The 60,948-nt window shown below is 37.4% G+C and overlaps 1 protein-coding gene across 1 annotated transcript; it reads right to left on the bottom strand.

Moving 5' to 3' along the window:
* Positions 1-581: 581 nt before the first annotated feature.
* SERINC1 (serine incorporator 1) lies at positions 582-35,010 on the bottom strand. Its single transcript, XM_040239020.1, has 10 exons — positions 34,824-35,010; positions 17,035-17,196; positions 14,153-14,322; positions 7,933-8,012; positions 7,582-7,719; positions 5,655-5,824; positions 5,457-5,547; positions 3,787-3,931; positions 3,442-3,672; positions 582-2,123 (listed from the first exon to the last, which is right to left on the bottom strand). The coding sequence occupies exons 1-10, from the start codon at positions 34,860-34,862 to the stop codon at positions 1,988-1,990; spliced, it is 1,362 nt and encodes a 453-aa protein (XP_040094954.1). The 5' UTR covers positions 34,863-35,010; the 3' UTR covers positions 582-1,987.
* Between the last annotated feature and the right edge of the window lie 25,938 nt (positions 35,011-60,948).

Raw genomic sequence — 60,948 nt, 5'->3', positions numbered from 1 at the left:
TGTCTTAAAACATGGTATATCTTTCCATCTTTTTTTGTCTTCATCTCCTTCATCAGCGTCTTAAGGTTTCAGAGTACAGGACTTTTGCCTCCTTAGGTGTTTTATTCTTTCTGATATGAATGTAAGTGGGATTATTTCTCTAATTTCTCTTTCTGGTATTTTGCTGCTATGGGATTAGAACATTGTTTTTAATAAGTTTTTTTTTTTTTTTTAATACTGAAGTGTCAGAAAAAAAGCAGCATCAATTGGCATCTCAGGAAAAAAGGCCTGGAGGACACAGAAGTCTAGAATATCTATCAAATGAATTAAAATTATTCTCCAAACTTAACTGGTCTAGTTCTTCTAGGAGAATAACACTTACATTACCTTTGAGATCCACTTCAGGGGTTATTAACAGAGAACCAAAAGGTGGTATTTACCACCTTAAAAACAATTCAGTTTTTTCAAGACAGAAAATGGTCACTAAACCCTCCAATGTCAGTTTTTTTTTAATATACACAGGAAGAAAGTAGTTTGGAGTATTACACCACCTAAATTTGCTAAAATTATATTCTCCAGAATTTAAAAGAATGTACCACACATTTTCTCTGAATTCATTTATTTAAAGATAAAACAGCCGTTTGAGATCATGGAATACAATACCAACACAATAAAAGGTGAGGAATTGTTATATTTTGCTTACATTAATAAATATCTTAAAAGAAGCAAATGTAAATTTTAAGATTTAAGACACTAATGACACAACTAAGAGATTCTATCTAAGTTAACAGTGATACTGCTTGATTTTCAAGTTGAAAGATTTTTAATAATCTATATATTTCAATTAGGTGGCAGCAAATAGAAAAGCATCTTTTGAGCTGAATAGTATACTGTTAAGCAGGAGTTTATTTTACAGCAGTCCATCATTCTCCTGGCCTCAGTTTGTGTAGAAGGCATACTAGACATCAGCAATTCACATCACATAGATGATCTACCACTCACAATGGTGCAAAATCTATTATGCATATATTTGAATAGAAATTATTTTTGAATTCCAGAAAAAAATGCCATTTGTGTTTGACAGATGTGGGATTTCCCAGTTTTGCCACTGGTTAGCTATCTGAGCCTCAGTTTCTTCACTGTTAAACTTTTGACAGAACAGGAAAAAACTGCAAAATAGGCTTTAGTAGCCTTGAGTTTATCAGCTCTGATTTTCAAAACAAACTTGCAAAGTGATTTTCAACCTCCTTCTAACCTATGATTATCCTTTTCTAAAGGATATCCTTGTCCAAATCCTTCTCAGAGTTCCTAACTTCTCCACTGAACACATTTTAACACATCTGCATGTGTTTATAATGACCAAAACAAAGTTCATTATGTTATTATGAAAGACTACCTGTACTCAGGGAACATTACAACCTACCTGGGTATTCAATTTAGTACCCACCACTAGCAAATCTCTGAAAATTCTGTGTCTCCGTCTCTACCATAACCTACACTGTTGTCAATCAAATACTCCATACCTGTGTATGTTTGTTACCTTCATATCATATCAAGGGAAAAATCTCAAGTTTTTAGAAAACTGGCATTTGTGACTTGTTTATACAATTTTTACAATTTTAGGACAGCCATGTTCTTTGCAGTATCCTGTAGGACAAGGCATCAATTATTTCAAAAGGCAGCCATACACTTTTCGTATTTTTCTAAAACAGCAGTTTTGTTTTTACTCTTTTCACAGGTACAGAGCATAGAATAAACCTAACAATGTCCACTTCTCCTAACTTAGCACCAACATACTCATACAACTCTTGATTCATTCTAAAACGCATACTGATGCGCTTGGCAAGACTATAATGAATAAAATGGCAAGCGGTAAATCTAATTCATGCCAGAAGACTGGAGAAGTTACATGGGAAGCACACACATACACAACTTCACAAAAGTTGGGAATACTGCTGATTTCAAATAAATGATGATCAAAGTGAGACTTCCATGCCTCAAGTCCCATTCAGTCAAAATCACGATTTGTAAGAACAAGTGGTGCCACCAGTGTCCAAACATACAGCACAATGCCAATCCAACTAGAAGAGATTTTCACCCAGACAGCTGTCCACTGACTTTTCATCTCACGAGAAGGCTCATACCTAATATTTAAGGAAAACAGAAAGCAGAGAGAAGTTGGATTACTGGTCATCAAGCCAGCAGGTTTCCTTATTTTAGAAGTATTCTTTGTATATAATCTGTTATAACAGATATATAGTGGCTGGATTATCTCTGTTGCCTTGTTTTCCATACCACTTTGACAGCTAATATAAAGGTTTAAAAAAAATCTCCTTTAAGGGAGTAGAAGGCATAGGCATGTGAAGTAGTTCCTTTACATAATACTGAGAGAATCTTTATGTATCTCTGGCTCACTAATTAATGAGACAGCAGAGAAATGGAGTGTGACCTCTGGATAAATGAAACATTATTTAACAAAGACTTATCAATTCTAAACTGTACAAAGAACATAATTTCTTCAAAGTATATGCACGAGCTCCCTCCACCTTCTCAGATTTAAGAAACTGGGAAGGAAATATATCCCAAATTTAGCTGATTTTTATGTTGATGAAATGTAACAAAAATACTTTTCATCTTTAAAATTTACTATTATTACCCGACAGCCAAAGCTGTGAATTACTGAGAATTATTTGGAATAGTTCTTGTACCTTAATATGCTGCAGTGTAGGAGTTTTTAAGTATATATATATTTTCAATAATAAATGGCAGCAGAGGCTGATCTCAAACAAATGAATCTTTTTTTTTTTTAACATCTTTTGCTGGTATTCAAAGTTTTCTTACAAATTGTTAAGGATATTATGTATTAAAGAGTATTAAAAATAGAACTACCCTAACTATACAGTTCAACTTGAATCTTAAATCTTTCAGCAATCCTTTGAACTAAATCAGAATTTTTAAAGACAAAATATAAACCACTACCTTCCTCTTAACAAAAAGAGATTTATCAGTTTTGAAGTGATATAAAAGCAGAAATTAGTTTTAAAGGATCCTAAGAATCCATCTATGTTAATGTATTCACACTTCAATTTTGAAATCATCAAAGCTTTTAATGACAAAATTTGAACAAAAACAGTTAAAAAAAGGTATCTTTTTCTACACTATGTTGGGAACTAGTTAGTCCGTATTAGAAATCACTGTGTTTGATCCCTGTCAACATGTACTTCCCTAAGCAATGTGGTAGCTTCGTGAACTTTATTTCAATCTTTTAAGATCTGGAACTATTTTAATGATTATTATTGCTAAAGCAAGGAAAGTCTGCATTTCTCATACTGATCTCACTATTCATTTAAATTTTGAAATATATTGGAGGATAAAAAGTACTCAATACCACGTTTTTACAATGGAATCACAAAAAAAGCCACCCAAATTTCCACATGGAAAGTTTTCATAAAATATAAGTACCTGTACCAGTTGGTAAGGGTCATCATGATATAAAGCGAAGCCAGGAAGAGCATGAAGTGAAAGAAGGAGTAACTGTAAGTGACACCATCCCTTTCATTATCTATGGCTCTGTGAACATCATCACCATCCTCAAGTGATCCCTCATTTCTGCCTCCACCATCTTCTATTAGTGTTGATTCATCACTTGTTAGAGTCAGTTTATTAACCTGACTATTGTTTGAAGTACGGATGCTACATGAAAGACAGTTTAAAAAGAAAGAAAAAAAAGGAATTTAAACACAACATTCATATATGAATAATAGCTGGACTTCGCTTCAAAAAAATAAAACCCATAATTTTTCCTACCTTGAGTAAAATACACACAGTAAAAAGAGGATTAGTCCAATAATTCCTTGAGTATGCCACCACTGTACAGACTGCCCCTCCTTCGGGATAGTGCTTGTTGTATTATATCCAATTATGTTCAGTAGACTTGGGTTACATTCTGTTTCTATAATGTAAATTAAGGTCAAATTAAAATGTTAGAAAAGTACAATAAATTTTTCAGAGGACAGTGTAGTTCCTTTTAACTCTATACACTGGCAAACTAAAAAAACTGTTAGAAAAAGGCACAAACAAAATAAGACAACTTGTATTTATTAATAATGAGACCTTTTACATTATATAATGCTAGTTTTATCGAACTGGTTGAAAAGCAATTTCATTTTCAACCTCATGCAGGAATTGAGACATTTAAGCTTTTTACTGATCAGGAAATTGGTGAAATTTAGTAAATTTTTTACTTTATAGTAAAGCTCAAGCAGAGTTAAGAATAAAATTCAGATATCCTAAACTAAGATGCACTGTGTTTTCTGTTATATACTATGAAATAACAATAGTGATTTTATGAAGTTTATCAACTTGTCAAACTACATTGTTATATAAGCAAGATAGTTTACACATAAAATCAGTTACTAGAATTTTAGCAAATAGTTTGTGGAAATGAGTACAAAAATCATAGTGACCTAATGCTTATTCAGCCTCTCAACTCTTGTAAGAAAGAATTAAAACAGGGTTGGTATTCACTTAAGTGTCCCAAATATGTTTTTTACCTCCCACAATGCCAGATATGTCAATTGCCACCTTATCACTGAAAAATGATTTTTACCTTGAAGCCCCTTGTCTAAGGATAATCCCTAAAGCAAATTCCTATTAATTTTTTTCTAGACACTTACTGGACAAAAAGAAGGAATCTTTCTCTAGTACACTAAAAAAACTCTTTTTTTCCAACTAGTGATAAAGCACCTATGAAATTTATAAATGGAATGAAATCTAAGAGTCAGAAAACTTTTTTCTGTCAAAAATTCTGTAATTTTTCTGAGGAAACGAGACCATTTTTTCCCTTTTCAAAAAATAGTTTAGTTGACCCTTGAACAAGCAGATTAGCAGTACCAACCCACAACACAATTGAAAATCTGCATGTTACTTTATGGCTGGCCTCTATATTCCAACTTTTCATACTAGCAATTTTGTATCTATGGATTCAACCAAATGCAGACTGTACTGCAGTACATTTATTTTCCAATTTGTTTCACCCCAAATAACATATATGGGCTTATACTTCCACAAAATGCAGTAAAACTGGCCTATGAAAAGATTACAAAGACCAATTATATTCACCTGTACAGTAATCACAGACAAAAAGAACTTTTAAAAATCTATACTAATTAAAACAAACTCGACAAACATTTTAATAGTTTTTAATTTTACATATACTATCACATGCACCATAGAAATCAGGTATATTTCTTAAAATTTTCCTATAATTTCTTATAGTTTTGTTAGTGAAGGAAGAAACTAAGGGAAAAAATATAGCAGTACATCAAAGAAGAAAATGGTATTATATGAGAATGGAAATAATATTTCCATTCTCTTCATTCCTCTATGAGCTTAATTTTACAAAACTACAATCTGTGAAAAAGAGAAAAGCTTGTGGGATTCATGAAAAGAAGCAAATGCAAGCAAACAAAACATACCCGGTTCATTGGTCATAGCAGACCATGTCAAATACACTGTGTAGACTGTGATCACTGAAGACTGTAACAGACCAGATCTTGGTTGTGATTCCTACAAAAAAATAATTAAGCAAAACAGAAAAACGTTGCAATCATTCAAGATTTAGGAAACCTTAGAAAAACCGAAGCTTCATAAAGAATGAACTAATCCAAGCTTACTTGGATTTTTGGCAGTATGGACATTATAGAAGCACCAAGGCAGAGGAGCATGTTGACACTGATGAATGCTTTATTTTCTGCACAACTGGCTGGATGAGTATAGTAAACAAAAAACAGGACGATAGCAACTAAAGACAGCAGATAATTCAGGGCTGTAGCTGATAACAATGCTGTGAAAGAAATACATTTTGACAGTTAGATTTTCTCACTAATATTAGGAATGAGGCATATGACTTGCTTTAAAAACAATCTTATTTTATTCAAAAATATTATTTTAAGCAACATTTTATCAGCATTACACAGTCTATAAAAGCAGATAAAGATTTAATTCTGGCCTCTACCACATGAAGACTTTTGTAGCCTTTACACCTGTGCGTGCAAGCTCCGTCATGTCTGCCTCTCTGCAACCCCATGGAACTTCTGTCCATGGAATTTTCCAGGCAAGAATACTGGAATGGGTTGCCATTTCCTACTCCAGCCTTTACACATAGCTCACTATTATGATGCATTTTAAGGGTAATAAAATAATATGATCTTCATTTAAAGTAACATTACATACAGAGTGTCCAAAACACATTCAGATACATTAGCCATTATTTTCAAAATACCGAAAATTAACTAGGAGAATATTACTCAAGGTTTTTAAGTTATATCATTCAGTTGTAAACAGCACATTAAGAAAATTATTTAGTTAATGCTAAGCCCACAGAACAATGCTTTGCTTTATCAACTAAAATCTTAAAAAAAAACTATTCAAGTTGTCATTATTTAATACGACAACCTAAGTTTCTTCTATCACACACACACTTTTAATTTTCATGCCAACGTATGCTTAATACAAATGTATTCATGTAGATGTGACTAACAAATACCCTATCAGACAAATATTTATTGAATACCTACAACGGCCCTGGGGATACAGCAGGCAACAGAGCCAGAGACTCTTACATTAGATTTAACATTAAAAAAATGAAACATTCTGTGTAAGTAAATTTTCCAAATGATTAAAGCTTATTTCTTTGAATATCAAATTCTTTAACCACTGAGATCAAATATCACAAACTAGTTGTATGAAAGAAAATATGAATATAGCAGATATGCTGACTTAGTTTTCACTGATTTAAAATATTTTAAAAATATTTTTTAAATATTTACAATATTTTTTAGCTGACGCTCAGACTATTTCACATAAAAATCCAGATCTATGGGTTCTTTTGAAAAACTTCAGAAAAATTAAGCAACACTGGGCTCACATTTCCACAAGGCAATTACTGGATGGAGCTAAGCAGTGTAATGGCCTCCACACTCTAATTCAGCACAGTCCCTTTCATTTGCAAAAGGACTGAAAATGCAGTTTCTCCTCCCTCATTTGTGTCACCTGTTGTAAGCACCCGGAATTTGATTCTTGTTTTAGAGTAAACCATAGGACTCAACCTCATCATTATAGACACACATTACATACACTATGATAATATAAAGGTGTCACACATAAAGGCATTCTTTGCACTTACATAAAATGCTTCAGAGTTGTTTCTTTTTCCTGCTTGCTGATGTTTCAGAATTGTACCACTGTTTGTTAGATCATCTATTTCTAGTAGTCCTCATCGCTTTAATATTTTACTTTTTACCCTTTTACTTAGAAGCCTCCTAGGAAATTAGGCTATAAAATATACATATACTCAGCAATATGCTTTGGAAATTCTATTTTAGCCATTCCCAGTCTTTTGGATGATTGCCTCATTCTTGGGTTTGTTCCTAGTTGACATGCAACATACAATGTGACAGGATGCCACTCACAAACTTAAACTAAAAAAACCTCTTCACAGTAAATTCTACCATAAAAATCATGACTTCCCCACAGTCTACTACCTGCTTTACTTTCAAAGTTCAACTATCCTGAAGATGTTCTATAAGACAAAAAACTTACCCGCATACCAACATCTCGAGTTCCCCTCTTCCATTTTTTCAACCCATGATTCATTCCACGAATGGGCAAAATCAATGAGTAAGACTAGCTGTATGAGAATGAAGCAAAAGGCACCTGCCATGCCTACATAAAACCACACTGAAAGGAGAAAAAAATTAAAAAAAATCACAAGTGAATGACTGCTTCACTTTTTATTGTTTCCACAATCAATACACTGAAAGAAAAATAAAATTTTACATAGATGTCTTGACTGAGGAAGGAAAACACAAATAGTTACAGTTCCAGGCAACAATTATTTTTAATTTCCTTATAAAATATCAACATCACACAAAGAAAAAAAAGATTTCTTACCAGTTGTAAAAGTTCCTTCTGGAATGAAGAAGGCCCCAATAATAATTGCAATTGCTGCAGCAAATTTAAAGAACCAGAATCTAAAACAAATTATTTTTTATTAGTAAATAATTCATTCAACAAGGGGTTTCATATATGAAATCTTTTGAGAGCTGCTCTTAAAAAATAGCTACACTTTATTGTGACTACTCTATTCCACCTGAGGATATCCTGAAAACAAGACACCACATGTCAATTATTTTGTTGTGTTGTTGTCTGGTCACTCAGTGTCCAGCTCGTTCTACAAACCCATGGACTACAGCCGACCAGACGCCTCTGTTCATGGCATTTTCCAGGCAAGAATATGCAAGGGGTTGCCATTTCCTTCCCCAGAGGATCCTCCTCATCCAGGGATCAAACCCACATCTCCTCCACTGGCAGGGAGATTCTTCACCACTGAGCCACCAGGGAGGCATGGCTGTTTTAATTCATTCTAATAAATGAGAATATTAGATGCATTTCACAGGTTTACTTAAATGAGTGAGATAATATATGGAAGTGTAAATAAGGTACACTGTACAAAGGAATAGCTTTTGAAGACACAAAAGTCTGGAAAACATATTTCCAGTAGCAAGTCAGATGAACTGAAAGAACCAGAAAAGACATAATATCTTAAGAATTCTAACACAGAAAGAGTAGGAAATGCAAAGGAGGTGTCCAGAATCAAAAAAAAACCCGCAAAGTAACAGATTAATAACTCCAGCTGAAGACAACTAGCAAAGATTTGAGGTGTCTGATACTTCATATATGAAAGCAGCAATGCAAAACTATAAGGAATATGAACACTTCACCACCAGAAGATAACGATTATCCTACAATCACTGCTCATAAAGGCATAAAAATCTTGCAATCTAGCAGATAAAGAATTCAAGATAGTTGTTCTGAGGAAACTCAATGAGCTACAAGAAAGTACAAAAATAATTCAATGAAAACAAGCAAAAAACACTAAATTTAACCAAGAGATAGAAATCATAGAAAAGAACCAAATATATTCTGAAGCTTAAGAATTCAAGAAAAGAAATGAAAAAAAAAAAAAGTAATAGAGATCTTTAGAAGTGAAAGTGAAGTCGCTCAGTCGTGTCCAACTCTATGCGACCCCATGGACTGTATAGTCCATGGAATTCTCTGGGCCAGAATACTAGAGTGAGTAGCCTTACCCTTCTCCATGGGATCTTCCCAACCCAGGGATTGAACCAGGTCTCCCACATTGCAGGCAGATTCTTTACCAGCTGAGCCACAAGGGAAGCCCAGAGATCTCCAGAAGGGTAGATCAAATGGAAGACAGAAAAAGTGGACAGGCATTTTGATATAACCCAATCGGGGTGAACTGAGAAAAAAATGAAAAAGAGGGAAGAAAGCCTCAGTAATATATGGGATTTAAATATTAGAATGATCAGGGTTTCAGAAGAAGAGAAGGGGGCAGAAAGTTAATTTAAAGAAATAATATCTGAGAACTTCCTAAATCTGGACATGAACATCAAAGTTCACAAAGCTAGTAAGATCACAGTATCATCTCAATGCAAAAAAACCTTTAGGATGAAACTGTCAAAAATCAAATACAAGAGAATCCTAAAAGTAGCCAGAGGGGTCCAAAGAAAGAGATTCTGATCTACAAAGTAATTTCCGTTAGGCTCTCAGTGGATTTCTTAGAAAATCTATAGGCCAAGAGAGAGCAGAGTGACTCTGACATACTCCAAGTGTTGAAAGGAAAAAACCACCAGCCAAGATTACTCTGTCCAGCAAAGTTATCCTTCAGATATGAAAGAGAAATAATGCTTTTCCTAATCCTAAATCCAAAGAATTCACCACCACTAACCTGTCTTGTAAAAAATGGTGAAAGGAACTCTTCAGACTGAAATGAAAAGACACTAATTAATAACACGAAAGCCTACAAAAGCATACAACACACTGGTAAAAGTAAATACACATATTCATAAAAGTCTAATTCTTTAACAGGGTGGTGTGTTAAGTGAACTATAGTAAAAAGATTTTTAAAAGTATTAAAAAACAATGAGTATTATAAAAGGTAAATTGTGACATCAAAAAAATAAAAGAAATAAATATGTAGGGCTATTTTATGCATTTCAAGTTGCTATCTGCTCAAAATTAACTTTTATCTATAACATGTTTTATGTAACCCTCATGGTAACCACAAAGCAAAAAGCTAGAGTAGATAAGATAGAGAAGCAGAATATACCACTGGTTTACAAAGAAAATCACCAATTTACAAAGGTGTTAACAGAGAAAAAAGAAACGATGAAAATACAACCAACCAGACAACAATGACCAACATATGGCATTAACAAGTCCTTACAAATCAATAATTATGCTAATGGAGTGAATTTGCTAACCAAAAGCCAGTGGCTGGATGAATAAAACAAACTGAAAAAGACAAATGGAATCACATTTGTGGATGTGAAAAATAGTTAAGCCACCTTTCGATTCAAAGTACTCCCTATAAAAATTTCAATGTCATTTACAAAAACTCAGGAAAAAAAAATCCTGAAGTTTGTATGTAACTTCGAAAGACCCCAAATAGCCAAATCAGTCATGAGAAGGAAGAACAAAACTGGAAATATCACACTTACTCCTTTCAAACTATACTACAAAGCTATACTAATTAAAACAGTAATAACATAAAAAATAGACACACAGATCAACGGAACAGCCGAGAAGGCAATGGCAACCTACTCCAGTACTCTTGCCTGGAAAATATCAAGGACGGACCTGGCAGGCTGCAGTCCATGGGGTCTCAAAGAGTTGGACATGCCTGAACAACTTCACTTTCATGCATTGGAGAAGGAAATGGCAACCCACTCCAGTGTTCTTGCCTGGAGAATCCCAGGGACAGGGGAGCCTGGTGGGCTGCCATCTATGTGGTTGCACAGAGTCGGACATGACTGAAGCAACTTAGCAGCAGCAATGGAACAGAAGAGTAATAAACCCTTGCATTTTGGATCAACTAATATTTGACAAGGGAGTCAAGAATATTTAGTAGGAAAGGACAGTATCTCCAACAGTTTCGGGAAAGCCATTAATAACCACATACAGAAAAATGAAACCAGACTCCTTTCTTACACCATTCACAGAATCGACTCAAACTGAATGGAAGACTTAAACACACTTAACACATTATTGGAGAAGGCAATGGCACCCCACTCCAGTACTCTTGCCTGGAAAATCCCATGGATGGAGGAGCCTGGAAGGCTGCAGTCCACGGGGTCGCTAAGGATTGGACACGACTTGAGCAACTTCACAACTTCACTTTCACTTTTCACTTTCATTCACTGGAGAAGGAAATGGCAACCCACTCCGGTGTTCTTGCCTGGAGAATCCCAGGGACAGCGGAGCCTGTTGGGCTGCCGTCTATGGGGTCGCACAGACTCGGACACGACTGAAGTGACTTAGCAGCAGCAGCATCACATTATTGACTGGAGATGTATTAACATGTCTTTTGTTACCCGAATGTTACTGACTAGGAGACGAATCATATGCTTTTAGAGAGCCATACAATTAACATCACAGTGTTTAGTTAAAGCTTAAAACTGATAAAGGCTCATTACAGACTTATGATTGTTGTTTTCATTCACATTTCCTTGTTAGGGTTCTGCTCCAATTTTGTGTATGTTATAAATACAAGCTTATGACCATAAAATTTTCAAAAATGATGCATAACGAAATTTTGAACAAAGAAGAATTTTTTGGTGACTTTTATGCAGATACTTTTCTCTGACTGTCCAAGCAACATAAATACTAGTATCTCAGAAGATGACAGTTCTTCAGAATATAGTTCTGACTCAGGCAATATGAATATTAGACCAACAAAAAGACAAACTAAACCTTAGTGACTGATTCTGACATGCAAAGTGAAAATGCAATGCATGATGCTTTTTTACAGGTGTGCAGGTGTAACTATTGAATGTAATAATCTGCAAAGTGTTAATTAAATAACAGAACTGTCAGGTCAACAAAAATAAACATCGCCAGGCACAGGTCTATGTTTCCAGGAAAAATCCCCTAGTCAGTGAGTTAAGATCTGATACCATAAAAGTTACTTGGAAGATACTGATACTGGGAAGAAGAAAATAAGGAAGAAACTCCCTGACATTAGTCTGGGCAATGAGTTTCTGGGGGAGACAACAAAAGTACAAACAACAAGGGTAAAAATCAAACCAGTGGGAATACTTCAGACAAAAAAACCTTCTGCAGAAAAAAACGGAACAATCAACAAAATGAAGAGACAACCTATAGGAGAAAATATCTGCAAACCAAGTATAAAAATGTGGTTAATATCAAATTAAATATATAAAGAACCCATACAACTCAATAATTTACAAAAAACAATTAAAAAATGGACAAAACTAAATATTTTTCCAAAGAAGGCATACAAACGGCAAACATGTATATGAAAAGGTGCTAAACATCATTACTCCTCAGAGAAATGTAAATCAAAACCATGGAATGGCCACCAAGATGGTAAGAAATAACAAACACTGGTGACAGTGTGGTGAAACAGGAATCCTTAGGTACTGCTAATGGGCATGTACACTAATTCAGCCACCATGGCAAACAGTATGAAGGTTCCTGAAAAAATACAAAAATGGAACCGCCACACAGTCTGGCAATCCTACTTCTAGGTATATATCCAAAGAAAGGGAAAACAGGGCACTGACAAGGTATCTGCTCATCCATGTTTACGGCAGAATATTCCTAACTCGCAGATACAGAAACAACCTAAGTGTGCCTCAACAGATGAGCAGAGAAACTGTAGTATAGAGACACAATGGACTATTATTCAGCCACGAGAAAGAAGGAAATCCTATCATTTGCAATAACATGATCCTGATGGACCTTCAGGGAATTATGCTAAAATGAGATAATTCAAATTAAAAAAAAAAATTATATTACCAAAATGTGGAATCTGAAAAAAAAAAAAGTACTTTAAAGTTGCTAAGAGAACAGATCTTAATTGTTCTCATCACAACTAAGAAATATATGTGACATGACAGAAGTGTTAGCTAATATATAATGGTAATCATATTGTAATATATAATACATATGAAATTAACATTTTGTACACTTTAAACCTAACACAATATCATCAATTATATTGCAAAAAAAAAACTATTAGCATAAGAGTGCTTAATACATACTTTGAGAAGAATGTTATCACAGGAAATGATTGTGATAGTCATCCTGTAATGTATTTTGAGAGTTGTTTAAAAATACATTTAATAAAGGTGTTTTAACAGTGCCAAAAAATTAAAATTAAAAATCAAAAGAACCTATGACTAAGAGAATTAAAAAAAAAAACAAAAACTCAACCTGGCACAAAACATCATTTTTCATTAATATTTTATTTGATTCTTCCTGTCTTTGATAGTGTATGTTAATAGATAAACAATATCAGATACTTAGAGCTATTTTTATTTATGGGGTGGAACAGTGATAAAATTCAAAACATTCAATACTGAGTATGAGATGCATTGCTCTGTATTAAAGGCAACTGACAGAAGGGTACCTTGAAGTGTCTAGGTTGTCCATTATAACCATTTAGAATATCAACCACCTTGTTTCAAAGCAATAAAGTTTTTCACTTTGGCTGCACTGCACATGTAAAGAACTGAGTTCAGTTTTATGTAGTGAGATTGGCCTACAGAAGGCTAAGAGGAGGAAGAATAAGCTCATTAGTCACAGATGTGATAAATCTTCTTTTCAGGATGAAAACATAGTTGAACCTTGAACAATGCTAGGGTTAGGGACTCCAACTCTCTGCGTGGTTGAAAATCCACCTCTCACTTACAGTCAGCCCTCTGTATCAGAGGTTCCTCATTTGTGAATTCAGTCAATCAGAGATCGTGGAGTGTGTTAATACCATAGTTATTAACTGTTGGGAAAAAATCTCTAAGTGGACCTGCACAGTTTAAACCTGTTTGTTCACAAGGGTAAACTTTACTAAATATTATGCACAGCAATAAGTGACTCAAATCTACTATTTAGTATTTATATTTCTAAATTCTGACATTCTCTGGTAGAGACAAGAGGATTTTCTTACTTTGTCATTCGTGAACAAAATAATTCTGCAGATTGTTCAAGTTTATTTTAAACTTTCTTTAGACAGACTCAAAATTACTGAGAAGAGACCACCCAGACTTTAAAATGAAGGGATTAAAACACGTACCCATTGTGCACTGCAGCTCTCGGGTCTCTGCTGCTCTTCACTTTGATCATCGAGAGAGAGAGAAGAAGATAGAAGACAGCCAAGCCAAAGCACAAACGGTACACAGCTTTATAGCCAACCAGAATACTGCAAGGGACCATTCCTTTCTCATTCTCACAAAATCCAGGAATCTGAAAAAACAAGGATTTCTAATCGAGAATTTTTTCAAGGAAAAATGACAATTCTGTGTAATTAAATAGCTTAAGGTTCAGAAAACTGACGTTCGCTTTACAGTTTATGTGGAAATGTAATCATGGTAAGTCTACACACTTTCATAAACAGAAGTTTAACCCTTTTTTCACTTTATATGCACACAGGATAAACTACAAATGCCAGTCCTAAAGTGAATGCTTATTTTAACTTGCAGACTTATTCAAACTTATTCTAAGTTTTTTTTAGAACTTACATTCCACTGTGATATGCTGAATCACATGCATAAAAGAAAAACACAATCAATAAAAGTTTAAAGAACTACAGAGTAATTCAATCAGTTTCTAAATACTAAAGAGAACAATGATGGCTTTTCAAAGCCAATGCTATTAAATTCATTCTGAGATCTGGTCCCTGATTAGTCGCTCAGTTGTGTCCGACTCTTTGTGACCCCATGGACTGTCCATGGAATTCTCTAGACCAGGATACTGGAGTGGGTAGCCTTTCCCTTCTTCAGGGGATCTTCCCAACCCAGGGATAGAACCCAGGTCTCCCACACTACAGATGGATTCTTTACCAGCTGAGCCACAGGGAAGCCTAAGAATACTGGAGTGGGTAGCCTATCCCTTCTCCAGTGAATCTTCCCGACCCAGGAATTGAACCAGGGTCTCCTGCATTGCAGGTGGATTCTTTATCAACTGAGCTATCAGAGATAGAATTGGATTAACAGCAAAAGGGTTGGCTGTATTTTTATTTTTCTAACTTAAAATCTTGATAAAGACTGAAGACCATTTCAGAAAATCACACTGAAAACAGAGTACAAGGAAGTATTTTTAAAATATTTTTAAGTGAAATAAATGAATGAAACAAACTAATAGTTTCAACGAAAACCACTCATAAGAAGTCAACTGGTTCCATGACAAAACCATTTTGCTTATACCCAGGACTTAAGTAAAATTAACTGAGCATCTATTTATGGCATGTACAATGCTACATTCACAACTGTGATAAGCTAATTTTCCAAACTTACATGATTTTTCTTTACCCCAAAGTCAATCACAAGAAGATAATCATGGTTTAAAATGCAAGTTATCTAACATAAATACATTCTCAATCTCAAATTTTCTATTGTCATTCATCTTTCCTTGGAGGAAAACTTACTTTTATATGCTGTCTCTTGATCACATTCTCTCTCATCTCTTACGAGTTAGATCCCTTATGACTTCTCAAAAAGCAAATGATTAAATCTCTCCATTCTAAAAATGTTTTAAACTCAGCCTCCCTCTAAGACTTGCCATCTTTATCACAAAGATCCTCAAATTAGCAGTTTATACTCACTGGATATGTCTCCTCACAGCCATCTAACTTTCCCTCCCAAACCTCCTAGGTCCAGCATTCTTAAAACTACAGCTTTTTTAAGACACTAGACATATACTGGTTGTCAAATCCAATGGCTACTACTTAATCCTCACACTCCTTCACACCATTTTTACAGACATTACCCTGTCATTCTCAAAGCTCTGTTCCTAAGATCTACAAAACATGTTTTGGGTTCGCTTCTTTCACTGTTCCTTTAGAGCTTCCGTTTCTCCACCAACCCCCTTCTGTCAAAGTTCTAGCTCTGCTCACTCCAAATGGTCCTCCTCTTCAGCATATGCTGCCACAGTTTGAATTTCATCTCTTTCCCTGGTTTGACTGACACACTCGAATTTTCCACTTCCTGTTGGACACATACAGAGATACAAACGTAGTGATGTACCACCAAGCCAACATACTATGAACTGAACTAGGTTATATCCTCCCCATCTTCTTTCACAACCTGACTCCCTGGTGCGGGGGCGCAGGGGGAGGGCGGAGGGCAGGGCAGGTGATAAGTTTAATAAAATACCTTTTCTTTCTTTTTCTTAGTTAACAGCAACAGTTTCCTCTCAGTTATCTAGGATCAGAACCTCGTTACTATTATTCTATCACTGCCTATATTGAAATCCAGATCCAGTCAATTCTATGTTCAGGGAATCTATTTCAGGCACTCGATGCCCTTCTTGATTACATCATTTTAACAGCCTCTACACTTAACTGCTTGCCTTTTTTCCTAATTATCGTATAAATCTTCCTAAGGCATACATACTTGGCTCAAAAGCTTTTATCCTCATTCTGCTTCCTGTTTTTCAATTTCTGTACATAAAAATTTCTTGATTCTTAGAATGCCACTTTTTCCACGAGACCCACAGCAATTCTGACATTTCCCTGGCTGAAAATGATCTATTTCCACTTATTATCACAGCACACTTTTCTGCACCACCATCACAATCTCATAAACCACTTTTAGTGTTTGTCTTTCCTAAATAATTATGAACTACTAAAACTGGGATTAAGTATCATCTTCCTTTTTACAGTATTCTGTTTCCAACACACTGGAAGCAATTTTATGCATAAACATACTAAAGGTTCAAGCTTCCCAGGTGGCACTAGTGGTAAAGAATCTGCCTGCCAATGCAGGAGACCTAAGAGAGGCAGGTCGGCAAGATCCCCTGGAGGAGGGCAGGCCACCCACTCCAGTATTCTTGCCCAGAGAATCCCCTGGGCAGAAGGCCTGACAGATCACAGTCCATAGGGTCACACAACTGAAGTGACTTAGTAGGCGCACACACTAAAGGTTCAGTTAATCATTTAAAAAAAAAAAAAAGACTTGCCTTATTCAGCTGTTCTTCCATTCCAGGTATCAGCATCACACAAGCTACACACACTCCAACAAGCAAAAAAAGCGCGTAGATCAACCTCGTCACAGTGGAGTTATTTCCACTAGGACAGCATCGGCACAGCAGACACGGGGCACTGCCGCACAAACATGGTATCTGGAAAAAGAAGGCTAAAAATCAGTGCAGTTCAAAAGATACGGTGAGCATTTACAGTCTATCTACTCAAAAAAGGAGGAAGTTAAATTGATTAAAAAGTGATCTGGTTCACAAGCTATCTATAAACTATAAACCTTGGTAACTTCTGGGTAAAAATGAAGCAAAATAAAGCAAAAAAAAAAAAAAAGTGCCCTTTATATCAAGCAAAATGAGTAAATTCAGTTAAAAAGGGGGAAAAAATAGCAACAAGACCCAAAGTTTAGCTGAGAAAAGAAATGGAATATTCATTAATTATAAGTGGATCTCCAACTCCTACCTTTTAACCCCCAGAAATCAGGCTGAATTCACAGAAGTCTGAGGTTTCTCAGATACTTCAGAGAAGGAAAAGAAGTAAATTGGTATTCTCGCCTTTTCCCTCTTCGGACTTGGTGGTGGTGATAACCACCAAGTAAAAGTTCCTATTAGAATTAGGCAAAATAGGATTAAAAGAACAAGTGGGGTGAGCTAGCATTCTCTAACAGAATTCCACACTAAACTAGTAGTAGATCCCAGGGGAAAAGGTATCTTCCCGAACATGTGAGGCAAATACCAGTAATGGAATTTAACAATATCTCAGAAAGGCAAAGTGAAAGTACTCTAGTTAACAATTGACCTTAATCCAGGGTGAGCTCCACCATCCACCAGATACCACAGGAAGGGAGTATTGTAGAAGTCAGACACACTACAGTTACCAATATAAGGTAGGATCAGTATTTATGCAAAACTTCAAAAATAAATGGCATGGCAACAACACAAACACACTTTAGCAAAAAATAAACAAACATGCCCCAACCAAAAAAAAATAAAAAGCATTGGAAAAATCCAATCTGAAATAAAACATACCTCAGTAAGAAAAGGAAATTCCCTAAAATTGGTTCACCTGAAGCAAAAAGGAGAGTTCAAACAGAAAAGAACAGAACAAGCTGAAAAAGGACTGCAGGGCTGAGAATGAGAAGGGGAAAAGCCTGCTTAAAAAACTAATTAACAAAACAAAACAAAACTGGAACAAAACAAAAATGCTGAAAATAAAGATCAGGTCAGTTCATTTGCTCAGTCATGTCCAGCTCTTTGCGACTCTATGAACCACAGCACACCAGGCCTCCCTGTCCATCACCAACTCCCGGAGTCCACCCAAAATATGTCCACTGAGTTGGTGATGCCATCCAACCATCTCATCCTCTGTCGTCCCCTTTTCCTCCCGCCTTCAATCTTTCCCAGCATCAGGGTCTTTTCAAATGAGTCAGCTCTTCGTATCAGGTGGCCAAAGTATTGGAGTTTCAGCTTCAACATTAGTCCTTCCAATGAACACCCAGGACTGATCTCCTTTAGGATGGACTGGTTGGATCTCCTTGCAGTCCAAGGGACTCTCAAACAGTCTTCTCCAACACGAGTTCAAAAGCATCAATTCTTTGGCACTCAGCATTCTTTACAGTCCAACTCTCACATCCATACATGACTACTGGAAAAAGCATAGGCTTGATTAAACAGACCTTTGTTGGCAAAGTAATGTCTCTGCTGAAAATAAAAATACTGATAGATAAATTTTGGATTAAGTACCATAAACTCAGGCCAAGACACAGTAACAGTGACCAGACTTACCCTCCTGCCTTAATCCCTGGGGAAAAATAAGATGAAACAATGGTTTTCCAAACAGTTAACAACAGGCAATTTAGGATACTTAATTTCTAAGAGAGATGAAACAATGTGAAGTCTAGGACTGGCCCAGTTTTTCTGCCTGGGAAGAGCTTCCAGTGTAGGCCAGCAGAGGCCAGCAGTCTACTGAACTGGAGACACAGCTGGGGCAGAGTTGAGAGTTTAGGGAAGTGAAGGCACGTCAACAGTTCACAGGACATAAAAAAATAAAGGAGACAGCTATACTGAGATTGAGCTCTGGAGATCTGCAGAGGCTTGCTTCCATTTCTGTCTTCAGCAGAGCACTGATCAGCACGTGTATTTGATTAAATTCCTCTAGGGGGCAGGGTGGGGTGGTATTACTACCAATCAGAGTGGAAAAAACGTTATAATCCTTGAGTAAAATTATAAGATTTTTACTACACAGTATTGGGGGGGGGGGTGCGGAAGCTGGCCATAAGGCTAAAAAAGCCATTCTAATCTCAACAAAGCCTAAAAGCAAACTTTGAAAAGCTTCTCTTCAAATAACTCACCTAAGTCTAAGAATAGCAAGAATTAAAAAAAAAAAATACAACATATCCAGCTCCCATCAAGGTAAAATTTACAATATCTAACAGCTAATAAGAAATTGGCAGGCATGCCAGTATGGAAAATATAGCTTGTAATGAAGAGCAAAGTCAATAAATAAAAACCGGCCTGAAAATTACACAGATAACTGAATTTAATTATAAAAATGGCATTCCAAAATCACTGAGGACGGTGACTGCAGCCACAAAATTAAAAGACACTCGCCCCTTGGAAGAAAAGCTATGACAAACATAGACAGCATATTAAAAAGCTGAGACATCACTTTGCCAACAAAGGTCCATATGGTCAAACTATGGTTTTTCTAGTAGTCATGTATGGATGCAAGAGCTGGACCATAAAAAAGACTGGAGTGTCAAAAAATTGTTGCTTTCGAATTGTGGTGCTGGAGCAGACTCTCGAGAGGTCCTTGGATTGTAAGGAGATCAAACCAGTCAATCTTAAAGGAAATCAACCCGAATATTCACTGAAAGGAATGTTGATGAAGCTGAAGCTCTAATATTTTGACCATGTGATATGAAGAGCTGTCTCACTGGTAAAGACTAATGCTAGGAAAGATGGAGGGCAGGAGGAGAAGGGGGCGGCAGAGGATGTGATGGTTAGATGGCATCACTGATTCAGTGGACATGAATGTGGGCAAACTCTGAAAGACAGTGAAGGAGAGGGAAGCCTGGTGTGCTGTAGTCCATGGGGTTGCAAAGAGCTGAACACGACTTAGTGACTATGTTACTGTAACTATATTTCATTCGCTCAAGTAGAGTAGAACACAGCATGTCAAAGAGAGACATGGAAGGTTATGTCCATATCAAACTTCTGAAAATGAAAAGTAAAGTATCTGAACCAAAAAGTACACTGCAGAAAAGGCAAATGAACTTGAAGCTATAGCAGAAGAAACAATCCACAATGAAAAAAAGATAAAAAGACTAGAACAAAAACAACAGAGAATCAGTGCTGTCAGACAACTTCAAACAGCCTAATACACGTCAAACTGGGGCTTCTGAAAAGTAGAGGAGACATGAGAGTTCTTTTGAGGAAGTAATTGCCAAAATGTTCTTAATGAAAACTATAAACTCACAGATCCAAGAAACTAAACAAAAACGCAATGAAAATTACACATCAAGTTACATCATAAACTGTTTAGGGCTTCCTTTGTGGCTCAGTGGTAAAGAATTCACCTGCCAATTCAGGAGACACAGGTTTGATCCCTGGGCAGGGAAGATCCCAGGTGCCGTGGAACAACTAAGCCCATGCACGACCATAACTTCTAAGCCTGAGCTTCAGAGCCTGGAAACTGCCACTACCGAGCCCGCATGCTGCAGCTACTGAGGCCCGAGCGTCACAGAGCCCCGTCACTACAACAAGAGAAGCCGCCACAATGAGAAGCTTGTGCACTGCAATGAAGAGAAGCCCCCACTCTCCCAACTAAAGACAAGCCTGGGCAGCAACAAAGACCCAGCACAGCCAAACAGAAATAAATGAAATTAAAAGAAGAAAAATGGTTTAAAAAAATAAACTGCTTAAAAACAATGATAAACAGAAAAAAATCTTAAAAGCAGTCAGAAAATGAAGGTACCTTATATAAAGAAGAAAGATATCAGACTTCTAATAAGAAATATTGCAGTGCAAAAATCAGTACTTAATGAAGAAAACCATAAGTACAGAAGTTCATACTCAGCAAAGATATCTTTGTAAAGACATTTTTAGGCACAGAAAAAAAAAAAAAACCCAAAATAACAAATCTAAACTATCAGAAATGTGAAAAGAAAGTTACACCAGAAATGTGGATTGACATAAAAGAAATGAACAACAACAAAAAAGAAATAGTCAACTGTGCTTTTTTTTTTTTTTTACCTAGAAAAGATTATCTTTTTAAAGCAAAATAGCAAAGTATTCTGGGTGGTAATAACCAAGATGGCAGTACAGTTACTGGATGTGACAGTTAAAGACAGGCTATAAAAGGAGACATTCAACTCTACTGCTGTATAAATTAGAAACAAAATGGATATGACACAAAGGCAGTGTAATAAGTTAAAGACAGATACTATGAACCCTACAGTGACCCTATAGTCTAAAAATGCAAAACAAGGCAATACAGCTAGTAAGCCAAAAGGAAAAAAAAACCACTAAGATATTGCCAATTAATCCAAAATAAGGCAAAAACTAGGGAAAAGAGACCATGAACAGGTAGGATAAACAAAAACCAAATAGAAAGATGGTTGATTTAAGCCCAAACATAATCAATACTCACATTAAGTATAAAGAAACTAAACACTACCAAATAAAAAGCATACTGTCAGATTAAAGAGTTAAGATCCAACCCTATCTTTTCTACAAGAAACCCACTTAAACAAAAAGACAGAACTGGTGGAAAATTATATATATACACGTATGGGTATATATGTGTGTCTGTGTATGTATGTGTATACACACATATACACATAAACACACATACCAGTATCAGACAAAGTAGATTTCAGAGCAAAGAATTTCATCAGGAACAAAGAGGGCCATTTTATAATAAAAGACATACATGGAGATATAGGATATTCATTAAGGAGACATACAACATACAATCCTAAATATTTCTGCATGTAAAAAAGAACTTCAAAATGTATCAAAGAAAAATTATTAAAACTGAAAAGAGTAATAACAAGTCCACATCTATGCTCTTTCATTAACTCAAGTAGGAAAAAACCTCAATATCCATATAGAAAAGCTTAAATAATATCATTAATTGTCTCTGACATTCAGGGAATATTCCATCTAACCAAAGCAGAATAAAAATTATTTTCAAAAACACAGAGAACACTTAACCAAAAAAAGAGCGTATTCTGGGCCATAAAACAAATCTCAAATCTCAATAAATATAATCATACATGTTTTCATGGCCCACAATGGAATTAAATACTGTTCAGTAACAGAAGGATTTATTTCTCCAGAAACTAAATAACACAGTCGAACTCACAAGCAGAAGAGGTCAAAAAAGAAACAGAATGAAAATAAGGTATCAGATTTTTGGAATGTACCAAAAGCAATGTTTAAAAGAAACCTACAGTTTTAAGTGGCTATGTTAGACAAAAATAAATAAATGACCAGAGCTTTCATCTTAAGTTATTAAATGAGCAAATTATAGCCAAAATAGACAAAATAAAAGAAATGATAAAGATAAAGCCATGAGGTAAAAAACAAAAAAGAAGAAAGACAGTGAAGCTAGTTTTAGAAGACCATTATAATTTAGAAACCTACAGTCAGACTGATCACGTTAAAAAAATAGCAAGAAATTGAACATACAAATCCTCAGAACCAGAAATGAGAGAGAAGGTATTATTATCGATCCTGTGAGCATCAAAGGATTATAAGAGAAAATTCTGAGCAATTTTACTGAATAATTCAACAGCTTAGATAAAACAGATAAACTCCATGAAAAATCCAAACTACCAAAAATCATTCGATGAGAAATATATAAGATGAATGGTCCTGTTTCTATTCAAGAAACTGAATTTGTAGTTAAAAACGTTCACAGGCAAAGATAGCCTCACTAGTGAATTCCATTGAACATTTAAAGAATAAATCAAACCAACTCTACCCAGATTCTTCCAGAAAACTAAAGAGGCAAAAAACTGATATAAAATCAAGGAAACAGCATACTGATATCCTTTATTAACATTACAAAAAAATAATAATAATAATCCCTAATATGTCAAGTCAATAATACAAAAAGTATACAAAGATCTCCTGTTCCATTTTGACAAATAAGGAGACTGGAAACCATGACTCCATCCTAAAGAAAAGAAAAAAGCAAAGAGACTCAAAAAATCAACAATTCTTCTAGGATCCATAAGTTAGGTGAGGACACAGGGTAAGTCTGCCCCCCAGGCTGAAAGACAGACAGGGAATCCCCGCTTATTAGTGTCCACAAGTGGAAACTGACTTGAGAACCAGTGTGCAGGAAGGAAATCCTGAAAGATAACAGAAGATCGGCTGGAGCCTCATAGTGGACAAGTCTGAGAGTTAAAAAAACCAGGAAAACCCAGTTAAAGGGCCCTACAAATTTGTGAATTTTACTACTAGTTCAATCAGGTTCTCATAGTAAACATGAGAGAAAAATTCCTTCCAGCTTCTTGTAGGAAAGGAGAGATCCATTTTAAAATATATTAGAACACTTTTTTCCTGAACACCTGACCTTAAGAGAAACTAGTTAAATAGAGTCTAACTTATTTAGAGGATAAATAACCTAGGGGAAGAGAAGTACTCAACTCTAGCTTATTCAAGCCATCCTCTCCCATTTATAGGGGGACGGAGGGGAGACTGAGAAACATTAGGAAGTTCACAATCCAGAGGCATAAGCTTACTAAAAGAGCAAAATCTAATCAGAGAATAATGGAATGTTTCTCTTTCACCCACACCCCACCAGGACACAATCAAGTTCCTTTTACCTGGTACATAGTGTCTGGCTATCAGGAAAATTACTGACATTACAAAAGGCAAAAAACACAATCTGAAGAGACACAGCAAGCGTCAAAACCAGACGTAGCAGAGATGTTAGGTTTATCAAACCAAAAATATAAAACAACATAATATGTTAAGGGTTCTACTGAATAAAGTAGACAGCATACAAGAAACAAAAGTGAAATCCTTCAAAAAAAATATGCTAGAAACAAAAAACAGTAGCAGAAATAAAAAATGCAGACATGGTTGAGGAAATAATTTCTGAGCGTAAGGCTGTATCAATAGAAATTTTCCAAACTGAAAAGCCAAGAGAGTAAAGACTGACATTATGTTCAACAAAATATCCAAGAACTGTCAGGTAACTGCAAATGGTAAAACATAATGTGAATATCACAAGGAAAAGAAATATTTTTTTAAATGACAGACTTCCCCCAAATTAACATCAGACATACACACCCCACCCTCCACAAAAAAAAACAAAACAAAAAAACACCACCAACAACAAAAACCCCTACACCTAGATAAACTGCTTTGAAGCAACAGAAAATACAATATCCTGGAAGAAGCCAGAGGAAAAACACCTTACCTCCAGAGAAACAAAGATGAATTATCAATATATTCAAATTTTCCTCAGACACAATGCAAACAAGAGTAAAGTGAAATATTTTAGAATTGAGAGAAAACAACCCACCAAGCTATAGTTCTATACTCTGCAAATTATCCTTCAAAAGAAGAAGAAATACTTTCTCAAATAAAATGGAATCTGTTGCCAAACTCTAGACTTGCTTGCAAGAAATGTGCAAAATTCTCTAGAGGAGGAAAATAATATAATTCAGAAACTCTAATATAAAATTACTTTTATAAATAAATGTAAAATTAAAACTTACTTTTCTTATTCTTAGTTGAGCTAACTTGCTTGCTCTAAATAAGAGCAACAGTGTATTGTTACATATGCACATGTATGTTATGCCTATACACATACTTCTGTATACATGTGTGTAGACACATAGGCGTGTGTATTTCATGAATGACAGTAACGCAGAAGGGACAGGAGACAGGATTAGGATTGTTTTCCTATTATAAGGTATTAACACTAGCTGTAAAGTGGTATAGCATTTTACTGAAGTGTGTAGTGTCGTAGTATGCTGTTACTTCAAAGTGGATAAGCTGTAAATGTGTATTTCAAATTCTGGAGTGCTACAGACCGAAAATCCTATGACGAAAATCTAGTGCACAAGGTGATGCTGTTATGAGACAGGACCTTTGGGAAGCATTAGGTCCAAAGGGCATAGCCCTCATGAATGAGGTTAGTGCTCTCATAAAGGAGGCAGAGAGAGCGCCTCACCTCTTCAACTATATGAGGACACATCAGCAAGCTGCCATCTGCAACCCTGAAGAGGCCTTCACCAGGTACAAAAGATAGCCATGCAGGCGCCCTAATCTTGGGCTGCCAGCCTCCAGTACTGTGAGAAACAAATTTCTGTTGTTCACATGCCACCCAGCCTGTGGTACTGTTACAATAGCCCAAATGGGCTAATAAACTGGGCAACAACCGAAAAAGAAGTAACACTTCATAAAAGTTAAAAGATGTTTAACTGATATGCTAAAAAGGGAGAGAAAATGGAATCATATACAATGCTTAATTTTAACATCCTTCTCCCCCAACACACAACAGGAAAAACAAGAGCAACAAATAGAAAACAGTAACAAATACGGTCAATACCAGTCCCAATCCATCAGTAATCACCTTGGAGTTCAGGGGCCTAAATTTATTCAATTAAGACAGACTGTCAGAGTGTTCAAAAAACAAGACCCAGTTATACTGTCTACAAGAAATTCACTTTAAATATAAAGACACACAGAATAAAAGCGTGAACACTAAATGAAAGAAGTGTAGCTGCCCGAGTTTCAGGTAGAGCGTACTTCAAAACAAGGAAAGTTACCTGGAATAAAGAAAGACACTACGTAATGATAAAGGGACCCAATTCTCCAGGAAGATGTTAACAATTCTAAATATGTATGCACCTAATGACAGAGCATCAAACCGTGAATGCAAAAAAAGGTAAAACTGCAAGCAGAAACAGATGACTCCCCTGTCACAGTTAAAGAGACTCCAGTATCTCTCAGAAATGGACAGGCTGAGCTAGCCAAAAATCAGTAAGGACAGCTGCGCTCACCACCAATCAAATGGGTGCCTGACATCTCCAGACCACTCTACCCCATAACCAGAGAACACACGTTCTTCTCCAAGATGACATGGAATATTAACTGAAACCACACTGTTGACAATAAAACACACTATCAAACTTGAAAGAGCACTGACTGCTCTCAGACTACAAATCAACTAGAAATCAATAGCAAAATGGTAACTGGAAAATCCCCCAAATTCTTAGAACAATGTACACATCTAAAATAAACATAGAAGTCAAAGAAGTCTCAAGAGAAGTTTTTACAAATCTGAATTAAAATAATAACACAGTTTATAGAAACTTATGGCATGTAGTGAAAGCAGTGCTTTTAGGCAAATTTACAGCACTGAATGCATTTACCAGAAAACAAAATCTAAAATCAATCATCTAAGCTTCCATCTTAGGAAACTAGAAAAAGAAATGCAAACTAAACTGAAAGAAAACAGAAAAAAAGAACCAGACTAGACACCAATGCAATCAAAGACAGAAAATAGAGAAAAACCAGTGAAAACAAAACTTGGTTCTTTCATCAATAAAAATAAGCCCCCAGCCAGGCTAACTAACAAAAAAAGGGTAACACAGATCACTAAGGTTAGAAATGAAAGAGAGGATGTCACTGTAGGTCCTGTGGACATGAAAAGGATAATGAAAGAATACTATGAACAATTCTATGCCCACAAATTTGAGAACCTACATAAATGGAAAAAACTCTTGAAAGATACAAGCTGCTAAAACTCACATACAAGAAACAATTTGAATAGACCTCTATTAAAGAAATGTAATCAATAATTAACAGCCTTCCAAAACAGCACTAGGCACAGGCAGGTTCACTGGTTGGTGAATTTACATCAGTTCTCTACAATCTCAGAGAACACAGGTAGAGGGAATACTTTCTAACTTATTCTATAAAATAAGCATCATTCTAATAACAAAACCTGACAAACACATTATAATAAAAGATCAGCCTTTCTCATGAATAAAGGCATAAATTCTCAATATTAGCAAATTAAATCCAACAATGTAGGAAAAAGAATTACACACCACAACCAAGTGGGATTTGTCCTAAAAGGCAAGACTGATTCACATTCAAATAGTTAGGACTCATGTAAATGTTACAGACTTTGGGAGATGATGATGAGTTAGTGTAGGCTTACTTAGTAACTAACAAATGCACCTCTCTGGTGGGGAATGTTTGCAACAAGGGAGGCTATGCATATCGGGACACAGGGCATATATGGGAAATCTCTATCTTCCTCTCAATTTTTCTGTAAAGCTAAACCTGATTTTTAAAAATAGTTTTTAAAAAGCATACAAAAGGTTAATACACTGTAATCAGGTGGGGTTGAGCTCGGAGAAAGCAAATTTGGTTAAGCTTTTGAAATTCAATCAAATTAGTTTACCACATTAACAGACTGAAGAAGAAAATTACCACCAGGGTCATCTCACACAATGCAAAAAAGTAATCTGAAAAATTCAATACCCATTCATTATACAACAAATTTTAAAACTCACCTAAAACCAGACATCTGGGAGTGTGAGGTCAACTGGGCCTTAGGAAGCATTACTAAGGACAAAGTGGAGGTGATGGAATTCCAGCTAAGCTATTTCAAATCCTAAAAGATGATGCTGTGAAAGTGCTGCACTCAATATGCCAGCACATTTGGAAAATTGAGCAGTGGCCACAGGAAGAATGTTCACTACCACACAACTGCACTCATTTCACATGCTAGCAAGGGCATACTCAAAATCTTCCAAGCTAGGCTTCAACAGTACGTGAACTGAGAACTCCAGATGGACAAGCTAGATTTAGAAAAGGCAGAGGGACCAGAGATCAAATGGCCAACATCTGCTGATTACAGAAAAAGCAAGAAAATTCCAGAAAAACATTTCCTGCTCCAGTGACTACACTAAAGCCTTTGACTGTGTGGATCACTACAAACTGTGGACAATTCTTAAAGAGAAGGGAATACCAAGACCACCGGACCTGCCTCCTGAGAAATCTGTATGCAGGTCAAGAAGCATCAATTACAACCAGACATGGAACAACAGACTGGTTCCAAATTGGGAAGAAGTGTGTCAAGGCTATATATTGTCACCCTGCTTATTTAACTTATATGCAGACTACATCATGCGAAATGCTGGGCTAGATGAAACACAAGCTGGAATCAAGACTGCAGGGAGAAATATCAATAACCTCAGATATGCAGATGACTCCACCCTTAAGGTAGGAAGCAAAGAGGAATTAAAGAGCCTCTTGATGAAGATGAAAGAGGAGAGTGAAAAAGCAGGCTTAAAACTTAACATTCAAAAAACAAAGATCATGGCATCCAGTCCCATCACTTCATGGCAAATAGGTGGGGAAACAGTGGAAACAGTGACAGATTTAATCTTCTTGGGCTCCAAAATCACTGTGGACAGTGATTGCAGCCATGAAATTAAAAGATGTTTGGTCTCTGACATCACTTTGCTGACAAAGGTCCATATGGTCAAAGCTATGGTTTTTCCAGTAGTCATGCGTGGATGTGAGAGTTGGACCATGAAGAAGGCTGAGCGCCCAAGATTTGATGTTTTCGAACTGAGTTGTTAGAGAAGACTCTTGAGAGTGCAAGGCAACCAAACCAGTCAATCCTAAAGGAAATCAGTCCTGGATATTCATTGGAAGGACTGATGCTGAAGCTCCAATACTTTGGGCACCTGACTTGAAGAGCCGCCTCACTGGAATAGACCCTGATGCTGGGAAAGGCTGACGGCAGGAGGAGAAGGGAATGACAGAAGATGAGACGGCATTACTGACTCAATGGACATGAGTTTGAGCAAGGTCCAGGAGACGGTGAAGGACAGGAAAGCCTGGTGTGCTGCAGTCCATGGGGTCACAAAGCATCAGACATGACTGAGCAACTGAAGAACAGAAAAAGCTTTCAGCAAACAAACAGAATATGCTCAACTTGAGGATACCTTTAATTATCTTGTAGATGCTATGATAAAAGGCATTTACAAAACAAAAAATAAAGACAGACAAGAAAAATAAAGCAAAGTACATACTTTGGAAAAGGAAGAGATAAAGCTGCTTTCCTTCACACATAATTGTCAACATGAAAAATCCTAAAGAACTTACAAAATGCTAACAGAACTACAAGGAAGTTTAACAAGGTCACAGGACACAAGGTCAGTATATACATATCAATTCTGCACACTAACAACAAACAATTGAAAAGTGAAACTAAACAAAAATACTTATAAACCTAGTAAAATATACACCAGCTTTCAAATGATGAAAATTTAAAAAAAAATGATAAAATAAATCAAATATTTAAGTTAATGGCATGATAAACTGAGTTCACAGATTGGAAGACTCATTTAGGTAACAATTCTTTCCAAACTGATCTATAAATTTAACCCAAGCCCAATCATAATTCCAGCAGGTGTTTGGCAGCAACAAACTAGCTGCTTCTAAAACTTTTAGAGAAAGGCAAAAGAACTAGAATAGCCCAAAGAATGTTGAAAGAGTAGGAAGAATCACACTACCTGATTTCAAGATTAACTTGAAAGCAACAGTAATCAAACTAGGGTAATTTACACAAAACTATGGACACAAATAACAGAACAACAGAGTTAAGAAAAACAAATATGGTAAAGAGGCTTTTGCTAAAAGTTCCAAAGCAGATCAATACAGAAAGAACAATCACTTCTACTCTTTGAAAGCCATCACTATGAGAATGAAAAGACAAGCCACAGACTTGAAGGATATATCTGCTGGTGGGAATACAACCTGGTATGACCATCTTGGAGATAAATTTGAAAATTTCTTATAAGTCAAATGTACATTTACCATATGACTTAGCAATCCCATTGCAAGATAGTTAGGTAAATAAAATAAGAAGTTATAGACACACAAGAAAACTTTATAGGAACACTAACAGCTACTTCATTTCCAAAATCTGGAAATGACCCTCAGCTGTTGGAGACAAGCTGTGGAGCAATGGAATACTATGTAACGATAAAAAGGAAGAAATTACTAACAAACACGATAATATGAATGAATCTTAAATGAATTATACTAACTCACTGAGTAAAAGAAGCCACACTCTGAAGGCTATATGCTGTATGATTCCATTCACAGGACACTCTGGAAAGGCAAAACTGTGAAAAAAAACCCAGGGATTCTCCAGAACGCAGATGGCGTAACTTTTTAAGGTGACAAATGTTCTTCAGTGGCAACACAACTACGTGATTTGTCAAAGCTCACAGAACCACACACCACAAAGTAAGAATTTCATGTAAATTAAATCAACCAAAGAAAAATGACAAAAATATAGGAAAAATAATATGGAAGAAAAAAGAAGACAATGTAACAAAATTAACTCATGTCTTTAAAATAGAGAATCCTCTAAATAAATGTAACAAAAAGGACAGTCAAAGATACAGAGAATTTCCTTAAAGAAATAAATCTGTATCTTCAGAAAAATCCACTATTTTCTAGAAGAATAAAAAGTGATAAAAGATTTAAAGTCAGACATATTTGGTTACTTTTAAAGATAAATAAACTCTTCAGACACCCAGGCAGAAGCTGCTGATGCTGTGTATATGAGACATGTTAAAAGGAAATGGCTACCAGGGCAGGGTAAGACAGAACATAATCCATAGAAATATCTCAAGTCCTGAAAGAAACGGGTATACTATTATACCAGTCCACAATGTTTCTCAAGAAAGCAAGAGGCATTTTTAAATATGAAAAAATTCAGGGATTTCAACATCCATGAATTCTTTTTGAATAAATCTATTAGATGACCCAATTTGGTCAATTATGAGATGACACATAAAAAAAGAAACAAAACTGAGAGAAGCTATGGTTAAAAAAATAAAGAAAGAATGCTCTGAACTATGAATCTACTTAAGAGTAGAACAGTGATTTTCCATCAGAATCACTAGAGAGAATATTAAACCACAATGCTGGGACCCAGTCAGCATTTCCAGTAAGTTTAGTCCAGGATATAATTTAAGAATGACTGGTTTAGTTCTAAGATTAAACAACTGATGGAATTATGGTTATAAAACAAAACAGTCGTATAAAAAATAATACAAAGAAATTCTAGTTAAAGTTGGCAAAATGAATATATGAATTACTTTAGAAACACCAATAAAATGAAAAGTAAAAGATTTTTAACAGAAGGAATAAAATTAAAAGGTAAACAAAAAAAAACCAGAATAATACTGAGTTAACAGGTCAGAAAGTTAAATTCTAAATCATCAAAGGAAAAAAGTTAAGAAATAAAATTTGTACAGGATCATCAAACAGATCAGGAATAGGTGGTACCGTGTAACTCCACAGAGAGGTTGAAGGTAGAGGTGAAAATAAAATGATTAGTTGAATTCATTTTTTAAAGTGCAGTTAAAACCCTTAGATTTAATTTCATTTCTTATACTGCCAACTGAAGAAGATAAGGCAGGATTTTTCAACTATGGCACTATTGACATCTGGGGCCAAATAAGTCTTTGCTGTTGAGGGCTATCCTGTGTATGGTAAAACATTTCGCAGTATTCCTGGCTTCTCCCCACCCGACACTATTAGCACCTTATCCCAAGTTGTGACAATGAAAAGTATCTGCGGGCATTGTCCACTGTTCCCTGGCGGACAGCTGAGAACCACTGCTCTAGAAATATCTCTTGAGAGAACTCTTTCAGAACCTCTCCTGATGAAGTATTTAACACTCAGCAATTCCTTTAATTTTACATTCTTCTGTTAAACTCAGAAAAAAATATGTTCAGCACGCTACCACTCCTTAAAAAAATTTTAGTTTATTCATCCATGTGTATGCATGCATTGAGAGAGAAGAAATGTGGTGGGATTTTGTTGGTGACATTTACATTTTGTACTCTGCACTGCTTGGCTATTTATAGCAACTATGAATCATTTCTACAAAATCAAGTCATTGTACTAAAAAATAAAAATCTAGCAAGAGACTGCACAAAATAAGCAGGCAGGAATCACAAGCTTCTTCTCAATTACTTAACATCTCGGGCAAAAAATGATAGTTATTGTATACAAAATACAGTGATTCAAAAAGTCAACACTACTCACTGCTGCTGCTGCTAAGTCGCTTCAGTCGTGTCGGACTCTGTGCGACCCCATAGACAGCAGCCCACCAGCCTCCCCCGTCCCTGGGATTCTCCAGGCAAGAACACTGGAGTGGGTTGCCATTTCCTTCTCCAATGCGTGAAAGTGAAAAGTGAAAGTGACATCGCTCAGTTGTGTCCGACTCTTAGCGACCCCATGGACTGCAGCCCACCAGGCTCCTCCGCCCATGGGATTCTCCAGGCAAGGGTACTGGAGTGGGTTGCCACTGCCTTCTCCGACGCTACTCACTAGCATCATTTTAAGACTGGGGTGGGGAAAGCACTTAAGTAAGCATCAATTGCTGGTGATGCTGTAGTTACAGGATTAGGTGGCAGGTCCACTTGTGTTTATAAAAATGCTTAATCACCAATCAGATAGATAGCCATGCCTGAACCAAGGACTACGATCAATCTAATTCTAGACCACTCAATAGCAAAAACACAAAACAAAAAAACCCACAAAATGAAATTAAAAAAATTAAACATTCCAATCTCTGTGATGCACAATAGTATCACAAGTAATTTTTTACACTTTTTTCCACAGTTCAGACATTATCTACCATTTTCCGAAACAAACAAAAAAATCTTTGTAAAAACTGATTAAGTCTAAAGAAGCTTAATCAAAGAAAGAATGAGGTTCATTTTCATTCTGGCTTAACTGATCTAAGTTAATGACCTGAACACTTTTGAATATTTGACTAAATTTCAATACGTCAAAACCTCTAAGTAAATGAGCATATTGACTGTTAAGATCATGGAAGAAAGGGATTTGTAAAATACAAGGCATATTCTTTAATTGCTACTGAACTGCACTAAAATTGAACAATTCAGAAATAAAGAGACAGAGACACCAAGAAAGAAAGGGGAAAAAATAACCAGAATTGCCTAGAACCATGATGAGCAGCCTTAGCCACCTAGCCTCTCTAACCACCAGAGACCTAATTACTGGAAGGTAAGAAAGTGTTTCCTTGTTATCATCTTTCCAATGCACCTTCATATTAACAGTAACTAAAAGGCTGTGTCTGTAGAACTGTGACCAAGTGGAGAACTAAGTTGTAAAAATTTTAATAGGAATGTAATTTTTCCCACATTGTTCACTAAAACGATTTAAAACACACGTTTTATTAATCCCCCAAATCTTTTTTTTAACCATAATCGTCCTCAAGGCAAAAAAGACTGCTCATCACAGGTCTAGAAATTGAAAACAAAATGGAAAACGTGTATCCCTACTATATAAAGAACATGCCCATTTGCTAACTGGACAAAATCTGACTTTACAAATAGAATTACACAACATCTCACCCCCTCAATTAAAACAATTCTATAATCATTTTGCAATACATTAAGATTATTACCCTAAATATGCCTCTTGTAAGATATTCAATGGTTTCAAGTAGATTCTCTACTTTCACACTGAGATAAAAATATACCAGCTTTGAAAGAAAGAAAAATATACCAGTTTTCTACGCCCAGCTACAAGAAAAAAAAAAAAATGTGTGTATGTGTAAAATCAAGACAATGACCCGGGTTGGAGTAACCTCTATGTAGTATTTTACTAAAATTTAACATTTATAGTTCAAGCCACATTGAAAACTTTAAAAAGAGATATGCAAAAACAACAAATGCTACCTAATGTATATAATGGAGTCATCTGGGAAGTCAGACAAGCAATTGTTAGAAATAGAATTTAGAAATCATGGGTTAAAGCACTAAGATTTGAACCCAAATATCTCGCCCCATATTACAAATACCTTTATTAACTGTAAAGTCAATTTTTGTCTATTGGGGGATGGGGGAGTGTTTATATCAAACTCAAATTTATTTGTACCACCTGACTCAAAAAAATCCTGCCACTATAATGAAGAATGGTTTCACTCTAACAACGCTATCTAATCAAAATGCAACGTACACCAAATTAAAAGTGAGATGTCGAATTACACAAGCATCTTTCTGTCAAAAAACAGGTATCTGATACCACAGAACTAACCAGCTTTTTCAAACACATATTCGAGAAATACATAATTTTCTCATATCATTAAGCTCGAGGACTCACTCGCAGAGTTGGGACTATTTAAAAAGGCTGTAACTCTATCAGTATTACTGCCGGGCTGCCCCACATATCCGTCATTTAACTGCAGTCTGCGCGACAGAACAAAGAGGCCTCCGGGGATGACAGTGCTGCAGTCTGAGGTCGCTGGGAGGAGATGACGAGAAGAGACGGGGTACTCCGCAAAACGAAGCGGCCTAAGGCCTTTGTAGAAAGGGCTCGGGCAGACAGAAGACATAAAGGACAAAAAGGGGCCTGGAAGAACAGGGAACCGCCTTCACGAAAAGCGCGTGGGGGAGGAAAAACTACCAGCTCTCAGCTCGGAACCTCCCATCCGGGTCACTCACTCATGTCCACTGCTCCTCGTGGCTACCCGGGTCGGCTCTTCCGAAGACTCAGGGCCGCGAGGCTGTGGCGGAGCGGCCGAGGGAGACAGGGAGAAAACGGGAAAGAAAGGCCTCCCTGTTGGGTGGGGTAACACGGTCCCGCCGGGCCTCCCCCAGGCCTGCTCGGGGGCTTTTCTCTTTCATCTCTCACGCTAGCACCCCTCAGGCCGCTACCAGCCAACTCACCCAGCTCGCCATGGAGCACAGCCCCAACACGCTCCCCATCTCCACAACGTCGCAGGAGCAGCGAATGCCAACAAGATGGAGACAGCACCTTCTCTCGCCTTTCCCAGCTTATTTACTAACTACAACCCACTTCCGGCGCAGAGCCCACCCCGCCCCCTCCGCCTGCGTCACTTCCTTCGCGGCCTGGGCCGGCAGGGGGAGGGCGTCGTGCTGGGTTCCGCACGCGCCGCCCTGGATTCCGGGCCTCTGTCGTTCCGCGATAACGCGTCTAATTCAGGGGGCAAAAAGCGTCTTGTTTTCCCACTTTCGCACTTATATTCTCAATTTATTCCTGAAGCCCACTTATTTCTACTCATTTGGGTGCTTCCAATTCTATCACTGTTTGCGGTTGTAACATTTTCATGCCTTGTCCTGTTAAGATGTTACAAGAAGTTTGCACATTTAAAATGTGTAAATTAGATAAGACTTACAAATAACAACGCAAACATGTTACTGATTTTATTGAATGTCATGAGCTGTCGAGGAGACATTTATCACCCAATAAGCTATAAACATCTTTAAAATTATTTTGACCTACAAAAAAGGTAAAGTGAAAAACGTTATAATCGTGAACTTTCCTGTCTTCAAGAAATAACCTTTCAAACCATTGCTCCCGATTGCATCGCTCCTTATCCTCCACCAAAAGATGGTCATAAGGAATGAATGTCAGGGACGAATCAGCAATCTGTGCTAGGATGTCTTCAATTTACTGATTTGCAAATTGCTCTTCAAAGTGGTTTTAACCAATGTAAACTTTCTCCAGCAGTGAGAATTGTGTGTCACATTTTTATCAGCCTGGGGTTTCTCACACTCTAATTTAACTAATAAAGAGAAGTGAAATGTCTCATTATATTATCAATCGGCATTTCCCTGATAACTAGTAAGGTTAAGAACTTGTAATTGACCACTGGGGCATCCTCTTCTGAATAAAATGCCTTTTCAAGTATTTTGCCCATTCATCAGTTGGGTTATCTATCTATTCTTTACTGATTTGTAGATGGTTTTAATGTATTTTTGGATACAAATTCTTTGATATGTGTGGAGCAATATACATCCCCCAATCTGGACTTCCTTTTTCTTTTTGTGGTATCCTTTGAAGATTTGGCAACCCACTCCAGTATTCCTGCCTGGAAAATGCCGTGGACAGAAGAGCCTGGCAGGCTACAGTCCATGGAGTTTCAAAGAGTCGAACACGACTGAGCGACTTAACACTTTTTGAGGACACCTTAACATGTTTTAAATTTTCTTATAACATAGTCAAATGTAACAAACTTGATCCTAAAGTTACATGATTTTGTTGTTTAGAACTCCTCACTAGTATCAAGATTTTAAAGACATTTTCCTCTGTATATTTTCTTCTAGTTTTAAAGTTTTGCTCTTAAATGCTTAGGTTTTTAATCCACTTAAAGAACTGATTTTGGGGTATGGTAGGAGGTGAAATCCAATCAATGATGTGATGGTAAACTGGCTCTCTGGGGGAAAAATAGCCCTGATACATAACATTTGCAGATTTCTACCATAAATACTCCCACTATGGCAATTCCCATCTATCAGTGTTTTAAGAAGACACTTGTGAAATTCCTGACCATTTAGGAATGGTTTGATCTAGTGCCAACATACCACCAAGTCCGACTGTATTCTAGTTTTTCTTATAGACAACCAATTGTCCTAGTATAAATAAGAGAATAATAATCCTTTCTCTCTCATCTGTAATACCATTGCTGTCATACATCAATTCCCATACCCATATTTCTGAACTTTATGGATTGGGTTGTCTCTACATAGTTTACTAACACATAGATTTAATTATAGTTGTCTCCCTAATAAATAGTTTTAATTATGGTTGCTTTAAAACAAATCTTGATAATCAGTCCTGAATATTCATTGGAGGGACTGATGTTGAAGCTGAAACTCCAATACTTTGGCCACCTCAGGTGAAGAGTTGACTCATTGAAAAAGACCCTGATGCTGGGAGGGATTGGGGGCAGGAGGAGAAGGGGACGACAGAGGATGAGATGGCTGGATGGCATCACCGACCCGATGGACATGAGTTTGAGTGAACTCCAGGAGTTGGTGATGGACAGGGAGGCCTGGCGTGCTGCGATTCATGGGGTCGCGAAGAGTCGGACACAACTGAGCAACTGAATTGAACTAAACTGAAGGAACAATATATCCATTCGTTGTGAATCAATAGTAAGGTAAATAATTATTAGCTATAAAATAATAATTATAATTATTATTATAAGGTAAATAACAAATTGTCTACTTGCCGACTTTATGCTATACTATATATATGCTAAGTCGCTTCAGTTGTGTCCGACTCTGTGTGACCCCATCGACGGCAGCCCACCAGGATCCCCCATCCCTGGGATTCTCCAGGCAAGAACACTGGAGTGGGTTGCCATTTCCTTCTCCAATGCATGAAAGTGAAAAGTGAAAGGGAAGTCAGTTGCTCAGTCGTGTCCGACTCTTAGCGACCCCATGGACTGAAGCCTACCAGGCTCCGCCGTCCTTGGCATTTTCCACTTGCCGACTGTGACAGAGTTAAAAAGATGGCTTTTTAAGATTTGTATTCAAACACAATCCAATACATGTTTTCAGTACAAACCAGCAATTCAGGAGGAGCAGTTTCCCCAGGCTACTGTTCATAGCACGTCAAAGTCATAATGCCAAAGCACAAATTACTAATAAAGGTAAGTAAATTAAGAGTTTTAAAAGATGCTAATTGCTTAGTTCTCTTATGGTGTGACCTGATTCAGGAGTCGAATTTAAAATATCTCAAATGGGCAGTTTTCAAAAATATTAGAATAATAATTTTTTGAGATGGTATTAGGTAGCCACCTCAGATAGATTTCAAGTAAGTTTGGGTAAGTTTCAAGTAAGTTTTCCAATGCCTGGAAAATCCCATGGACGGAGGAGCCTGGTGGGCTGCGGTCCATGGTGTCGCTAAGAGTCGAATACGACTGAGCGACTTCACTTTCACTTTTTACTTTCATGCATTGGAGAAGGAAATGGCAACCCACTCCAGTGTTCTGGCCTGGAGAATCCCAGGGACGGCAGACCCTGGTGGGCTGCCGTCTCTGGGGTCCCACAGAGTCGGACATGACTGAAGCAACTTACCAGCAGCAGCACACTATATTCTTGTGATTAATGTTGCACATTAACATTGGAAACTTATTTGACTTTTAAAAACCCTTTTTTTCCCCCATGAAACATGTGTTAATATCTCTCATGAAGGATGGACTGCCTAGACTCCTGGCCATCCTCCTAAAATATAATTTTCCATAATTGAGCTTTTTTGATCATTAGATCAAAAGACTAGATCTTTCTGAGCACTAGAGAGCTCAAGGTTATATTCTTTGCCAAAATTAAGGACAAGATAAAAATTTTGGCATTAAAACAAATGGAATTGAAAATTAATAGTCTCCTGGGGAAATTCAGGAGTAAGAACAAGACACAGGTCAGAGCAGACATGGACAAGAAGTGGGCTGAGAAAATTCTGGAATACGACAGTCAGGGTTAAGGTTTTCCTCAAGAAACATTCTGGGTTCATTGTCGTATATGGATGAACAAAGAATTAAAGCTCCCAAGTAGAGGATGACTGTGATAATTATAACGTGAGAAAAATGGAGAGCAGGGTTACCAAGGTTATCCTGGTAATAGTAAAAGTTTCAATAATACATTAATAAAAGTCAACTTAGGCCAATGTAATACCCAGGATGAACTGGGCACAAAATTTACCCTAATGTAACCAAATAAGTAAGTTACTCTGAAATCTAGACCTACTGACTATCAGTCATTAAGTATTATGAGAGTATCTACCCAAGTATTAATTTTGCTTTCAGAATGTACCTTCATGGGAATAAAACCATACCTTCAGTGTAAAGGAAAATACTTAGTTTTATGCTTTCTATGGCAATCTATGCCTAGTTTCAAGTCAGAATAGGATCAAAATACATCTTTGCTCTTTAATATTCTGGAAATTACTATCTGATATGTAAGGAGACCATTTTTATTATCCCTAATTCTCAGATTATATTAAAATACAAGTTTAAGAAAAACAAGACTAGGCCGTGCTTCAGATTAAATTCATACGGCATAGTCCATGACTGATTTTCTTTCTCCAGAATAAGTGTAAATAATGATATGCAGGTATGCTAAGTCTCTTCAGTGATGTCCGACTCTTTACGACCCTGTGGACTGTAGCCCGCCAGACTCCTCTGTCCATGGATTTCCCAGGCAAGAATACTAGAGTGGGTTACCATGCCTTCCTCCAGGGGATCTTCCCAACTCAGGGCTCAAACCCATATCTCTTAAGTTTCCTGGATTGGCAGGCGGGTTCTTTACCACTAGTACCACCTGGTGAATAATGACAGATCTTTTTAAAAATTAGTTATGGATGCCTTATAGTCACACACTACTCCTTCTTGAGGGTTCATTATTACGGCAATATGGAACTGACATTCTGGGTTTCCTGGCACTGTACCTTTTGGAACTACCCTGTACCAACTCCTGGGCTGCTGCAGTTCTTAATCCCTGAAAATTAACATTGTTGAAACTCTTAAGAGGTAGGGATTTTTTTCCCTTTCTTACTATATCTGCAAAACATAGACTGTGAAGAAATTGGTTTAGGGTCTCATTCAGGGGCTGCCAATTTTAAGAAGCATATGGAACGTACAGAGTTCCAGTGGCAGATTATCAGTAATGACCTAAAGGACAATTGCCACTGTTATCTTGGCTGGTTGCTGCTGCCGTGGTCCACTCTATATGTTTTAGTGGCCATCCACAGAAAATTCTTCCCCCACTACTTGTTGCTGGAGATGCCCATGTCCAGAAACCAGCAGTCTATAGCCTTCTACCCTCTCCTGTAATTCCTCATCTATACCCATAAGGAAATAGTACGGTATCTTGCACATCACTTTAAAAGTCCCCAGTTTAACCTGAAATTAGTGTCCCTCTGTCAAGGTTAACTGAAGTCAGACTTACCTTTAATCCCAAGGTTTTCCTGCCCTTGTACAAATTTCTGCATAAACTTTAAAGATAATTTCTTAATGAGATAAAGCTATGGAACACTGTGAAAATAGAACATATTTTTAAAGGAAAATAATCAGGTTATATTTCACTGTAAATTATGGATTATGCTGTTTAATTCTCCTGTCCTCAGTAGACCAACACTGAAACTACTGATGGCTAAAACATCTTGGGCACTTGAAATAAATTGTCTTAAAGGATGAGTAAAATTTTACATCTAGAAGGAGAGAAAAGCTTATAAAGTATTTTATGGTTGTAATTCTAAATGTAAACAGGTTTAAATATTTTACCATATGTTCTGTAAGAATAAGCCAGAAACAGATGAGGACATAATAACCAATAGGGGTCAGCATAAACTTAGAATTGTAAGAGACTATATCCTGATTAAAGATATGGTTTTATTAGTGATTTTCATATTTAAAATGATAATAGTAATAATAATATTAAAGGCACACTCCCCTAAATTATTAACTTAACTTAACACTAAAAATATAAATGAACAATTTTCTTTCTACACAGATTTTCTTTTTTTTTCTTCCCCAAATCTAAGCCAGTAATTTTCACAGAAAGTCAGATACATTTAAACCAGTGAAGCAGATGACTACAAAAATATAACATTTATTTCAAGTAGAACATATGTACATTTAAAGACAAAGAGCAAAGATTCCCCATCAAAATAATGAAGTAGGTAGAGAATTAAATGTTTCTAATGAGCTGGCATCAAGATTGCCGGGAGAAATGTCAATAACCTCAGATATGCAGATGACACCACCCTTATGGCAGAAGGTGAAGAGGAACTAACAAGCCTCTTGATGAAAGTAAAAGAGGAGAGTGAAAAAGTTGGCTTAAAGCTCAACATTCAGAAAACAAAGATCATGGCATCCGGTCCCATCACTCCATGGGAAATAGATGGAGAAACAGTGGAAACAGTGTCAGACTTTATTTTGGGGGGCTCCAAAATCACTGCAGATGATGACTGCAGCCATGAAATTAAAAGACGCTTACTCCTTGGAAGGAAAGTTATGACCAACCTAGATAGCATATTCAAAAGCAGAGACGTTACTTTGCCGACTGAGGTCCATCTAGTCAAGGCTATGGTTTTTCCAGTGGTCATGTATGGATGTGAGAGTTGGACTGTGAAGAAGGCTGAGCGCTGAAGAATTGATGGTTTTGAACTGTGGTGTTGGAGAAGACTCTTGAGAGTCCCTTGGACTGCAAGGAGATCCAACCAGTCCATTCTGAAGGAGATCAACCCTGGGATTTCTTTGGAAGGAATGATGCTAAAGCTGAAATTCCAGTACTTTGGCCACCTCATGAGAAGAGTTGACTCATTGGAAAAGACTTTGATGCTGGGAGGGATTGGGGGCAGGAGGAGAAGGGGACGACAGAGGATGAGATGGCTGGATGGCATCACTGACTCGATGGACGTGAGTCTGAGTGCACTCCGGGAGTTGGTGATGGACAGGGAGGCCTGGCGTGTTGCGATTCATGGGGTTGCAAAGAGTTGGACACAACTGAGCGACTGAACTGAACTGAATGTTTAAAATGTTGTTTTATAAACATTGGGAATGATTACTTGATGAAATGCTAATTGCACTTCTAAAACATTCACCATCTCGAGAACCCTTAGCCGAAATATGTTTAAGATTTACTGATCTCACATAAAAGTTGATCAAATATAATGTTACATGTAATGAAGATATATTAAAATGTTAAAATTAAGCATTCATGTACCAAAAATGTAACTTCCTATGCTATACAAAAAAGCTAACTATTTTTGTTTAAGCATTCATCAGATTTTTGAATTTTTATTAAATATATTATTAAGGTAATGTCTAAGCCAGTGCTTTGCAATAGGAATATAAGGTACATCTAACGCATATATATGGAATTTAGAAAGATGGTAATGATAACCCTGTATGTGAGACAGCAAAAGAGACAGAGATGTATAGGACAGTCTTTTGGACTCTGTTGGAGAGGGAGAGGGCGGGATGATTTGGGAGAATGGCATTGAAACATGTATAATATCATATATGAAACGAATCACCAGTCCAGTTTCGATGCATGATACAGGATGCTTGGGGCTGGTGCACTGGGATGACCCAGAGGGATGGTACAGGGAGGGAGGTGGGAGAGGGGTTCAGGATGGGGAACACATGTATACCTGTGGCAGATTCATGTTGATGTATGGCAAAACCAATGCAATATTGTAAAGTAATTAACCTCCAATTAATATAAATAAATTTATGTTAAAAAATAAATAAAATAAAAATTTCTAGTAGCCACATTAAAAAGAAAAACACAGATAAAATTAATTTAGTTCAACCCAATATACTGGGCTTCCCTGGTGGCTCAGAGGGTTAAAGAATCCACCTGCAATGCAGGAGACCCAAGTTCAATTCTGGGGTTGGGAAGATCACCTGGAGAAGAAACTGGCCAGCCACTCAAGTATCCTTGCCAGGAGAATTCCATGGACAGAGGAGCCTGGTGGGCTACAGTCCATGGGGTCACAAAGTTGGACACGACTGAGCAACTACAATGTCAGCCCACTCCAGTACTCTCGCCTGGAGAATCCCATGGACGGAGGAGCCTGGTAGGCTGCAGTCCATGGGGTCGCTAAGAGTCGGACACGACTGAGTGACTTCACTTTCACGTTTCACTTTCATGCATTGGAGAAGGCAATGGCAACCCACTCCAGTGTCCTTGCCTGGAGAATCCCAGGGACAGGGAAGCCTGGTGGGCTGCCGTCTATGGGGTCGCACAGAGTCAGACACAACTGAAGCGACAGCAGCAGCCGAGCAACTAACACTTTCACTTTCAATATATCCAAAATATTATCATTTTGACATGACATTAAAAGAAAAACTATTAATAATATTTTACATTAGTTTTCATAAGTCTTCTAAATCTGATTTATACATACCCTTACAGCACATCTCAATTCAGATAAGTCACATAACGAGTTCACTAGCTCCTCTGCTGGACACTGACTATCTAAAGCTGAGGCAGTTATTCAGATGATCCAGTCCAGGCTAAACAAACAAGCCAACATACTTTTCTTTGCATAAATTATTTAGATTTTTCAAGATAAAGTGGTTTTAAGCTTGTGTATTTACTTCAGGTGTTGAAGCTGTTTCATCTAACTGATATTTTGTATAAAAATCAAATCTGTTAGAAAGAAGGGTAAATGTTAAATTCTTTCAAGTAGTTTGGCGATCATACTGCTATTTTTTTTTTTATTGTTTTGCATGGAGTGTTTCCTTGTGCTGTGCGTGCTAAGTCACTTCAGTTGTGTCTGACTCTTTGCAACCCAGTGGACTATAGCCAGCCAAGCTCCTCTGTCCATGGAATTTTCCAAGCAAGAATACCAGAGCGGGTTGCCATTTCCTCCTCCAGGGAGAATGTTTCCTTAGCAATGCTCTTTTTTCTATAGTTTTATTTATCTGTTTATTTTTGATGGTGCGGGGTCTTCGTTGCTGCGAGAGCTTTTCTCTACTTGTGGAGAGTGGGGGCAACCCTCTAGTAGCCTGTGGTCCACAGGCTTCTCACTGTGGTGGCTTCTCTCTGTGTGCGAAGGCTCTAAGTCACTCAGGCTTTAGTGTCTGTGGCTCAAGGCTCTAGGGTGCAAGCTCAATAGCTGTGACACATGGGCTTAGTTGCTACAAGGCGTATGGGATCTTCCTCCACCAGGGATCAAAGCCAAGTCTCCTGCATTGACAGGGGGATTCTTTACCACTGAGCCACTGGAAAGACATAATACTGCTATTTTCAGTTCAGTCACTTAGTTGTGTCCGACTCTTTGTGACCTCATGGACTGCAGCACACCAGGCCTCCCTGTCCATCACCAACTCCTGGAGCTTACTCAAACTCATGTCCATCGAGTTGGTGATGCCATTCAACCTTCTCATCCTCTATTGTCCCCTTCTCCTCCTGCCTTCAATCTTTCCCAGCATCAGCGTCTTTTCTGGTGAGTCAGCTCTTCGCATCAGGTAGCCAAAGTACTGGAGTTTCAGCTTCAACATCAGTCCTTCCAATGAATATTCAGGACTGATTTCCTTTAGGATGGACTGGTTGGATCTCCTTACAGTCCAAGGGACTCTCAAGAGTCTTCTCCAACACCACAGTTCAAAAGCATCAATTCTTCGGCACTCAGCTTTCCTTATAGTCCAACTCACATCCATAGATGACTACTGGAAAAACCATAGCTTTGACTAGACTGACCTTTGTTGGCAAAGTAATGTCTCTGCTTTTGAATATGCTGTCTAGGTTGGTCATAACTTTTCTTCCAAGAAGCAAGCATTTTTGAATTTCATGGCTGCAATCACCATCTGCAGTGATTTTGGAGTCCCCCAAAATAAAGTCTGTCACTGTTTCTGCTGTTTCCTCATCTATTTGCCACAGAGTGATGGGACCAGATGGCATGATCTTAGTTTTCTGAATGTTGAGCTTTAAGCCAACTTTTTCACTCTCCTCTTTCACTTTCAGCAAGAGGCTCTTTAATTCTTCGCTTTCTGTCATAAGGGTGGTGTCATCTGCATATCTGAGGTTATGATATTTCTCCCAGCAATCTTGATTTCAGCTTGTGCTTCATCCAGCCTGACATTTTACATGATGTACTCTGCATATAAGTTAAATAAGCAAGGTGACAATATACAGCCTTGATGTACTCCTTTACCAATTTGGAACCAGTCCATTGTTCCAAATCCAGTTCTAACTGTTGCTTCTTGACCTGCATACAGATTTCTCAGTAGGCAGGTCAGGTGGTCTGGTATTCCCATCTCTTTAAGAATTTTCCACAGTTTGTTTTGATTCACACAGTCAAAGGGTTTTAGTCAATAAAGCAGAAGTAGATGTTTCTCTGGAACTCTCTTGCTTTTTCTATGATCCAACAGATGTTGGCAATTTGATCTCTGGTTCCTCTGCCTTTTCTAAATCCAGATTGAACATATTGAAGAGTGCTATTTTATTTGTATGAAATTCACATGTTTGATTTTCAAGTATTCCAAATATTCCATAATTCTCTTTTGACCAACTTAACATCTGAGTTTCTAAGGCCTTAGCTTTCTCCCCTCCAGAGTTAATTGTAACAATAGGGTGCTCCCAGAAGGTCCTTGACATTTTAAGCAGGTTGATTTCAAGTTATCCCAGACAGTGCTTGTTGATTCTCACCCAGCTCTCTACACCTCATTCCACTACCTGTATTCTCCATTACCCCATGTAACACTTTTGCAAATTCTTATATAAAGCTGATCTTTTTCTTAACTTTTTATTTTATATTGGAGTATAGTTGATTAAAAAGCTGATCTCTTCTTGTTCTCTTTATGCTGAAAGATCAAGAACTTTGGGTACGTTATTTCCTCACAATCTTTACCCTCTCGAAGATTTACTTTAACTTCAGAAATGATTAGAAGTGTGAACACCCTTCAGCACTTTCCTGCCAAGCTGTACCCAAGCCGGTAACTCACTGGTAAGGTCTTAATTTCTTCATAAAGCATCCTCGCATTTCCTAGTGTCAAGGTCTTTGTATATGGAACCCATCCTACATTACCTGCAAAAATCCAAGGTTTAGCTATTGGTAGCATCAAGGTGTGTCATTTGTTCTACTGTTTCCTTCAAACTTTCCCAAACTTGTTTCTGGTGTAGCTTGACCTCGCTTCCACTAGCTCTGCCATATTGCTCATAGATCTTTCTTTCTCCAGAAACAGTCCTAGCTACTTTAAAGATCTGGTGTCAGAGGAAGCTAAATATATGAGTCAACCAGAAGCCACTTCCATTGACATCTCTCAAAGAGAATTTCCTGCCTCAATTGGCCTGTCTTACTTATACCGTGTAGTAGAGTTCAGTCTTTCTTGGGATCATCTAAGGGGCTGATCTAAAGGGAAATCCTTTAAGGGGCCATTGGGCTGAGATCAGAGCTCTCTCCACCTAGTTTCTCTGCCAGTACCCTTACTATAAATGCTGTGTGCCTTTACCTTTCCCAGCAGTACTCATCCAGCTATATATTAAAGGGTACTTACTCCTTTCTCTATGGTATGCTTTCATCCAGGCATGATTAGATAGCAGTTGCAAATGGTAGTCTTTGGGAAGAGAGAGAGAGAGAAAAAAAAACAACAGAATCAGTTAACACAGTATTAATAAAACATGAAAATGTTACTTTTCAACAGTAAATATAGAGTACCACATATTCCATCAATAGAAGAATCTATGAATGTGGAGGAACAGCGCGTATGGAAGACCAACTATAAAGTTTTGCACAAATTAACCCTTGCATTGTTCAAGGGTCAACGGAAGAGAGTTTAAAAGGATACAAAAGAAGATAATATGTATGAAAGATAGGCAAAAGAGAGCCAATATGAAAAGAAAAGAATTTGAAAAGAAATCTAAGTGCCTCTTACAAACGGAATCTAAAAATTGGATCTTCATACAGAAAAACCTTAGATTGAATGACAGTCGAGGAAAATGTTTTAAAGACATGCTTAAACCTGAAGTAAGGCTGCTAGAGCTTAAACGCTAGCTTCACTTCCAAATTAGCTGCCAATTTTACCTATTTTGAGTCCAGTAACTCTACTAGGATATATCTTTGTATTGAACACTCTGAGTCAAGTTTCCCTGAAGTATAGGGAACACTTTCTTGAATAAATTTAAGGCTGTATTAAAAAGGAAAATTGTCTCGAATTGTATCTTTAATTATTTTAATTATTTTTTAATTGAAACATCAATTATTTACATATTGGCTCTCTTTTGCCTATCTTTCATACATATTATCTTCTTTTGTATCCTTTTAAACTCTTTTCAGTTGACCCTTGAACAATGCAAGGGTTAATTTGTGCAAAACTTTATAGTTGGCCTTCCATACACGCTGTTCTGCCACATTCATAGATTCTTCTATTGATGGAATATGTAGTACTCTATATTTACTGTTGAAAAATAGCTACATATAATTCAACCTGCACAGTTCAAACCTGTGTTGTCCAAGGGTCAACTGTATTTCTATTTTATTTTGTTCAGTTTCTTTCACTTAGCGTCTGAACTCTGCTAATTTGCAATTCTTCTTTTCCTACTGTTTCCTTCTCTCTTCACTAAGTTCTTGTTTCGTTTCACTTACTCTAATGCTTCATAGAAGTTGATTTGCTTGTTTAAGGTCATGACTATTTTTATTTGCTCCACCACATTGTTTTTTCTGGTCCATGATCGTCATCTGACACTTGCTTTTCTTACTTCTTTTCTCATCAGTCCTTATAGTATCTTCTATAGATCCTATTCTCATACTATTTAAATTTCTCACCTTTAAATGATGAGTTTTGTCTTAGACTTGGTAATTAAAGGAGATTCACATGGAGAAATATCCAGGACCATGTTGTATCTATCTGAAAGTTTTCTTTTGACCTAGGACTTTTTTTGGTAGGTAGGGGGAGATGTCATTTTTATTTCATTTCTCCTTAGCCAGGGAAAGTGTTCCCCTTTTTTACCACTCCACCAAAGTTTCTATTTTCTTCTGTCTTCTCTTTCTTCTGCTACCATAGATTTCTTCCTTCCTAAATGAATACTTCAGTTAATTCTACCTCTGCTTTTTAACCCAAATTAGGTCCAAAGAAGCATTGTAACCTACTAATTGCAGTTGCCTGCTAATAGTTTTAACAATTGTAAATAAAGAATTTAGGTGAAAACATAAATTCTCCAAGTGTGCTCTCTCATTGAGTAGTAGATTTTGCTGGTTCTTTTGGGAACCTACAACCAAGGCAAACCCTCTTACTTTCCTCATAAATGTACTCTGCTTATGTTGTTCAGTTGCTAAGTTCTGTCTGATCTATGTGACCCCATGGCCTGCAGCATGCCAGGTTCCCTGGTCTTCCACTGTCTCCCAGAGTTTGCTCAAACTCAAATCCGTTGTGTCGATGATGCCATCCAACCATCTCATCCTCTGTCACTCCCTTCTCCTGCCCTCAATCTTTCCCAGCATTAGGGTCTTTTCCAATGAATTGGCTCTTTGCACCAGGTGGCCAAAGTACTGGAGTTTCACCTTCAGCATCAATCCTTCCAATGAATATTCAAGGTTGATTTTCTTTATGATTGATTGGTTTGATCTCTTTGCAGTCCAAGGGACTCTCAAGAGTTTTCTCCAGCACCACAATTCAATAGCATCAATTCTTCAGTGCTCAGCCTTCTCTATGGTTCAGCTCTCATATCCATACCTGACTACTGGAAAAATCATAGCTTTGACCATATGAATCTTTGTTAGCAAAGTGATGTGTCTGCTCTTTATTGTGCTTTCTAGGCTTGTCATAGCTTTTCTTCCAAGGAGCAAGCTTTTTTTAAATTTCATTACTGCAGTCACTGTCCACAGTGATTCCAGAGACCAAGAAAATGAAATCTGTCACTGTTTCCAGTTTTTCCCCATCTATTTGTCATGAAGTGAGGGATCTGGATGCCATGATCTTAGTTTTTTGAAAGTTAACTTTTAAGTCTGCTTTTTTACTCTCTTCTTTCATCCTCGTCAAGAGGTTCTGTAGTTCCTCTTCACTTTCTGCCACTAGGGTGGTATCATCTACGTATCTGAGGTTATTGATATTTCTCCCTGCGGTCTTGATTCCAGCTTGTAACTCATCCAGCCTGGCATTTTGCATGATGTACTCTGTGTATAAATTAAATAAACAGGGTGACAATATACAGCCTTGACAAACTGGTTCTCAATTTTGAACCAGCCCGTTGTTCCATGTCCACTTCTAATGTTGCTTCTTGTCCTGCATACAGGTATCTCAGGAGACAGATAAGGTGGTCTGATATTCCCATCTCTTTAAGAATTGTCCACAGTTTGTTGTGATCCACACAATCAAAGGCATTGCCATAGAAAAATCAAGGGAAATGCACTCATTTCATTTCTAATAATTTATGTCAACCTTTCCTCCAGTTTCATCTAGGATTTAACTCTTCCTTGATTGGCTAAAAATGAGATTATAGAATTTTTTTTCTTTCTACTCATTCTATTTGGATGACTTACAGGAATAAAATAGGGAAAATGTCAACTTCTATTTCCATCTTGCAACTGGAAGCCCAACACTGTAACTTGCACTTCATTTTATATTTCAATCACTCTATGCTGTTTGGAGTTGACCCAACATGCATGAACTTCCTTATCTTCTTGTCTTTGCTCATGTATATGTTCCCAGCACCATTCCCCATAAATGCCTGTATTTAGCTAGTACCAATTCATCCTCTAAAACTCAGTTTAAGTGTATCTCCTCTGTGAAATTTCCCTGACAGCCTTCTTATCTTTGCTTGACTGATTCCTAACATTCAGTATGATGAGTGCCTTTACCTCATTGCATTGTTTGTCTGTGGTATTTATTAACCTCCCAAACCATTCTAAGCTTCTTGAAGACAGTGACTATGTCTCAGAATTTTTGTATCATCAGGCTAGAAACACTTCAGGCCTTTGATAGGCAACCGAATAAAGGTAATTGAATAAATAAGTAAATGTATTATTTACAAGACCTTTTAGAACTAACACCCCAAAAAGATGTTCTTTTCATTATAGGGACTGGAATGTAAAAGTAGGAAGTCAAGAAACACCTGGAAAAATAGGCAAATTTGGCCTTGGAATACAGAATGAAGCAGGGCAAAGGATAATAGAGTTTTGCCAAGAGAATGCACTGGTCATAGCAAACACCCTCTTCCAACAACACAAGAGAAGACTCTACACATGGACATCACCAGATGGCCAACACCGAAATCAGAGTGATTATATTCTTTGGAGCCAAAGATGGAGAAGCTCTATACAGTCAGCAAAAGCAAGACCGGGAGTTGACTGTGGCTCAGATCATGAACTCCTTATTGCCAAATTCAGACTCAAATTGAAGAAAGTAGGGAAAACCACTAGACCATTCAGGTATGACCTAAATCAAACCCTTTACAACTATACAGTGGACGTGAGAAATAGATTTAAGGGACTAGATCTGATAGAAAAAGTGCCTGATGAACTATGGACAGAGGTTTGTGACATTGTACAAGAGACAAAGATCAAGATCACCCCCAAGAAAAAGAAATGCAAAAAAGTAAAACGGCTGCCTGAGGAGGCCTTACAAATAGCTGTGAAAAGAAGAGAAGCAAAAAGCAAAGGAGAAAAGGAAAGCTATACCCATTTGAATGCAGAGTTCCAAAGGATTGCAAGGAGAGATAAAAAAGCCTTCCTCAGTGATCAGTGCAAAGAAACAGAGGAAAACAACAGAATGGGAAAGACTAGAGATCTCTTCAAGAAAATTAGAGAAACCAAAGGAACATTTTATGCAAAGATGGGCTCAATAAAGACAGAAATGGTATGGACCTAACAGAAGCAGACGATATTAAGAAGAGGTGGCAAGAATACACAGAAGAACTGTATAAAAAAGATCTTCACAACCCGGATAATCACGATGGTGTGATCACTCACTTAGAGCCAGACATCCTGGAATGTGAAGTTAAGTGGGCCTTAGGAAGCATCACTATGAACAAAGCTAGTGGAGGTGATGGAATTCCAGTGGAGCTATTTCAAATCCTAAAAGATGATGCTGTGAAAGTGCTGCACTCAATATGCCAGCAAATTTGGAAAACTCAGCAGTGGCCACAGGACTAGAAAAGGTCAGTTTTCATTCCAATCCCAAAGAAAGGCAATGCCAAAGAATGCTCAAACTACCACACAGTTGCACTCATCTCACACGCTAGTAAAGTAATGCTCAAAATTCTCCAAGCCAGGCTTCAGCAATATGTGAACTGTGAACTTCCAGATATTCAAGCTGGATTTAGAAAAGGCAGAGGAACCAGAGATCAAATTGCCAACATCCGCTGGATCATGGAAAAAGCAAGAGAGTTCCAAAAAAAATCTACTTCTGTTTTATTGACTATGCCAAAGCCTTTGACTGTGTGGATCACAAGAAACTGTGGAAAATTCTGAAAGAGATGGGAATACCAGACCACCTGACCTGCCTCTTGAGAAATCTGTATGCAGGTCAGGAAGCAATAGTTAAAACTAGACATGGAACAACAGACTGGTTCCAGATTGGGAAAAGAGTATGTCAAGGCTGTATATTGTCACCCTGCTTATTTAACTTCTATGCAGAGTACATCATGAGAAACGCTGGGCTGGATGAAGCACAGGCTGGAATCAAGATTGCTGGGAGAAACATCAATAACCTCAGATATGCAGATGACACCACCCTTATGGCAGAAAGTGAAGAAGAACTAAAAAGCCTCTTGATGAAAGTGAAAGAGGAGAGTGAAAAAGTTGGCTTAAAGCTCAACATTCAGAAAACTAAGATCATGGCATCTGGTCCCATCACTTCATGGGAAATAGATGGGGAAACAGTGGAAAATAAACAGACTTTATTTTGGGGGGCTCCAGAATCACTGCAAATGATGATTGAAACCATGAAATTAAAAGACTCTTACTCCTTGGAAGGAAAGTTATGACCAATCTAGATAGCATATTCAAAAGCAGAGATATTACTTTGCCAACAAAGGTCTGTCTAGTCAAGGCTATGGTTTTTCCTGTGGTCATGTATGGATGTGAGAGTTGGACTGTGAAGAAAGCTGAGCACTGAAGAATTGATGCTTTTGAACTATGGTGCTGGAGAAGACTCTTGAGAGTCCCTTGGACTGCAAGGAGATCCAACCAGTCCACTCTAAAGGAGATCAGTCCTGGGTGTTCATTGGAAGGACTGATGCTGAGGCTGAAACTCCAATACTTTGGCCACCTCAGGCGAAGAGTTGACTCATTGGAAAAGACACTGATGCTGGGAGGGATTGGGGGCAGGAGGAGAAGGGGACAACAGAGGATGAGATGGTTGGATGGCACACCAACTCAATGGACATGAGTTTGGGTAGATTCCGGGAGTTGGTGATGGACAGGGAGGCCTTGCATGCTGTGGTCCATGGGGTTGCAGAGTTGGACACAACTGACCAAGTGAACTGAACTGAAGTGAGTGCTATTTCTGTGTTTTGCATCCTCATCAGTGACAATTATTGCAATGAATCTTAGTTGATAAGTCTCATTCTGTAGTATAAGAAAGACATTCTATTATTCTTTCTTTAATAAATACCTGGAAAAGTCAGCTTTTTAGTAAAGCCATAAAGGCAAGTATACTTTCATATAATACAGAATCATGTATCTTAATGTTAGTGTTTCACTTTTAACCCCTTAGGAAATGTATCTCTGACATTCAGCAATATAAATTTGACATATATTTTCCTCAGTTGTGCATGAACAACAGTATATTGAATTTGGTTGTTCAACTGTTCCATAAACCTTTTGAAAACAAAAACTGGCATATAAAAAAGAATATCATATTATATTTCTTTAAAATAATTTTTTCCTTTGTTTTGAGAAAGAGATAGTACTACATAGACTGCAGACTGCACTTCATTTACTGTAAAAAGTAAATATAAAGAACACATTTTATTGTTCAAGGAAATAAAAGATATAATAAAACTAATTACATTATACTTACTGATAGAAATAATCAAAATTATGTTGCATTATAATTACTTATAAAATAAGAAGTTCTAATATGCTTAAAGTTGCCATTTTTTAATCTTCATCCATGTGTGAAAATAGAAGATAAATGTGTTTTATGTAATATCTGAGTAAGTATTGTTGTTGTTGCTGTTCAATCACTAAGACATATCTGACTCTTTGTGACCCCATGGATGCAGCATGCCAGGCTCCTCTGTCCTCCATATCTCCTAGAGTTTGCTCAAATTCATGTCCATTGAGTCGGTGATGCTATCTAAGCATTTCATTCTCTGCTGCCATCTTCTCCTTTTGCCTTCAATCTTTCCTGGCACCAGGGTGTTTTCCAGTGAATTGGCTCCTTGCATCAGTGGCCAAAGTGTTAGAGCTTCAGCTTCAGCAACAGTCCTTCCATTGAATATTCAGGGTTGATTTCCTTTAGAATTGACTGGTTTGATCTCCTTGCAGCCCAAGGAACTCTCAAGAGTCTTCTCCAGCCCCATAATTTGAAAGCATCAATTCCTCAGTGCTCAACCTTCTTTATGGACCAACTCTCACAGGAGTTTACCAATATATATGTACAGAATATTTTTCTATTTTACTCATAGAGGAAGATTGAGTTTTTAATAAAGAAATAGTTAAGGTTTCTGTGACATAAAATTGATACCTTTATTATACTTCTCCAATAACTTCTATGTTATTTTTAAATAATATGTGCTCTACTGTCCCTCAAGTAGCCTTGTTTAAGTAAACCACTCTACCTTAAGCTGTTCAACTATCATTTCAGTATGGTAGTAGTTGGAGGTCTCAGTCCATTTCTGAGAAAGACAGAGACAATGGCAGATATTTCATCAAATTCCTACAGTGAAATAAATGGAAAATGTTAGAAATGGAATATAGCCATCAAGAATACACAAAAGCCACTATGTTTATCATGAAATTCAAGCAATCACTCAAATCTATAGTAGTGTACACTTCCAGAATTTTCGTCAAGGTAAAAGTAAAATCCAAGGAAACTATGAGCATTTGGCAAAATACTTCAGTAATAAAATTCCTAATAGGTTGGTATCCTGCTTCATGTATATACATTGCTTTGCTTGATCATGAGGAAATCTAATTATGATTAAGAGGGTGTAGAGAAAAGGGAACCTTCTTGCACTGCTGGTGGGAATGTAAACTGATACAGCCACTATGAAGGAAAGTACAGAGATTCCTTAAACCAGGAATAAAACTACCATATGACCTAACAATCCCACTGGTGGGCATATATCCTGAGAAAACCATAATTGAAAAAGGTACATGTGCCCCAGTGTTCACTGCAGCACTACTTACAAGAGCTACGACATGGAAACCACCTACATATCCATCAGCAGATGAATGGATAAAGAAGCTGTGGTACGTATACAATGGAATACTACTCAGCCATGAAAAAGGAATGCATTTGAGTCCATTCTAACAAGGTGGATGAACCTAGAACCCACTGTACAGAGTGAAGTAAGTCAGAAAGAGAAAAACAAATATCATATACTAATGCATACATATGGAATTTAGAAAGATGGTACTGAGGAGTCTATTTACAGGGCAGCAATGGAGATGCAGACTCAGAGGACAGACTTGTGTGTGGACACGGGAAGAAGAGGGCGGGACACATGGAGAGAGACATGGAGACATATACATTACCATATGCAAAATAGGTTGCTGGTGGGAATTTGCTGTGTGACTCAGGGAGTTCAAACCGGGCCTTTATGAAAACCTAGAGGGGTGGGATGGGCTTCCCTGGTGGCTCAGCTGGTAAAGAATCTGCCTGCAGTGCGGGAGACCTGGGTTCAATCCCTGGGTTGGGAAGATCCCCTGGAGAATGAAACAGCTACCCACTCCAGTATTCTGGCCTGGAGAATTCCATAGACTGTAGAGTCCATGGGATTGCAAAGAGTCAGACATGACTGAGCAATTTTCACACACACAGAGGGGGAGGATGGGGTGGGAGGTTGCAGGGAGGTTCAAAAGGGAGGGGAATTATGTATACCTTTGGTTGATTCATGTTGATGTAGGGCAGAAACCAACACAATATTGTAAAGCAATTATCCTTCAATTAAAAATAAATTTTAAATGTCAAAAAAAGAATTAAGCCTCTTGAGCAAACTGCTTAAACAATTTTGCCTTGGTTCCCTTATTTGTGAGAGACAGAAAATTATAGTATTAATATTTACTTTACAGGGCTCTTATGGAGATTAAATGATATAATACATCTAATGTGTGTAGTGGCACACCGTAAATGCTTGAGAAGGTTCTGAATTATTTTCCCATGGCTGCTGTGACAAATTACCACAAACTTATTGGTGTAAAGGCACACAAATTTGTTATCTTATATTTTGAAGATCAGACGTTCAAAATAGTTCTCACTGGGCTAAAATCAAGATGGTGGTAGGGCTGTATTCTTTCTGGAATGAATCCATTCCCTTGCCTTTTCTAACCTCTGGAAGTTGTCCATATCCCTTGACGTACAGCCTCTCAGCACTTCTAATGCTGCTGTGTTGTCATAATTATTTCTCTGACTCTTCTGCCACTTATTTTATTTTACAAAAATTCTTGTGAGTCCATTGCGCCCAGCTGCATAATCTAGGCTAATTTCCTATTTCCAGATTATAAACTTAATCATACCTAGAAAATTCCCTTTGCCTTGTTAGGTAACATACTCATAGCTTCTGGAAATTAGAATGTGACCTTCTTTGGAGGGTGCATTATTCAACCTATTTAAGTAATGAGTAGTCTTCACCATGTCCCAAACATGTGCGTGCATACTAAGTCGTTTCAGTTGCGTCCAACTCTTTGCAATCCTATGGACTGTAGCCTGCCAGGCTCCTGTTCATGGGATTCTCCAGGCAAGAATACCGGAGTGGGTGGCCATGCCCTCCTCCAGGGGATCTTCCCAACCCAGGGATGGAATCCATGTCTCTGGCACCTCCTGCATTGGCAGGTGGGTTCTTTAACACCTGGAAAGCCAGTGGCACTAGTGGTAAAGAAGCCCAAACATTATACCCAGCATTAATCACACAATACCTATGCAGTTTACTGTATTTGCAAAATGAAAACATGCCCTTTACATAGTAGGTATGCTTAAGTAAATGTTTGTTGAACTAATTATTGAATTACAAAGCTAGCGAAATTAACTTGACTATTCCTTTTAGTTGTTTCCCCGCTTGAATGTTCTACTATAGTATAAATTACATAAAGTTACACAACATTTTTTATCTGCTCTGATATTACTCATCATGCCTCTACATATAATATACATTCAGTAAATACTTACAAATGAGTGAATTTAAGAGTGAACTTGAAGACAGGGAAATAAGTGAAGGTGGATTTGATGACCTTCACTTTTAGGGTCCCCTTTTGACTTTTCTTAATCCTGAGATGAAAATATTTCTTTAGGAGTCTAAATGTTTCTGATATTTTTCAAAATTATTTTCTTGGAAATAATCTAAGACATCAATATCTGGAAATCATGTTTATTTTTTCCCTGGATTGATTATTATTTTCTGTGAAAAAAATCAAGCAAGTATGTTGACAGTGCTAAATAAAGAGCTATTATTAAATCTTATAATGTTAACAAATTTAAAGAAAAGCAATCATGACATTATCTATTTGAGAAAATGTAGTAAGAGTTTTCTTCCCACTTCCTATCCCATCCCCCCAAATTCCAGTAAAAATAGAAGGGCTTTAACGTTCTTGAGAAGGAAGAAATTTTTCTCTACCCTCCAAGGTTCTTGGGGCTGGTCTAATAATTAAATTAACATGAGATAGATTAACTGGAGAAAATCAAACAAAATTTTAATAACATGTACAAGTGGAAGAAACCTAGAAAAACTGGGTGACTTGCCAAATGATTGAAACCCTCACCTTAAATACCATCTTCAGTGAAAGACAAAAGAGGATGTTAGAGGAGGTCGTTTGGGACTTCAAAGGGGAGGAAGGCAATTCACTTGGAGATAACAAAGCAAATATTTGGTAAACAAATGTTTGCTGTTCCACCCAGAAACAGTGGGACCTAGAGTCACCTCTGGTCTCGATGTCCACCCCCTCCCACTCCTAGTCTATATGCACTGCAAACATCTCAGGTGATAACTCTATTCACCTAACTGGCTCTTTACCTAAATTCTTTAGACAGTTAGGGGGAAAGTCAAAGTTTCTTCCTGAGTCTTTGGGACCCTGATTATTTTCAGCTAGAAATACTCTGAATGCCCAAGAGATATTTGAGGGTGGCAAGTTTTGCTCCCCTACAATGAAAAAACCAGTATTAAACTCAATTCCAGCTCACAAATCAAAATTTAATTTTTTATTTTGTTCATCCTCAGTGATATAAAGAGTAGTAAGTGTTGGCACATTATAATAAAATCTCAACAAAACTTGTCTAATGAATGGGGCCTGAAAACATATGACCTCTCTGTACATAAATGAGTAGAACAAGTGACTGCCTTGGAAACAAAACTTGAAGCTATCATTTATTTTAAAATTTATTTGAGAAAGCCAGAAATTTGAGTTGCTACAAATTGTAACATTTAGAAAGCCGGGGATGTGAGATCCCATGAATTTTAACTAAGAAAATCCTTGTAGCCGTGAAGAATTTAAAAACTTTTCCTCTCAGCTTTTAGAAATATTAAGCCAATTTAAAGGTTCACAGCATTCAAACCATCCTCTATTTCAGAAGGTATCAGTCTTGACTTAGAAAATTGGGACTAAAGAGATGTGGTGAAGGAAGCAAGTCTTGCGGAAAGTATGGTTGCTTAATCATACTTTCATGAGATGATTGAAATCATCAGATGCTTTCAAGTCATTGAAGAGAGAGGTAAAAAAAAAAAAAAAAAACCAACCAAAACTGAACTGAATAGATAAAGCATAATTGTGAATGTTATGCAAGTAAATAAAAAGTAAAACAGGTCACCCATAGTGTGATTGCAAATAACTCCATCATTTTAGGCACACCTTGTTTGTCATTTGTTGCTCCCAAAACGCACAATTTTTAAATTGGTATTTAGGTACAAATAAGAATAAAACTTTTCTAGTGCATTTACTCCCACTTGCAAAAATGCCTGCAGCCAATGTTAGCTGCATACAGATTGATTTTTGATTCTTTAAGAGCTTTTCATTGCTTCTTCAGTAATACCCTTTACTGTAGGCACTCATTAGGGAACAATGTCATAAATTCTCTTGACTTTCACAGCTTGACCTTTCTTTTGTATTTAAAGTCAGAATGTTGGCTTCATAAAAAGCAGGCATTATAATGCTTGAGAGAGTTGTGTGTGCATTATTTTGCCCACCAAAAAATATAGTAGCTTTCATATAAATAAAGCCAATTGTTTTGTCTAAGAAAGTAGAACAGCTATTTCTTTTAAAAATAAATAGTTGAGTCTGTATATATTTATCTTTGACTTAGAATCTCAGTTTCAAGTAGTAGTTTTATTCTATATAGAGTCAAATTTTATCTTGAAATAAAATGGAGCATGGAAGTTAAATATGTTTCCACGTTCTCCAAAAATAGTGTGTGAACTTATAAAAGCCTCTTGTACGTCTTGAATAATTCCCTTGAGGAGGGGGAAATACGTTATGCAGTCATGCTCATAGCTGTCACATGTTGGGTTCCCCAAGAAGACTCTGACCTGAGGTTTAGCATGAGGATGTCTTGGGATCAACACCTGCAGAAAGAAGGAGAAGGAAACGAGAACGGGCAGAGGCCCAGCTGCAGCCTCAGCTGACTCCTTAGGGGAGATGTGGATGGAGACTGACCCTTCAGACGTGACTGAGGGGGACTAACGTGACCAGACATTTATACCCTGGCATCGATCAGCTGTTGGCATGGGGCTCTAGAAGGGGAATAGGGACAGGAAGGCCAAGGCTTCCTGCAGGGCTTGACAGCTGAAGGTCAGCTGAAGATAGCACCTCGCACAGCTGAGGCAACCAGTCTTTCCTTGAAACTGGTTCGCGTTACAGAGTCCTGGTGGATATATTCTGAGTATGTGCTCTTCTGGACTCTAGTCTTCATCTGATTTCAAAGCTGTTCATGACTCAGAAATTATTATTGGGAAAATGTACTATGTGTATACCTTAACTGTTTTTAATCTAGAAAACTTTGAGCTGAAGTTAAGCTTTGAGGTGAGAACTACTTGGTAAAAATAAGTATTTTGTTTTTACAGTTGTTAAATTTCCTTTTGTTTTATGTGAGGATTATGAGTACTGAAAATCGTTTGTCATTTTATTACATTACTGGAAGCGAAGACCCACCAAGGGTGCTTTGTTTGCACAAGTGAAGTGAAGTGAGCTCGCTCAGTCGCGTCCGACTCTTTGCGACCCCATGGACTGTAGCCCACCAGGCTCTTCCATCCATGGGATTCTTCAGGCAAGGATACTGGAGTGGGTTGCCATTAATTTCTGAAACATTTGAAACTTTTATTCAGAGGCTTTAAAGCCATTTCTCCCAGTTCGTGAGAAAATATTGTGTAGAACCAAGAGGGGGCAGCAGAAGGCCACCAGCGCAGTGCATTAGAGGTAGAGGAAGCCTGAGACTCCTCAATGAGATAAGCCACTCCCGAAAGATCACCGGCTGGGACTCCCCTAGTGGTCCAGTGGTTAAGAATCCGCCTGCCAGGGGACACGGGTTCAATCCTTGGTCTGGGGAGATTCCACATGCTGTGGAGGAACTAAGCCCTGTGCCACAACTCCTGAAGCCTTGCCCTAAAACCTGTGCTCTGCAACAAGAGAAGTCACTGCAATGAGAAGCCTGCGTACTGCAACTAGAGAGTAGCCCCTGGTGGCCGCATGGAAGAGAATTCTCAACAGGCTTTGAATTCTTGAGGCTACGTCATGTCTGTTTTTATATTCAGTATTTAGCACATACTCGGTGCTCAGTGATTATTAATAAAAATGAATTGTAATACTGAGAAGATTGTTCCTCTATTTCGAACTTTTTCTATAGATAAATTTTTTATTTATTTTTATTTAAATAATTTATTTACGGTATAAGTACTTGTGCAGTTAGCACAAGAAACAATTTTCTTTGATTCTTTCTGCACATTGCTAGTAATAAACTTCTACACTGTTCAGCTGGGACTTCACCAAAAAAAAAAAATTCTGTCTAGTTTTGTCTCTAGAATTGTTGATTGGTACAGAGTTAAGAATTTATCTCCTATCACATGCATGGAATCCTAGATATTCTTTATTGCTATAAATAAGTCAAGATCTAATTTTCTTAGATACAGGGAAATTTTCTTTGTACGCTAAATACAGTAAGTTCCATGTTTTTTGGAGATGAATTCAGCAGCTCATGAATTATGTATTCTGGCTTCTTTTCTCTCAAAAATCACTTTTCAGTAATTTTTCATAACTAATTACATATACTCCTTGAAAGAATCAGGCAAGGGTAGTGAGTCTCTGAAATTTTCATGTAGCAACTCCTATAAAGATTTAAAAGTCACAGAGGAAGTAAAAATTATGCCTTGCCAAAGGCTTACATATTACTTGTAAATTTATTCAACTGTTACCATTATTTTGGATAGTTGGTATTTATGTTAATAATTTACATAGATGTTTCTGTTTCTTAAAACAATTCAAATTGACTTAAGGAAATAAAAAATTTTATTTTGTGTTTCAGGGAGACTGAATCCAGGAATTTAAATGAGGTCTTCAGGCTTTTCTTTTTTCCATCACTTATCTCTTTTATGTTTGTCAGTTCAGTTCAGTCGCTCAGTCGTGTCCGATTCTTTGCCACCCCATGAATCGCAGCACGCCAGGCCTCCCTGTCCATCACCAACTCCTGGAGTCCACTCAGACTCACGTCCGTCGAGTCAGTGATGCCATCCCGCCATCTCATCCTCTGTCGTCGCCTTCTCCTCCTGCCCCAATCCCTCCCAGCATCAGAGTCTTTTCCAATGAGTCAACTCTCATATGAGGTGGCCAAAGTACTGGAGTTTCAGCTTCAGCATCATTCTTTCCAAAGAAATCCCAGGGCTGATCTCCTTCAGAAAGGACTGGTTGGATCTCCTTACAGTCCAAGGGACTCTCAAGAGTCTTCTCCAACACCACACTTCAAAAGCATCAATTCTTTGGCGCTCAGCCTTCTTCACAGTCCAACTCTCACATCCATACATGACTACTAGAAAAACCATAGCCCTGACTAGACGGACCTTAGTCGGCAAAGTAGTATCTCTGCTTTTGAATATCTATCTAGGTTGGTCATAACTTTTCTTCCAAGGAGTAAGTGTCTTTTAATTTCATGGCTGCAGTCACCATATGCAGTGATTTTGGAGCCCCCCCAAATAAAGTCTGACACTGTTTCCACTGTTTCCCCATCTATTTCCCATGAAGTGATGGGACTGGATGCCATGATCTTCGTTTTCTGAATGTTGAGCTTTAAGCCAACTTTTTCACTCTCCTCTTTCACTTTCATCAAGAGGCTTTTTAGTTCCTCTTCACTTTCTGCCATAAGGGTGGTGTCATCTGCATATCTGAGGTTATTGATATTTCTCCCGGCAATCTTGATTCCAGCTTGTGTTTCTTCCAGTCCAGTGTTTCTCATGATGT

The sequence above is a fragment of the Oryx dammah genome, unplaced genomic scaffold (genome assembly GCF_014754425.2).
Source record: "Oryx dammah isolate SB20612 unplaced genomic scaffold, SCBI_Odam_1.1 HiC_scaffold_4, whole genome shotgun sequence".
Taxonomy (NCBI): domain Eukaryota; kingdom Metazoa; phylum Chordata; class Mammalia; order Artiodactyla; family Bovidae; genus Oryx; species Oryx dammah.
This window is presented reverse-complemented; position numbering and strand designations above follow the sequence as displayed.

What these genes read in the sequence shown, in the direction of transcription:
- SERINC1 (XM_040239020.1), bottom strand. Translation starts at nt 34,862, where the DNA reads ATGGGGAGCGTGTTGGGGCTGTGCTCCATGGCGAGCTGG. An exon ending in AGAGCTGCAGTGCACAATGG is followed by an intron (nt 8,013 to 14,152) that starts GTACGTGTTTTA and finishes AATTTGTTTTAG; the next exon opens with ATTCTGGTTCTTTAAATTTG. An exon ending in AGAAGGAACTTTTACAACTG is followed by an intron (nt 7,720 to 7,932) that starts GTAAGAAATCTT and finishes TTCTCCTTTCAG; the next exon opens with TGTGGTTTTATGTAGGCATG.